Source organism: Rattus rattus, chromosome 16, assembly GCF_011064425.1.
Source record: "Rattus rattus isolate New Zealand chromosome 16, Rrattus_CSIRO_v1, whole genome shotgun sequence".
Lineage (NCBI taxonomy): Eukaryota > Metazoa > Chordata > Mammalia > Rodentia > Muridae > Rattus > Rattus rattus.
Window position 1 is genome coordinate 24,896,989 of NC_046169.1, and position 71,376 is coordinate 24,968,364.

The window sequence follows — 71,376 nt, forward strand, 5'->3', positions numbered from 1 at the left end:
GGCAGGAGTCACCATGCCCAGCTCAGCTTCCTGTCGAAGTCACACTCTAGCCAATCTTAGGCTGGAATGCCTCTTTTCTAAACTATCTTAGTTGCTATGATTAAATACCGTGACCAAAAAGCAAGTTGTGGAGAAAGGGTTTATAACATTTATTCTTAATATCCTGCAGTTCCTACAGAACAGCCCACCAGGAAGCTCTCCGTATCCAATGGCTGCTCTTCTGGCCCAAAGTTCCAAAGTCAGAACAGGAGGAATTAAGCAAGGTAGGAACCTGGAGACAGGAGCTGATGCAGAGGCCACAGAGGGATGCTGCTCACTGGCTTGCTCCCCATGGCTTGCTCGGCCTGCTTTCTTGTAGAACCCAGGACCACCAGCCCAGGGATGGCTCCACCCACAAAGGGGCTGGGCCCTCCAACATTGATCACTGAGAAAATGCCCTCTAGTTGGATCTCATAGACGCATTTCCTCAACTGGGATTCCTTCCTCTCTGATGATGCTAGCTCACGTCGACACAAAACCAGCCAGTACAACAAACAACACGTCACTTTACCTTGATGATTCCAAGGCGGGCACTGATGTCTCATAGTGCAGCCCATTCTGTCTCCCATGGTTTCTGAGAGTGCATAGGTAGCTCAGCAAGGTCCCTTCAGAATAAGTTTGACTTCTGGGCTGGAAAGATGGCTCTGCGGTGAAGAGCACTGGCTGCCCTTCCAGATAAACCCAGGTTCGATTCCCAGCCACCCCATGGCAGCTGACCACTGCTGTAAGTCTGTCAGAGTTCCGACACCTCCAGACAGATACACAAGTGGGCAATGCACATCGATGCACATAAATTAAAATTTATTTATTTATTTATTTATTTATTTATTTTAAGTGACTTCTTGGGCTGGAGAGATGGCTCAGCGGTTAAGAGCACCAACTGCTCTTCCAAAGGTCCTGCGTTCAATTCCCAGCACCCACATGGTGGCTCACAGCCATCTGTAATGAGGATTTTCTGGTGTGTCTGAAGACAGTTATAGTGTACTCATATTCATAAAATAAATAATTTAAATAAATAAATAAATAAATAAATAAAAATAAAACTGATTTCTTTCCTGAGGCTTTGGAATGTGTAGCGTGTGTGGCGACTGCAGCTGTGGCCGTCTGAGGTGTACCCACTCTTCATCAGCCGGCCTTCCCTGGCCCACAACACACACTGTCAGCGTGTACCCCAGAGCTTTCGCCCTCCTGACTGTTCCCATGAGCATCTATCTCCTGAAGGACATCTGTCAGTTTGTTTTCAGAGGTGGTATTCCGTAGGTGTCCGTGGAAGGTGTCCCTTTTGTCAACAGAGCTGGACGGGCTTCGCAGAAAGTGGCCCATGGTGGGTCAATCTCTGAAAAGTCACTTTTAGGAAATCTCAGCACTCAGGAGGCAGAGACAGGCAGGTCTGAGTTCAAGGCCAGCCTGGTCTACAGAGTAAGTTCTAGGACTTTTCAGCGTTACACACACACACACACACACACACACACACACACACACACACACACACACACACACACAGAGAGAGAGAGAGAGAGAGAGAGAGAGAGAAAGAGAGAGAGAGAGAGAGAGAGAAAGAGAGAGAGAGAGAGAGAGAGAGAGAAAGAGAGAGAGAAAGAGAGAGAGAGAGAAAGAGAGAGAGAGAGAAACTCAGAGGCTGAAGGAGGAAAATGGCAAGGTCAAGGCTCGCCTGGGTTACATAGAAAGACCTTATTAAAATATACACACACACACACACACACACACACACACACACACACACACACACACGCAATTAAACCAGAGCTGTTGGGGACATGCCACAAGATCAGGACCCACAGAATCAACTGACTGGAACTCATGCAAACTAGCAGAGCTCAGGGAGCCTGTAGAGGTCTAACCTAGGTTCTTTGCATACATATTACGGCTGCCTGGCTTGGTGTTCTTATGAGAATCCTAACAGCAGGAGTAGGGGCTGTCCCTGTCTCTTTTGCCTGTTCGAGGGACCCTTGTCCTCCTAGGATTGCCTCATCCAGCCTTAATGGGATGCTACGTGCCTGGTCTTATTGTAGCTCATTAGGCTAATGTCTTGAGGGGACTGCTCTTTTCTAAGGGGAGGGGGGAGGGGTAGGTGGGAGGATGAGGGGAAGTGGGGGGAAGAGTCTGGGGAAGAGAGAGAGGGGAAATTGCGGTTGGGATGTAACATATGAGAGAAGAATATAAATTTAAAATTAAAATAAAACGAGGAGAGAGCTCCTTCCCAGGGTCCGTTGTAGCCCACTGGTCACTGCTCAGTGGTATGTTCCAGATAAAAGGCACCTTTCTACCATTGAATCCTCCAGTCCGAAGTTAACCTCCCAGTCCTTGGCAAGGTCACCTGCCACCCATTGATGAGGAAGGACAAGGGAGGAAGGAACGGAAATCCCAGAAGCCCCCCTGTCCTGGAGATGGCCCCCTCATCAGACTGCTCTCTCGGCTGTTGACTGGTCCCAAAGAGATCACCAGTGATGGACATCCTTTGCAAAAAGGAAAGAGGTGTTTTCTTTCTCATGGAAATTTGACTAATAAGGCTGCCAAGACGGCCCCTGTCTCATGCCCTTAGCACTCAGGAAGAGAGTTTTACAAACCTTCCAGCCTCTGAGTGTCCTTCCCAGCTGTCCCTGCTCCCTATAGAGTCAGACAGTCCACTAAAACTCCCAGGGAAGAGAGATGCTGTAAGGAGGATCCCACTGCTAGGGTTTGTCTCAGGGTGTGGTTTGAGGACGAGCATCCCACATACAGTTCCTATAGATTTAGGGAAGGAGGAGAACTTCACCACGGCTCCTGAAAGCGTGAACAATGCTCATTGCCGCTTTGGAAACCCGGCATGGAGTCTGAAGGGAAGCATGGGAACATGAAGAGCAACGGATAGCAAGGATGGGGTTTTCAGTATCTCCCCAGAATAAAGTCCTGTCTAACCAGACAGCCGGGTGGTCTGCGCTATGCCTCCCTCTGACCCTGACATTTGGATAACTTGAGCCGCACTTCAGGAAGGTCTGAGTGAGGGATGTTGGGAAGGAGAGGCTGCTCTACCGTGAACTCATCCTCTGGCCTGAACAGCAATTCCAGAAAGGTCCACGTCACCCAAGAAAAATATAGTATTTATGCAGTGACCGAGGACCATACCTCCTGAGCCTAGATCCCAGAGTAAGTAATGTTAAGAGGTGGCATCTGGGCATCCCTTTGCTGGATTAGTCCTATGGTGTAGCAAGGGTATTTTGTTTCCCTTGGACACACGCTCAGAGATTTCTATTGGTCCAGAAGAAAGCCAAGTAAAAATTCTCAATGTGGAAAACAGAAGTCTACAATCCGTCTCCATTTCTGCGTTAAACTGGGGACAGCATTGCCTTCAGAGGGCGTTTGCCTTCTGCTCGAAATTGTATCCTAGGTATGGAGTGGGGGAGAGAGCCAAAGCCTCTGTGAGGATCACGGATCCACATCTATGTGCCCACAATTCCAGATCTTTCTAAATCAAGAACTGAATAAAAAACAATTCGGAGGAGTAGATTGCATTAGGATGGAGAGATGGGTGGATGGTGTGTGTCTGTGTGTCTGTCCGTGAATGGGGGTGGTGTCTGTGTGCCTGTGGTATGACAGGTGTGTCTGTGTGATGTATACATGGAAGGATGTACCTATGTCCATGTGCATGGATGTGGTGTGTGTGTGTGTGTGTGTGTGAGTATTGTGTGAGTGTGTGTGTGTATGTGTATGAGTGCGTGTGTGATTGTGTGTGTATGTGTGTGTGTGTGTGTGTTTGTGTGTGTGCATGTGTGTGTGTGTGTGTGCATGTGTGAGTGTGTGTATGTGTGTGTGTGTGTGTGTGTGTGTGTGTGTGTGTGTTGTGTGTGTGTGTGTGTGTGTGGTGTGGGTGGGGATCTGTCTGTGTGTGTGTGGTATGAATGGGGAGTACCTGTGTCTATGCACATGTGTGCATGTTGTCTGTACCTGTGGGATGTCTGTGAGTGTGTGGGATGTGGTGTGTGTGTGTGTGTGTGTGTGTGTGTGTGTGTGTGTGAGTGTGTGTGTGGTGTGTGTGAGTGTGTGTGAGTATGTGTGTGTGTGTTGTGTGTGTGTGTGTGTGTGTGTGTGTGTGTGGGTGGGGAGGTGTATCTGTGTGTGGTGTGAATGGGGTGTACCTGTGTCTATGCACATGTGTGTATGTTGTCGGTTGCTGGGGGATGTGTGCGTGTGTGTGTGTGTGGTGTGTGTGTGTGTGTGTGTGTGTGTGTGTGTGTGTGTATGTATGTGTATGAGTGTGTGTGTGTGTGTGAGTGTGTGTGTGTGTGTGAGTGTGTGAGTATGGTGTGTGTGTATGTGTATGTGTATGATGTGTGTGGGGGGATCTGTCTCTGTGTGTGGTATGAATGGGGAGTACCTGTGTCTATGCACATGTGTGCATGTTGTCTGTACCTGTGGGATGGGCACGTCTGTGAGTGTGTGGGATGTGGTGTGTGTGTGTGTGTGTGTGTGTGTGTGTGTGTGTGTGCATGTGGAGAGAGAGAGAGAGAGAGAGAGAGAGAGGTGAACTATTGATTACAAGCCAGTAAAGCAGATTGGCAGGTATTGTATTGTGGGACACACATCTCATATAGACCTGAAGAAACAGCCAACGGATAAATGGGAGAAATTGCCTTGCCTGTGGCCCTCACTCCAGAATTATTACTGTGCCTATAACCAATCTCGCTTTCCCTTCAGCGGGAAAATAGCCCTGAGGCCTCACGACGGCCAAGCATGAGTGCGAGCAGGAGGCAGGGGAGTGATGAAGTTCCAGCTCATTCTGGAAAACAAGGCAGGAGACTCGAAACTGGGACCCTTTTGAGAGCTCGAGTGGCAAACCTGCTTTCAGGCGGCTCTAGGATGTCTGTAGAGTCAGGAGTAAATGCCCGAGCGTAAACACTGCACTGTCAAGAGAAGCCTCCACAAGAGAGGAGGAGCCTGGAACCCTACCCCCACCCCCACCCCTGTCCAGACATTGTCATCTTATGCACAGTGCACGCCTTTTTATTCTCACAGCCTTCCCAGGCCTCACCTCCGTCTCCATTGCCAAGGCCACAGATCACGTGATAGGGCGTGTACAGTTGTAACAGGAAGGGAGACTGAGGCCAGACAGGTAAGGAAATACAGGTAGCTAATGAGAACAAAAGCAAATTCTAGCTCAGTCTGACTCTGAAGGTTTCCCCCACAACCCAGGGGATTCGTATGTCGGCTTAGGTTGGGGTGTGGCCTTTTTACTTTTTTATTTTTAGATAGGGTGTTATAGACCCCTAGCCTCTTAGCCAAACGCCCGCCATGTTCATCAGACCAGTTGTGCCTTCTTGACAACATCACAGTGGGTCTTGTTGATTATCATCGTTCTCGGGAGGTGTAGAGCACACTGGCTGGAAAGACAATAGAAGGGGTCGCCCTCTCTGCAGCTGTGAAGAAGCTATTATCCATGCTGAATGAAAACTTTCCAGTGTGGCAGTGTGGGGGCCACCCAAGATCTCACTAGTAACCCTTTACCCCTGTTCTGTAAGCCCAATAAACCCAACAGTTCCCCCAGGGTGAGCTTTGATGGAGTCACACTTGGGTTTGTATTGGGACCTTTTGTTTCTAACACCGCCCCCCAACTCGAGCCCCAGGAAGGAATTCTTTTTGTTTTTCTTTCTTTCTTTCTTTCTTTTTTTGTTCTTTTTTTCCGGAGCTGGGGACCGAACCCAGGACCTTGCGCTTCCTAGGCAAGCGCTCTACCACTGAGCTAAATCCCCAACCCCTCAGGAATTCTTAAAACAGGGGCTCACTAAGTGGCCCAGACCAGGCCTTAAATTTATAACCTTCTACCTCAACCACCACCCCAACCCCTTCCGCATAGCTGAGATTACCAGCCAGTGTCTGCAGGTCTAGCTTCCAAGTCAAGATCTTGACCGTGATATCATATACGTCTCACGTATCCAAACATCCCAGGAAAAAAAATTACAAAAAAAATAAAAATAAAATAAAAAGCGTGCATTGCAAAACTTTCGGTTACCTTGGTTCTGGAGCCTAGCATGCCAAGCACACAAAGTCACAAGCAGTCCACTCTGTTCCCACAGACGTGTCTCAGAGAGACACACTTGGGCTACGCTGTCATGGATTCTTTTTTTTTTTTTTTTTTTTTTTTTTTTTTGTGAAGCGTTCTCATGTGCAACAATTCAAAATCATTGGAAACCTTCCTGGGCTCGTAGCATCCTCCTCTGAAGAGAAGGCTCGGTTCTTTAACCCCACAAAAGAAATCTCCCTATCCCACCCTGCCTGGGCCTCCTCTATGATATCCCTGCTCCCTGGCCCACGATCACAAGGCATGGAAATCTGTGGCTGATACGACCGGCCGTTTTTGTTCATTAAATGGGAAAGAGCACGGTTCCCATTTGCTTCCCTGATAAGAGTCGAAGGTGCTTTTCAAAGAATTTTAAAATGACAGTCTGGATGGAACGGAAACAGAATCGGTGCACAGTGGGTGTCTGAAGGGTTTTGCAGGATTTTCGCCCTCTCCTCTCTCTGAGGGGAGAGTATGATGAGGTAGGACGGCGAGCTTCAAGCTCCTGGCTGGAATTCAAGGGCGATGAATGCAGACCAGGAAATGTAGACGCACTGAGGAGGCAGCCAAACGTCTCCATATGTCACTTTTCCAGTACATTTGAGTTAAAATGGCTGTGGAGTATGTGGCCAACTAGGGCTGAACAGGAAAGGGGAGGGGGTGGTCGTTTTCTTGCATGTGACCAAAGCCAGACGTGGACCAATGCATATGTACAGGTAATTGACGTAGTGCAAACGTGTAACGATTTTAAACCACAGGTTGAGTGTGACTGGTCTGGGCGTTTTGCAAGGCTGGAATAAACCATGAATGACAAAGAGAAGAGTTGGGAAAAGAGGAGAAAAATAAAACAGTGACGAGAGGAACAAGAGTGCAGCAGCTGACACCAATGCCCTGTCACTGTGAACCCTGCAGAACAGCGGTTCTCAACCTGTGGGTCGCGGCCAAATGACCCTCTCATGGGACTTACCTAAGAGCATCGGAAAACACAGATATTTGCAGTATGATTCATAACAGGGAAAGTACAGTTATGCGGTAGCAGTGAAAATAATTTAACGATGGGGGCCCATGACACGAGGGACTACACTAAAGGGTCACAGCGTTAGGAAGGAAGGTTAAAAGCCATTACCGTAGGAGCAAAGGGAGCCGGTAGGTCTCTGGGAGGAAAAGACCAGCAATAAAGTCCAGGCACTCGGTTGCTATCCCACTTCTCCGCTCAGCCTCAGGATCAGCCCTCTTCTCGGACCGCCTACAAGGAGGTTAGTAGGACACTCTTCTGATAACACCACAGAGTAAACGAGACCATTTTCACTTCTCTTATCAAGAAACGGGATAGAGAATGCTAGCCATCGATGAGTTCAGGCAAATGAAGATGCAGGAAAGAGAACCAGCCGTGCAGGCTCCCTTTTCCCACAAGGGAGCCCTGGCTTGTCATAGAGAGGCAGGAAGCTGGGCTTCAGGACCTCGGAGACTTTGCCAGTCCAGGGAAACTCAAGATGCTCCAGGTCCTAGTGAGGAAAGATCTCCCAGGCATGAGAAGCAAAGACAGGTGCAGTACCACTTAGACAAAGCACACACGCTTTTCGCCTTGCTCATTTTACCTAGGTGGAGGGTCCCAGGCAGATGAAAACCAAGAAGACATTACTCTGGAGAACCAAGGGAGTGATGGCATCAGCGACCTCCAGCCCCACGTGTAGACACATGCATGAAGTCTCTGCCTTCCAGGGTCGTTGGTGGTGGTGGTGGTGGTGGTTTTTTTTGAGTTTTTTTTTTTTTTTTTTTCCAGCGAACCGGGGTTTTTCTGTTGAAACTCACCTTTGAGACCAACCCCTGAGTTTGTTTTGTGTTTCCAAACTATCTGAACTCAGAGATCTCTCTCAAAGATCTCTCTCTCTCTCTCTCTCTCTCTCTCCATGCGTAATGCTGACAGTTCTAGAACTTACTCTGTAGACCAGGCTGGCCTTGAACTCAGACCTGCCTGTCTCTGCCTCCCGAGTACTCGGATTAAAGACATGCACCACTACCATCCCGCCCCCAGGATATTATTTTTACTCCCATGATCATAATTTGATTTTCTTTTTTTTTAATTTATTTATTATATATGAGCACACTGTAGCTGTCTTCAGACACACCAGAAGAGGGCATCGGATCCCATTCCAGATGGTTGTGAGCCGCCATGTGGTTGCTGGGAATTGAACTCAGGACCTCTGGAAGAGCAGTCAGTGCTCTTAACCACTGAGCCGTCTCTCCAGCCCCGTAATTTGGCTTTCCAACCTAGTACTTCAGAATCTGAGCCACAGCTGTGTGTGTGTTGGGGCCGAGGAGTGCCTACCCATTCTGCGTCTCCACAAGAGCCCACATCTCCTCACAGTTGGCCAAAGAGAATATGGTTCTTCCTGATCAGTTTAAAGATGGGAAAACAGGAGCAGCTAATGAGCCCCAACCTTACCCCGATTGAGCTCCACTCTCTTGTGTTTGGTTTGAGGTCTCTGGCTCCTCTGGCTCCCGTCCAGGAGGAAGGCTGCCTGCCCTCCAGAAGTATTAATCACCCCCACTGAGGAAGAAATCAATGAGGCTAGAGAGATGGCTCAGTGATTAGGAATGCAGACCTGGGTTTGAATCCCGGTACCCACGTGGTAATTCACAAGCGTCTGTAATTCCAGTTCCAGAGGGGCGAATGTCTTATCTGGCTTCCGATGGTACTGCATGCATGTACAGACAGACAGATCTGCAGTCAAAGTAATTGTGCACCTAAAAGTAAATAGATCACTTTTTTTTTTTTAAAGACATGAGCCCAGTAGCCATGCATTTTGTACGGCACAGCTGTCCCCTAGTTAGAATCAGCCATTAGTCACCACAGAGCATCAGGAGATGGAGGTTCGGGGAGACAGCACAAGGGACATGGAAAAGAATGATGGTGGTCTTATGCCCAGAGACTTCACAGCCTTTCGAGAGATGTGGAGCAGAGGAAATGACAGAAGTGTGTGAGTCACAGCCTAGGACCCCAGAAGGGACCTGTGCTCAGCCCAGCTCTGTAAGTCAGTCAACTGTGAGAAGGAGAACTAAGCAATGGCAGAGGGGACTCTGGACCATTCTGTGGGGACACTAGGCATCCCTATGGGGACTCCACGAGTGTACTCCTTTTCCTCTCTCTCCTCCCCTCCTTCCCCACCTCTCTCCTCTTCCCTTTCACCTCTCCCTCTCCCTCTCCCTCTCCTTGACTCTCTGACTCTCTGTCTCTCTCCTTGACTCCCTGTCTCTGTTTCTCTCTGTCTCTTTCTCTCTCTGACTTTCTCTGACTCTGTCTCTCTCCTCCCCTCCTTTCATATCTCCCCTTCCTTTCTGTCTTCCGGTCTCTCTCCTTCAGCCTTCTGCCCAGGAGAAACCAAGGACTCCAGTTCCACAAGATTTCTGAGTTTTGAGGGGAGGCTAAGAGATTCTAATCTTGCTGTGTGAAAACCTGTTTTTACCACACTGCAAATTCAGATGTTCAGAAAACGTGTAAGCGGGGTGGGGGGGGAAGCAAGGCCCCAGAGTCCAGTGTTTGAGTCCTATACATATGCTGGTATCAGGAGGGTTACAAAGAGGGTTTAGAAACACAATAACAAATGGGGTTTGGTTTAAAATTTCCTTAGTCCATAGGATGGGATCTACAAACATCAGGGACCGGCTGGCTTTTGAACTATGAAGAGTCACAGTTCACAGTCCTGGGGCTGGAAGAACAAGAGGAAGGAGAGTTATCTCTCTCTCGGGCTCATGCTTCTCTATTGAAGGGATCGAATCGGAAGGCTGGGGAAACTTTGGCACTCCAGGTCTAGTTGGCAGATATGGAGTACTGGGTCCCCTGGAGGGTTAGAACTCAGCCGTGCTTCCCGAACCACCAAGATCTGAGCAAGCTTGGCCACAAGCTCCAACTGCTGTCCACCATGCTTTTTCCACCAGAACAGACTGAACCCAGAAAACCGTGAGCCAACCTCCCTTGAGTTGCTTCTGTCAGGTCTTTGGCCATGGCATTGAGGAAAGTCACTAACATAGTAGTTCATGGATGGTGAGCTCTCCATGGGTCCTCCTGTGGGGGTGGGAAGTGGAGGGGACAGGCAGCTCCTTTTTAACCCGCAGTAATCCCAATCACGAAGGCTCTACCCGCATGACCTTCTCACCTCCTAATATCATTGTATAAATTAAGGGGAAGGACATTCAGACCCCAGCAAAGATCCCCACGAATGCTAATTCACACAGCAAACAGCAGGGCAGTCCCACTCCTTCCTCTCCTTGGTAGGTCATTCTTGCCTATGGTGAGTGCTGTCGGGCATCCCTGCTGACCAAACACAAGAGTCACCACCCTGCAGGAATCTGAGGAGGACGGTGTCACCTGCATCCCACAGCCTTGCTAAGAGACACAAAATGGTGTTCTGTAACACACACACCCCTCCAAAGCACTTGTTTTCAACAAGAAAAACAAAAGTTAGTCAAAGAGCCTTGCTCCGTTTAGCATTCTTGATAATTCTGCATTCCTGGGTGGTGTTAAATGTTGCTTAGATTTATAATAGGAAGCAATTACCAGACAAATTCACCATCTTCTGCTAATACAACTCCCTTCAAAATGTGATGTTTCTGAAGAAACAGATAAAAGCCAGGCTGAAGCGATCACATTGGGGAGAGGCAATTCCTTTTATATCTCTGTAAAAGTGATTACAGACAAATTTCCTTTGCCAAAAAAAGCCAACGCCTAGTGCATATGTACTTCATTTTCTTGGCACCCCTCGACCCCTTAATTTTTTCACAATTAGGGAAAATATTTGATGATAATAACATCTCTCACTTGAGTCAGATAAATTCTCTTCCGTCCGTCCTCCCTCTGGTTCCTCCCACCCATCCGACTTCCCACCAACAACCCCCCCCTCCCCGCCCAACCCATCGCATTCTGCACAGCAGAAATGTAGCTCGCTTCTCCTGCTCCTGGGTCACCTCCACCAAATGGCATAGTTTCCCTCTGCCCACCCCTTGCCCACCCACAGCAGTGCGTTTCCGTTCCAGGCCAGAACCCATCGGTCCCTATCCAGGGCGGTAAACGGAATGTGGAATGTGCATGAGTGCTTTGGAACAGACAAGATTGATGGGCTGGGCCGTGGCTCCGGAGTAAAGCTTTGCTAGGGTGCGTGAGGAGGACCTGCGCTCCAACCTGGGCCTGCAAGGAAAGGAAGGGGAGAGAGGAGGAGGGAGGGCCGAACAGCTTTCTGAAGTCTATCGACGACGGAGCTTGGTCACTGGAGAAGTGGAAAGAGCCGAACTTACTAATCAGGGCGTTGTTGCAATTCTGTGAGATGCTTTTTTTTAAAGGGTCTGACACGGGACAGCTGCTCATCCTCCTTCCCTCCACACTTCCAAGTCCCACCCATCTGCGTCAGCCCTCAGAGCAGATACTGAAGCCTTTTTACTCACGAAAGGCCACTATCATCACCATCACCATCACCACCACCACCACCACCATCATCATCATCATCGTCATACCGCCCTCTCCCTCATAAGTCTCTATTCACCAGTTCCTCCCGCTTCTCACTCCTCCCAGCATCCCTCACGCTAACACAGTGTTTCTGGGAATTCGAGTAAACGTGATGTGGTTCATCCACCCCACCCGATGCCATGGGAGCCAGGGATTTTTACAGCCCCTGAGGCCATTTTGTCCCTTTCCCCTGTGCCTGAAGGCAGAGGGCTCCGGTTTAGTGAGGAAGTGGTTCTGCGTCCCAAAATAACCACACATAGAAGACAGTCCCCTCTCTGGGAACATCTGGCCCTTAGTTGGAAAGGACATAAAGTTGTACATGGCTCCCCTCACCCTTGGCTTCTTGAGTGTTAGCCCCCCGCGGAGAGACAATAGATCATTCTGAGCCAAATGGAGCAGAGCTTCACTTTCTCACCCTGAGTGGCAAGCATGACCCCTTGACATGGCCTCTTTAGCAGCCGCAGACAGTCCGTCTTCACACAGAGCAGGATCTCCGTGATCTAGCCTACCCCTGCTCCTGGGCTGGCTCCGGTGCCCAAGCTCGACCCTCCAGCCTTCACGATTCTGCAGACCCCAGCCTCCTTTTGGATACTCCCCTGTGGCCTGAGCGAGGCAGGCTCCCTCTTTACACTCGCAGTCTAGAACCCTGAGTAATACAGCTGATATCAGGGCAAAAAAATGTTTCCACATGCTTGGGTGTTCTCAGCCAAGACGGCCACCCCCACCTCCCCAGCTAGATCCGAGGCCATAGCCAGGCAGCCACACCCTTGGCCTCAGCTCCGCGGACACGTCTCATGAACTTACAATGCTCAAACCACCGGCCCCGGTCATCGTCTGGATCCTGAGAGCTGAGGGCAAACTCCGGGACAGCCCCGGGTCTCCAAGCTATGTGATAAAATGTGACTCTTCCCAGAATCTGGGTGGGTGACTTTCAGCAAAGACTAAAGGGGTGTGGCTTTGCTACCCCTCCTCAGCCCTGCTGTGATGCTACTCAGTGTTTGGGATACATTCCCCTCCTGAGGCTGTTACATGTCTGTGGATCCCAAGGACTCTAGCTGTGCATAGTACAGGGACACGGACACACACACACACACACACACACACACACACACACACACACACACAGACACACACGAGGGGGGAGGGGGGGGAGAGAGAGAGAGAGAGAGAGAGAGAGAGAGAGAGAGAGAGAGATCTGTGCTTATCTATCATATGCAGGGATTCAAGGGTCCCCAAGCGGCCACAGCGCTCCTCGCGTGTGATACAGAACAAGTTCCTCCCTTCTGTGTCTTATCACATAGCCTGATACATTGCACCAAACCAGAAGAAAGGAGAAAATGGGGCTAAGGTGGTTCAGTCGGTAAAGTGCTTGCTGCGCATGCGTGAGGTCCGGAGTTTGACTCCTCGGCACCCGTATACAAGGATGAATATGACATCCCAGCACTGGGGATGTAGAGACAGGGGAAATCCCTGGAGCTTACTGACCAGCAGGGCCAACCAACCAGCACACCCTGTGTTCAGCAAGAGAACCTATCTCAAAAACTAGAGCGGACAGGCGGAAGACATGGCTCAGTAGTGAAGAAAACATACTGCTCCTCCAGAAATCCTTAGTTTGCGCCCTGGCACCCACCGTAGGAGGCACATAGATGCCTGAAACACCAGCTCTGAGCACTCAGGTAAGCACACAGACCCACATACGTACGCGTAATTAAAGATAATAAAATAAGGGCTGGAGAGATAGCTCCACGGTTAAGAGCACTGGTTGCTCTCCCAGAGGACCCCGGGGTCCATTCCCAGCAACCCATGGCAGCTCAGAACTGTCTGTAACTCTCCCTCCAAGTGATCTGATGACCTCAGGCAGGCAGAACACCAATACACAATTTTTTTTAAGTTTTCAAAATAAATAAGATAAAATAAAAGATTAAAATCCTTTAAAGGTCATAGTAATAATAATAATAATAATAATAATAATAATAATAATAATAATAATAATAATGTGGAGAGCAATAAAGACACCTCATACTGATGTACTGATGCATGGCCTACACACACACACACACACACACACACACACACACACACACACACTAAGGCAATGAGAGAGTGTGTAATCAATCATGTGAAAGAAGTATTTCCACAGGTCAGCACACAAGTCCCCAACACCTCTTCTAGTCACCTCCCAGTCACCACATCATACCACCGGGCAACATGTTCACACCTGTGCTCAAAATGAAAAGAAAATCAGGGGGAAAAAATTGTTGCGTGTCAGCCACCAAGAGCCTTACACATAGGCCACAGGGGACAGCCACAAGCAGCCACTCCGGCAGGAACATCGATCACGGGCCTGTTGAAAGGGCTCGGCATCCTGACCGGCTGGCATTTCTGGTGGTTCCTGGGCTGCTCCTGGGAGCTGAAGTCCGTGACAGGAGAGAGAAGTGTGACCTCCATTGGTCCCTGCAGTTGCTGCATGGGCTCATATAAGATGCGTTTCCAGGTGCCAAAATCCTGCGTGGCAGGATGCATACTGAGTCACCAGACTTCTGTGGACATCGGCTGACATTCAGTGCATCACAGGATGTTGGAGTCTCCCTGCTCCTTTCCCCCACCATCTCTCCCTCTAAACAAACATGGGGAGGGGGGGAGAGCGGTGAACGAAGGAAAGAGCTTTTTCTCTGTCCTAATTCACACTTCATGATTGCAAACTCGACTGCTGGAGTAGCCTTTCCACACCTGAGAACGGCCTCCTGCCCGCTCCGCCATGAGCCCTCGCCTCCAAATGCCAAGAGTGGGAGATCCACAAAAGAACTTACAGGCTGATCATGCCTACGAGGTAGGACCCACCCCAGCGCACCGAATACGGCTGTCCACCTGTCCTCCAGACCACTCCACCACCCCTCCTCGCAGATAATTCAGGGTTTAATCACCTCTGCCATCTGGAAAACCTCCCGTGCATCTGCCAGGGCCCTTCAACAGTTCATGGGGGGAATGGCTTCCTGGAACTGCTATGCAGAGGTCCCAAGGATGAGGACGGGTGAGTATGTCTCTCAGGACCACACCATCCTGGGAACTTGACATCCCGAAAGAGTACCAGAGAACTGTTGAGATAAAAAGACTGTTGTGGCGTGCCAGTTAGGGTCCCGTGTGGTGGTTCCCATCCCTGCGAGTCTCTGGACCCCAAACCTCCACACCCCAACCCCACCCCACCCTCCTATCCCCCTTACCCCGCCAACGCCCTCTCCCCGGTCTAGAAGTGTGGCAGAACCTCTGATCCCTCTGCTCTGCTGCCCCCTGGTGGACGTTCTCTGTACATTCGCGCTCATTAGCTGGCTCCCCAGGTAACACGCTATTTTCTGTAGCACAGCCCAAGGAGGGGGGCACTCCATCCTCGCCCTTCCTCAACTCAGCTCCTTATTTTTCGTCCTCGTTATCGATCCAGCCCCTCAGCCTGAAGCCCTTGTCTGTCGAAGGCCCCCCTCCCCACAAGTTGACCCCATACATTCTTTTTTTTTTTTTTTTTTTTGGGAACCAAACCCAGGGCCTTGCGCTTGCTAGGCAAGCGCTCTACCACTGAGCTAAATCCCCAACCCCGCCCCCATACATTCTTTCTGCAAGCCTCCTCCCACCCAGAATTTCAATCCTAACTTCCAGAACTGACTGGCATCTAGCCCTCTGCGCTGTGCTTCATGTCCACACAGCGTTTAGCATCAGACTGGCAGGCTGTACGATTACCTCACAAACTATAGTGACAGACTGTGACAGCAAGGGACGTGCTGTTTTCTGTTTTTTTTTTTTTTTTTTTTTTTTCTTTTTTTTTTTCGGAGCTGGGGACCGAACCAGGGCCTTGCACTTGCTAGGCAAGTGCTCTACCACTGAGCTAAATCCCAACCCCAACGTGCTGTTTTCTTAATCTCTTACCCTCAGCCAATAGCAGAGGTCACTTCGTGGGCGAAGGACTTAGAGGAACATGTAGGCTACCATCCTGTGAGCATTCAGTTTCCTGGACTAACGGTGAAGAGAAAAGCCCAAAGGGAGAACAGGGTTCACAGCGGTCGTCCCTCAGAGGCCACTATTTGGGACATATCATGCACAGTGCCTTTGTTACAGACAAACGACCCGAGGACTACAGCAGCAGTGTCAACTGTGTGCTGGCAATACACTCTCAGGCTCACCCAGATCCACCAAGTTACATCGTAACTGCTCCATGACAAGATCTCAGGGACTCGGACGCATGTGCATTAGCGTTTGGGAGACAACTGCAGCTCACCTGCGGATAGCCTGTATGAACAAAGCGAGTAACATCCACAGCTATGCCTTGGTTCTATGCCACCATCTTGCCATCCAAAGACCTGGTAAGTATCCCTAAGATTTTAGAACCCCTCCTCCCCACTACAGTGACCTTGTTTAACCAGGCTCTGACATTCTGAAGCCACCTCGGTCCCTCAGACAATTTCCCAGCTTGCCTGGCTGCTTGGTATCAACCAAACTGTTGTGGTGGATGTGAGACTTGGGTACCACTGCAAAGCCTCATTTTGCTCTTTTCCTAATGGAGCCCCTGTAGAATCCATTCATTGGAGCTTAGAATACCGTTTCAGGACCCAGCTTTGAACAGACATTCCAGTGTTCCCAGCAGCATGGATGGTGAGTGTGTGGTTTGGTGTAATGTGACCCACCCCTGCCCAGCCCACATGATGTCATTTTAGCTTCATCCTCCATAGCTGGTACCTATATATCTGGGGCTTCGGATGCCTATCTTTTGGGTAGAAATCTGTGAGGTCACTGCAAATGTGTCTCTAGTCCCCCCACCCCCTTAGTGACACCAAGAGACACCTCAGACCCCTTTTCCCGATGTAAAATGCTCCAAAGAATATGAGGATTTCAAGAACAGTAACTCTACAATACCTGGAATGTCTCTGACCCAGCATACAGCCGAGACCGAACCCAAGACTCTGCCCAAGCCGAGACCAGTGGAATAGCCTTCCTTTACGACCACCCTCAAGCTTTCTGGCTTTGTTGCGGGCATTGTTAAGGAGCAGCTGCCTGAGACCCTTCTAGCCTTTGGGATGTCCAAATTTTTATACATATTTATTTGCATTATGTATAAAAATATATGACACATGCGAACCTTTGGAACAAATCTCTCCTAGGCTTGTGGCCACAGTATGGAGCATGGGCGCCCCCAAGTGGCTCATAGGGGAAATGTTCGTAGGTGTTGACCAGCCAGTAGTTCCAATGCTTCTGGAACACTAGGAACCGCTGAGTGAGAAGAGATCGACAAATGGGCCCTTTCCCTGCATTCTAAAAGGACAGGGCATGTCTGAGGTTACAGGAAGGCACATGTCACTCACACAGGCGTGGACCAGGTCTCTGCTCTGTTGGCCTGTCATCACTAAGCATCTGGGAAGGAAGGAGGTGTCTAGCTAGGCTGTGGTGTGGGTCAGATGGATAGAAACGCAATATCGAACTGAGGATGAGGCCTCAGAACCATCTGAAAGATTTCTGAGGGCGCCCAGAGAGCCAGTCTGCTCCTCCATTCACATTTGTGTCTTCATCTTCTTTTTCTTTCTGTCCATCTCTACATCTCTATCATCCTGTCTCTCCCCCTCTCGGATGATGACTGAATCGAGGAATGGTGAACAACAGCCAAGCCCAGAAATGGAGAGGGGTGCTCTCCTCAGACAGAGGCACTCTGTCACCGGCACCGGCCACACAAAGCAAGTCTGTGGAATGCCAGGCTGTGACAGTTGAGAAAGAGCCCAGTAAGAAGTCGCTGAACAGGGTGTGAGAGCCTGCGGACGGTGTGTTTCAGGAGCCTGAAATGGGAGGTCTTCCTGGTTATCACAGCTGTGGTGTAACCATCAGACATGTGACGGGGTATCCGAGGTTTGAGGGAGGAGGGAGAGATGAGGCGGGATGAAGGAGGAGGTGGAGGGCAGACTAATTCGGGAGAGCCTCACCTTAGGCAAGATCATGGTGCCTCTCACAGCTGGAAAAGACAGGAAGAGTTCTCCCAGAAGCTTCTGGAAGCCAGCCCTGGAAACACCCTGATGTTTCCGTGCTGGCTTCTAGAACCACAAGAGAATAAATTTAAATCATAAAAAAGGAGGGGGGAAAGGGGGATTAGGGAGAAAGGGATGAGATAGGGGGAGAAATCACTCAGACGGCAGGAGGTTAGCACTTCTCAGAGCAGGACAGGGCAAGGAGGATCATGGGAATGTCCGGCTGCTTGGGCTATGGGGATTGGGTACCATTCTCAGGGGGCTCTAAATATGTCTTTTGGTGAATAACTTGGGCTTTTAGATGATTATCTGCCAAGCCTTGTTTTCTGCACCTAGGCCACTCAGGTGGTGAAGAGCAGGCGGAACCATATTCCACACGGCATCAGAGGCGAGTCCTCTGGAGATGCTGCCTGCTGCCCTGTTGCCCAATTTAGAAAGGAAAGACACATCTCTGTGGGCTTCGCACCTGACAGAACAGGCGTCCAGATGGGAACTCCTTAGCGAGGGACTCCTTACGTGGGGTCTGCAAGTCTCCGTGTTTTGGTGACTTGAATCAGAACATTGCTTCAGGTATCCCGCTCTGCTGGGCTTAGAAAGCCTGAGAAGAGACCCCCCAATTCTCAATAACAGGAACGTTCCAGAATAAAGCAAGTCTGTGAGGAAACAGAGACTGTAGCTGACCGTGAATAGGACAGCTTCTGTGAGGCCCATCTGATCCAGAGTCAGCACTTGACCTGTAAGCCCACTTGTGGCTGGGCATAGAAAAGCAGTAAAGGTGTTCAAAGCACACCACACACAAAGGCTGCTTGACTATAGCCAACGAGTAGACACCAAATGCTCGGCAGCGATAAGTGGATATGCAAATGAGGTCCACGCTCAGCTCCAAAGAGAAATGAGGTTCTGCCACATGCTACAACGTGGGCTGCTCTTAAAACACGATCCGAGCGAGAAGCTAGGCAGAAGGCCACATTTAAATGAGCTGTCCAAAGGAATCCATGCAAACAGAAAACAGATCCTCGTTTGCAGAGTGCTCTGGCTTGCTTTTTCAAATTTTGAGATCCACAGCATGACTAAAAACGACTTGAGGAAGAAGGGGTTTATTTGTCTTAAGCTCCCAGATCATACTCCATCACGGAGGGCGTCAGGGTATGAACTCAAGCAGGAGCTACGACAGAAACTGTGGAAGCAACTTGCAACTATTATTTTGCCTGCTTTCTTATACAGCCCAGAATCATCTAGGCCTAGGGATGGTGCCACCCACAGTGGGCTGGACAGATTAAAAAAAAACTGCCTGGTAGACACATGCCCCCAGGTCAAGCTAATGAAGGCAGTTCCTCAATGGAGGTGTCTTCTTCCCAGGTGACTAGGTTTGTGTCGTTGACACAGCTGAGAAGGCAGAGTGGGGGCAGCTGGTAACAGGAGAATGGGTTTCTGCTTAGGGTTGCTTGTGACAAAGGATTGCCAGTGTCTATGGTGCTATGGGAAGCTAGTGGAAGTGTGGTAGGAGGAGGTCAGGCCATCAGAAGCATGCCCTCGAAGGAGAACTTCTGCTTCCTGTCTCTGCTTCTCAGGTGCCTGAGGTGACTCACAACCTTCTGTAACTCCAGCTCCGGAGGATTCAGTGCCCTCTTCTGGCCTCTGCTGGTATTGCAGACACTGTCTCTTCTACTGGTTCTCTCCAAGATAACTCTGCTGGCCACAGGCCTGAAAAACCAGGCCCAAACAACTGTGGACCGAAACTATGAGCTGAAGTAAACCCTTCCTTTTTTTAAAGCTGCTTCCCTCGGGACTTTGTTACAGCAATGAACAGCCAATACAAGGTGATGAGGTTGAGGAAGCCGATGATGATGATGATGATGATGATGATGATGATGGTGGTGGTGGTGGTGGTGATGATGATGATGATGATGATGGCCACCCTACATCGTGACCGCTCTAAGACCACCAAATTCCATGTTGCAAGTAGTTAACATGGGAACTTTATGCTATGTGTCCTTTACCATCATTAAAGGAAGGGCAGTGTCTAGGCTTAGGGATGAGGGGTGAACCTCTAGGAAAGCTGCTACCTCATCTGAAGTTTCTGGGTCTGTGTTTTAAAAAATGTTTGAGATGCTCCAAGCACACTCCAGTCATCCCCATGGCCATGATCTTGCCCATCAGACTCCAGCCTCCCCTGGCCCCAGAGACTGCTGTGCAAATGGTACCAAAGACAGTCAAGGCAGAGAGACATCATGGGGGACCCTTCCGCAAATGCCACATGACAGGCTTAGGCTGGTCTGGGCTGGATCACCAGGGTATAAAATTTGTAGTTATCTTGCCCTTCATGGCCTTCCTTGGACTCTGGTGACTTTCCTCAAACTTGCCTCAACTGTCCTGTTTCTTTTGCATTTCTAGATTTTTTTTAATGCTCGTTACTTTCTTTACAATCTGCTGTGACTTTCTTCTGGAATCACTGAATTTGTACATCGGGTTGAACAAAATCGACAGCGTGGCTAATACTGAAACCATCAACCTATAACATCAACCTTCATGAAACCTCTAGGCTGTGGCCTGGAGCTCTGTGCCCCACCCCGACACAGATTGAAATAGCCACCCCCAGTGGGAGGGATCAGAAAGTGAGGCTTTGAGGCTTTGCCTTCTGACAGAGACTCTGGAGTGCTCCCTTGCTGCATCCTGTCATTGGAGAACCTGGCAGGAGCCCTCGCCAGACATCGACGTCTTTACATCCTCTGAGAGCTGTGGAAAATCATCCTTAATACACTGCCTGGGTCACAGAATGTTTGCTTCACAAGCCCAAAAGGACTAAGAAGTGCCACTTTATGGTTCAGCTCTTCACAAGAGTAGAAGTTACAGATGCCTTGGTGGGATACTGACCCAGGCATTTCTAAGACTCTTTTTAATTATGTGCCCTTGTCTGTGGGCATGCACATGAATGCAGGTGCCAGCACAGCTCAGAAGAGAGGGTGTCCAATTCCTTGGAGCTGCAGTTTCTGGCAGTTAGGAGTTGTCCAGTGCAAGCCCTGGGAACCCAACTCCAGTCCTCGGTAAGAGCTGTACACAACTTAACCCCTGAGCAGTATTTTCAGTCCCTGTTCTCAGCGTTTCGTAATGAGCTTGCCGCCTCATTGCAGAATGCCATGGTCCCCTGGCAGTTGGAGCTTGGCTGATACATGCCAACTATCCGGTGAATTATGAATGTGTTCCACTGCTACCCTTCCATTAGGGAAAAGCCGTTGCCAGAGAGAAGAATTCTCGGGGAGGCGGTGGTGGCAAGGTTGAAGGGGGGTGGGGGGTGGGAAGAGACCTGGATGTTAAGAAGGATCAGCTGCTCAGAAGCCTGGAGGAGACGGAAGCTGTGAGAGTGTGGCTTGACCAAACACTAAGCAGAAAGGCATGGCGGGAGTAACATGGAGTCAGACCGGATAAGAAGACAAGGAAATGTGGTGGTAAGATGGTTGGTTGCATTGGGCTCCAGGAGCCATCAGCTGCCCTGGGGAGTGTTCAGTGAGGTGGTTTGTGCTGCTGTAAAGTCTAAAGCTGTCACCTGCTTGGCCAGATATTCACAGGCACACAGGAACGTCACTCTCAGCTTGAAGTCCCCCACTTAAACACCTGACCGGAAGCCCACGTCTACTCCTACATTGGAGAGCACTCAGAGTTTGAAAAGGGGAATCACACTTGACTGGCTGGCATCTATTGTTACTTTAAGTCCTGCTGAAGAAAGGTCCAACATGGGGTGTCACTCACGGAGAAGCCCGGAGCGCCTGTAGTGTAGTACTTAGAGCCTCGGAGCTCTGCCGGAGGAGAAGGGGGCGGAGGAGCTCCGCCAGAGGAGAAAGGGCGGAGCATCAATGAGCTCCGCCAGAGGAGAAGGGGGCGGAGCATCAATGAGAGCAGAGAGCCTCCTGCCCTTCCTGTTGTCTCTCTCTAGAAGACACAGCCTGAGTGTGGCATCTGAACTTCAGAGCCAAGAGAACTTCCAGCTCGGTTTCGAAAGGTCACAGAGCAGCCGGTCAATTCTCTTCTCTAAAAGAGACTTCCAGTTCAAATCCTTACTTCTTACTCTGGTGGCCCCGCTATTTCAAGACCTCTTGAAGCAAGGTCCAAATTGAAGTCAAGATGTAGATTTGTTACTAAGGCAACACAGAAAGTACAGACTGGGTAGAGTACGCACATAGCATGAATGAGGTTTGGGGTTCCATGATCCCAGGAAGGGCTGGAGAGAAGAACAAGGAGGGGGTAAGAGAGGAAGTAGAAAAAGGGAGTCCCTCCTTTTATTTTTTTGAAGATTTATTTTTTATTTTATGTGTGTGAGTGTTCTGCCAGTATGTGTTCAGTGTGAATGCCTGATACCAGAGGAAGCCAGAAGAGGGAACCAGATCTCCTAGAACAAGAGTTACAGATGGCCGTGAGCTGCCATGTGGACGCTAGGATTTGAACTCGGGTTCTCTACAAGTGCAGCCGCCAATGTTCTTAACCAATGGGCCATCTCTACAGTCCCTCCTCCCTTGCTTTTAAAGTTGTTCCATTGTGTGAGAACTCTCTTAACTCTGAATCTGCACACTCTGGGAGAGCGCCTCTGACCACCAGACTCATTGTACTGAAGTAGAAGGAAGGAAGAAGTGCTAGCAACAGCGCCGAGGCCTTTGCAAAGTAGGGGATGGGTCCTCCCAACAGTGGCTCCTGTCTGGGCTCTGGTTAGTGCTGCCCTTGACACCAAGCCTGCGGACCATCTGAAAGCAGACAGAGGTCTACGACATCCCCCTGGAACACAGGCACAAGTAGTAACACAGAGGACCCAGCAAAAGATCACACAAGTACCACAACAAGCATTGACCCAAACAGGGTTCACTTCGGAAGGGCTAGGATGACTGATGCTCAAAAGTCTACCAACATTTTCAAAAGTCACATCTCAAGTCAGACATGGTGGCTGATGCACTTCTTAAATCTTAAGTGCACAGAGGCAGACAGACCTCTGTGAGTTCCAGGCAAACTTTGTCTACATAGTGAATTACAGGCCAGCCAGGGCTACATAGTGAAATCTAGACTCGTGTGTGTATGTGTGTATATGCATGTGTTTATGTATGTATATATGTGTATATGTATGTATATACATGTATATGTATGTATATATGTGTGTATAATATGTGAGTATGTATAATATATATGTATAAATGTATATATGTATGTATATGTGTATGTGTGTATATATGTGTATGTATGCATATGTGTATATGTGTGTATGTATTTATATTATATGTGTATGAATATGTATGTATAAGTGTATGTGTTTCATGTATATATATGTTTATGTGTGTTATGTGCATATATGTATGCATATGTATGTATGTGTGTATATATGTTTGTATGCATATGTCTATATATATGCATGTGTGCATATGTTTGTATGTATATGTGTACACATATGTATAAATGCATATATGTATGTATATATGTATATATGTGCGTGTATGTATGTATTTCTGTATACATATGTATAAATACATATATGTGTGTCTCAGCTAAAAGAACAAAACAAATGGTTCCACAAACATACTGAAAAAATAGTTGGTAAAAATTTGATGAGATCCTATCTTTCTAAATAAGTGGGGTTAAAAATATCACCTAACAGAAAGGAAGAATTAGGGTCCTCAAGGCACCAAATGCCAATTGCTTCTTCCATCAAAACCAGCAAAGAGACACTGCATCCACAGTAGCATTTCTGCCCGCTGTGGATTAGCAGTCTCCGCAGATTTATAAGTAAAGGCATCAGTAATAAACATCTGGGGTGGGCGAGCACGGCTTCTTTTTGCTGAATATGACCGCATACCCTCCAAAAATAAAAACCAGTAAAACACATTAACGACACAAGTAAATAAGGCAGTGTATTAAGTCGGACAGATTGGTGATAAATGTTTTAAGTTATTTCCTGGGTATTAGCCCTAAACAGCTAGTATAAAGGGAAGAAAATATCCCATTTGTCAAAAGTGATGGGAGCCAAATGGTATTTAAATAAAAGTATACAGCAAAGTTTAACGGAGCCTTATTGGAAGCCATAAAAGAAGATCTACACAGATGGGGAAACCCAGACAGAGACAGAGGGGAGCATTCTAAAGCCACGGCCATTAAAACCTGTGGCACTGACAGATAAGTCGCCTTGGCAAGCACAAAACAAGTACAGAAGAGAGCCCTATCTGGCTATGACAGAGGTGCGGGGGTTATCATTGATTGTCAACAGAGTCACCTAGGAGACGGGCTTCCCCCGTGCAGCTATTGGGACTATCTTGATAAGGTTCACTGAAATTGGAAGACACTCCCCATAAGAGGGCCGCACCGTCCCACGGGCTAGGATCCTGGACCCAGTAAAAAGGAGGAAGTGAGGTGTGAGCTAAGTCTCAGTCTCTCTCTCTCTCTCTCTCTCTCTCTCTCTCTCTCTCTCTCTCTCTCTCTCTCTCTCTTCTTCCTGGCCATGGGTGCCACGTGACCAGCCTCACGCTCCTGCTGTCGTGCCTTCCGCTATGACGGACTGTGCGTCCTCAAACCATGAGCCAGAACAAACTCTTACGTTGCTTTTTTTTTTTTTCTTTTTTTTCTTTTTTTCAGAGCTGAGAAACGAACCCAGGGCCTTGCGCTTACTAGGCAAACGCTCTACCACTGAGCTAAATCCCCAACCCCGCTTACGTTGCTTTTGTTAGGGTGTTTGCCAGAGCGACAGAAAAAAGAATTAAGAGAAGAGCCAAGGGGGCATCTCAGACTTTGGAGCAGCTTCAGCGCCAGTGTTATGATTTATGTAGAGCAAAGGTAATAAAAACCACACAGAAGGATACCTCGATGCTTGCAGGGGGATTACCTCGGTGACAAAAAGCCTCAGTACTAAAAGCCTTAGTTGCCAAGCCAGTAGACAAATGTCACTATCACCGTGAAAGGGGAAATCACCTCATTACTTCTGCCTCATAATCCAGAAATTTTAAAAAATTTTTAGGTTTGATATCAATTTTTAGTTCGATATCATTCTCAGTTTTTTAAGATTGATAAATCCAAGGGCTAAAGAGATGGCTCAGCGGATAAACAACGCACTTACTGCTCTTGTGGTGGACCTGAATTCAGTTTCCAGCACACATGTGTATGGGTGCTCACAACCACCTATTACCCCAATTCTGAAGCATCCAGTTCCCTCTTCTGGCCTCTGAGGTCACTGTGCAAGTGCGACACACACATACACATGCCTGCAAACACTTAGACACATAAAAATAAGTAAATCACGTTTTAATTTGTTAAAAAAGTAAAAATGGATAAATGCGGATATATTGTAGAATGTAATGACCAAGCTGTGTGTAATGTCTTTAATGGCGGCGTTTGGGAGGCAGAGGTAGGTAGATCTCTGTGAGTTCAAGACCAGCCTGATCTAGTTTGAATTTCAAGCCAGCCAGGACTACATAGTGAGAAAGGAGAGGGGGTAGGAATATTTCCAATCCTCTAGACTAGCCTGGTCTAGTTAGGCCAGCTAGGGCTACATGAGAAAGAGGAGGGAGTAGGAATATTTCCAATCCTCTAGGCCAACCTGGTCTACTTAGAGTTCCAGGCCAGCCAGTGCTACATAATGTGAATGGCAGGAAAGTCTCTCCATCCCTCTATCAACAATATTTTCTACAATAAAGGTCTCCTAAAAATTAATGAAAAATGAAATCGAGCTTTCAGCAAAAGCAGTAGGGGATAAAAAGCAGGAAGCCACAAAGAAAGGCTTTAGCGCCCAGCATGGACGAAGCATCAGCTCACATTGGAAGGAGATGCCTAAATTCAAACGGTGCTGAGTTACCAAGACACTGCTCAGAAAGATCTGGAAACCTCAGCTCTTCCAGAACTTCAGGGAGGGTCCAGAGCTTGGAGAGGTGATTAGGTAAGAAAGAGCTGGCAAAGCAAATGAAGGGCCCGGCACTGCTCCCTCCTGGGTACCTCTGTGCCGAGAAGTCTGCACACACGCGGCAAACCACAAGCTTGCACGGGTTCTGTTTGCAGCTGTGTTCTTAATAACAAAACATTATCAACAACCCAGGGAGAGAGCCAGTTCAATATACATAATGTGGCACATTCTCCCAGAGACTCTGCTGTGTGGGGGGAAAATAAAATTGCCAGACATCAATGGCCTCTTTGAGTAGAGAGAAAATAAGGGCTCATCGCCGAATTGTTTGTTTCTGCATATTCAAATCAGGGGAGGACACGGGAGAAATAAAAGCAGACTCAGAGCTGCGGTGGCGAGAGAGACGCTGCTCAGCCTCCCGCATTCCTGCTTTGGGTCGTGTGAATGTCTAAGCATCGCTTGTTCAAATAACTCTGAGTATTACAACCTCACTAACTGCGGGCACACACAGCGTGACAAAGGACCACACTATGGAAGGGTAACAGAGCAGCCCGTTGCCAATGGTTACATCGATGGGCAGGGGATTGGGATAGGGGAGGGTGTAGTTTCAAAAAGTGCTTGAGAATTACATTCCCTGTGATGAGCAGCCACTGTGGATGTGAGGTTCCGGTCCCGGAGCACATCTGTGCCCATCTACAGCTTTTATAATTACCATCTACTCTTGTCTAACTAAAATCAGCCCTTTTCTTTTTTTTTTTTTTAATCGTTCCAATAAAGGGCCAGGGAGATGTCTCTGTGGGTAAGGGGGCTTGCCAACAATCCTGACAACTTGTCTTCGGTCCCTGGGACCAGCATGGTTGACAGAGAGACAGCATAAGAAATAAACATAATATTATACATAACAGATAAGCATAATTTTAAAATCCCAGTACATAAAAGTGCCCCCCTTTTTCTTCAAAAGAAACCCCAAATGAACAGACTTTTTTTTACATTGTAGAAGAAAAACATTCAACCCTTTCTCAGCAGAGGAAAATCAAAACCGGAGAAGAACGCTTATCATCTGTAAGAAAGAATTTTTTTTTTTCTTATTGAAAGCATCTTAATGTTTTAGTTATAATAGGAGCATGGGGTTCCGAATTCAGCCGCATTTTTACATTAGCCTGTATTTTCATTTATTGGTTTGTGTGTTTTATTTTCTTAAGTCCACTCTAGAGCTAAGCATGGCAGTAATAGTTCTAAGTCCATCACCCTGGGGGCAGAAGCAGGGAGGTCTCAGGTTCCAGGCCAGGTTTAGTGACACAGTGCTACTTAGTGTTAGAAAACCGAACACCGGCTGAGCCTTGAATGCCAGCTCTCCAGAGGCAGAGGCAGGAGGATTTCTGTGAATTTGAGGCCAGCCTAGTCTACATAGTGAGTTCTAGAACAACCACAGAAAAACCCTGTCTCATAAAAGGAAGGAAGAAAGGAAGGAAGGAAGGAAGGGAGAAGGGGGAGGGGAGGAAGAGGGGAGGGGAGGGGGGGGGAGGGGGGAGGAGGGGGGGGAGGGGGGGGGGGGGGGGGGGGGAACCGAGAGGGAGGGGGGGGGGGGGGAGAGGGGGGGAGGGGGGAGGAGAGGGGGAGGGGAGAAGGGGGAGGGGGAGGGAGGGGGAGGGGAAGGGAGGGGAAGAAAAGGAGAGGAGGGGAAAAGGGAAATGGGAGGGGGAGGGGAGGGGGAGGGGAGGAAAAGGGAGAGGGGGGGGAAAGGGAAATGGGAGGGGGAGGGGGGGAGGGGAGGAAAAGGAGAGGAGGGGAAAAGGGAAATGGGAGGGGGAGGGGAAGGGGAGGGAAGAAAAGGGAGAGGAGGGGAAAAGGAAATGGGAGGGGAGGGAGGGGGAGGGAGGAAAAGGGAGAGGAGGGGAAAAGGGAAATGGGAGGGGGAGGGAGGGGAGGGGAGGGAGGAAAAAGGAGAGGAGGGGAAAAGGGAAATGGGAGGGGGAAGGGAGGGGGGGAAGAGGTGGGAGAGGGGAGGGAGGAAGAGGGTGGGAGGGGGGGGGAGGGGGAGGAAGAGGGTGGGAGGAGGGGGAAGGGAGGGGGGAGGGGGAGGGGAGGGGGAAGGAGGGAGGAGGAGAGGGAGAGAGGGAAGTTGAGAGGGAAGGAAAGGGAAGGAGAAGGGTAGGAGGGGAGGGGCGGGGCGGAAAGAACTAAGCATGGGCCAGCAAGATGGCTCAGGGATAAAGGTGCATGCTGCCAAGCTTGACCGCCAGAGTTCGATCCCCAGGACCTAAGTGGCAAGCCCCTCCTTACCCACTTCCACATGCTGTCCTTGGACCTCCCACACATGTGTTGTGGCTCACATGCCTGCACGCACACACACAAAAATTAAGTGGTGTCGCACACCTTTAATCCCAGCCCTTGGGAGGCAGAAGCTAGCAGATACTCTGAGAGTCTGAAGTCAGCCGGGTCTACAGAGTGAGTTCAGAACGGCCAGGGCTGCAAGATTAAATAAGTAAGTAAGTAAGTATGTAAATAAATAAATAAATAAATAAATAAATGTATATAATAAAATCTGAAAACAAACCAAAGAAACAATCCAACCCCCAGACTTCCTAACACTTCAGGGAAGAAAACATGGTCTTTATTCCTGAGGTACAGTTTCAAGGCTTACGCGCTGTTCTGGGAAGGCTACAGTCCTACCAGACAACCCTCTTTAAAACTGAGAGCTTTACCAATAATTCGAAGTTGACAGCACAAAATGATTCCGATAGAGATGGTGCTACCTCTCACTCTTCTGTTTTAAAACAGCATAACCAAAGCATTAAATCATTTTTAAAAAAAAAATGATCCTATGGAGCAAGGTTAGCTGGGCTCGTGGAGGCTCACAGAGACAGAACTGCCAACCAGGGAGCCTGCGGGGGACCGACCTAGGCCCTCTACACACGTTACAGTTGGGTAGCTTGGTCTTCCTGTGGGACTCCTAACAGTGGGAGCAGCGGCTGTCTCTGACTTCGATGCCTACTTTGGGGACCCTTTTCCTCTTACTGGGTTGCCTCATCCAACCTTGATAGGAGACGAGGTGCCTAGTCCTACTGCAACTTGTTGATATGCCATGGCTGGTTGATATTCATGGGAGGCCTGCATGGAGGAGGCATGGATGGGGGAGGGACCTGGGAGGAGAAGAGGGAGGGGAAACTGCAGATGTAAAGGATTAACAATGTTAGCCAAGTGGGGTGATGCGTGCATCCAGAACACATGGGTTTTTATGAGTTCGAGGCTAGCCTGGTCTACCCAGCAAGTTCCAGGCCAGCCAGGGTCACATAGGTAGACAACTTCTTTAAAAAGAAGAAGAAGAAGAAGAAGAAGAAGAAGAAGAAGAAGAAGAAGAAGAAGAAGAAGAAGAAGAAGAAGAAGAAGAAGAAGAAGAAGAAGAAGAAGGAGGGCTGGAGAGATGGCTCAGTGATTAAGAGCACCCGACTACTCTTCCAGAGGTCCTGAGTTCAATTCCCAGCAACCACATGGTGGCTCACAACCATCTGTGAAGAGATCCGATGCCCTCTTCTGGTGTGTCTGAAGATAGCTACAGTGTACTTACATATAATAAATAAATAAATCTTAAAAAAAAAAAGACAAAATGAAACAAACAAAAACCAAAAAGCAGGTGATGATCCCAGCACTTGGGAGACAGAAGCAGGTAGATATTCTGTGAGTTCGAGACCAGCCTGATCTACAGAGCAAGTTCAGGACAGCCAGGGCTACACAGAGAAGCCCTGCCTCTAAAAGAACAAACAAAACGAAACAAAGCAAAACAAAAACAAAAACAAAGGCATTCATTAACAAAATGGAGAAGAGAAGCTTTTTCTGTTAGATTTGGAAATAGGGAACACTTTATCACTCTTAGCGCCACAGCCAGTTTTTCTTAATATGAGTTCTGACATTCCTTCGAGAAATCTCAAGACTTGGTGTTACGGTACCCAGGGCTCGGCATTTCAAAAGGAGAGGGTGACGAGTTGTTACAGCATTACTCTTTATCCAGATGGCTGCCTCACGGTAACCATGGCAACGGGATGCTTGGTGACTAGTGTAAGAAACAGATCGAGCAGATCAACGGGCGCAGATGGAAAGATTTGGGATGAGGAATTTCACGTGGTTTTCAACCTGCCTCCCCGGTATCTGAAGTACGGAGTCCCCAGTTCACTTTTGTAACAGGACCGTTTCATACAAACCAGGGAGAGACCCCGGGGAGGTCAAGATGAGGGTCATGCCCTATAAACGCCAGCAGTCATCTCAGTTAATGTCTGCTGCCCAGGAATCTGTGCAGACCATGGGCAAGGATCTCAGAATCTACCGGCTAAAACTCTCAAATTGGGGGAATGGGAGGCAGAGGCAGGCAGATCTCCGTGAGTTCGGAGTCAGCCTGGTCTACAGAGCAAGTTCAAGGAAGCCAAAGTGGCATAGAGAAACCCTGTGTCTAGGAAGGAAGGAAGGAAGGAAGGAAGGAAGGAAGGAAGGAAGGAAGGAAGGAAGGAAGGAAGGGGGAGAGAGAGGAAGTAGGGAGGGAGGGAGGGAGAGAGAGAGGAAAGAAAGGAAGGAAGGAGAGGGAGGGAGAGAGAGGGAGGGATTGAACTTCTTTGTTGTTTTCCCACCCGGTATACCAGGCGAGCTGATCCCTGCACTTCCAGGCCACCTCCCATTTCACTGTAAAAGGGGAATTACAGAGCATCCTGTCTTGTCTGCCTTTTAACATAGGTTTTGCAAGTTGACCTCAGACCCTCCTGGCTGCCCAGCAAGTGCTTTCTTTACCCACTGAGCCATCTCCCCAGCCCCTACCTCACTGTAAAAAGTCAGGGTTTTAGGTCCACCATGACCCAGTGAATCTCACGACCTGGTCCAATTCACTGTTGTTGTGTTGTTTGCTTGAGTTTAACTAAAGGAAACAAAATAGGACTCTAAACAGAGCCTGAGCTGTGGCTCAGTGGTAGAAAGCTTGGCTAACATGCATGAAGCCCTAGGTTCGGTCCCCGGGGGTACCACAAAGGAAGAGAAGAGAAAAGGAGCAGAGAAGAGGAGACAGGAAAAGGGGGGAGGGAAGGAAACCCCTAACAGTACGTAACAGATATTTTAATTCTATAAAACAAAGAAAGAGAGTGAGCAATCAGGTCACAGCGTTCGAGTATGTTCTCATGTGAGAATGTCATGAAACCTATTATTTTATGCAATTAGATTGAATATGCTAATAAAACAAAGGGGGAGGAATAAGAACCCTTTGAAATAGACGACACTCTACAGACCATATGTATGCTATGTGCACATGTGTGTTATATTCACATGTGTGTGACATATGCATGCGTGTGTAGCCAACCTTTGGCTACTTTGCGGATTCTTTCTTCTTGTCTTCCACCCTCTCAACTCCCTAAGACTAGATAGGAGAGGGAAAAGTGTAGAGAGGAAAGGGGGTGATGCTATCCTTAGACTACTTCCTGCCGATTAGGGGCATCCCGTTCTATGGGGCAAGACAGAGCTTTGCCGTCAGATTATCTAATTTCTTCTTGTTTCTTCTTTGCTCGCGACTACTTAACAAACTGCGACCAACATCCACCAACCAACAGCAACAGCAGCAACAGCCCCTAGCCTTTAAACCCTCTTAAAGATCCCTAGAACTCTCAACATCACACAATCAGAGTTAACTATCTGCCGCTGGCAAAATCATGCCCCTGATAGAGCACAAGGCAAATCATAGTCAGCTGCTGCAGACAATCTGAGGAAACACCATATCCCACACCTAGGATTAAAACCAAAACATAGTCCCATAGTACTTCTGTGTTTTTTTAAAGAAACCAAAATTCTCACTACACGTGTATATGTATATGTGTGTGTGTTATATGTACATGTGTGTATTTGCTCTCTGTAGGTGTGTATGCATATGCATGTGCACATGCGCATGCCTGTGCACCGGAGAACATTGAGTGTCCTGCTCTACCACCCCCATACCCTACTCCCTTGCAACAAGGAATCTCAATGAACCTGGAGCTAGGCTGCCAACCAGTGAGCCCAGTTATCCTGTGTCTCTGCTCTGTACCATGTTGGAGTTACGATCCTACAACCATACTCAGCTCTTTATGTGGGTTCAGCGTATTCAAACTTGAACCCTAATGCCTGTACAGCCAAGTGCTCTTACCTACCGAGCCACGCCACCAGCCTCACATTGGAGACTCTTTAAACGCGTGTGTGCATTAGCATTATTGGCCGACTGAAGCTGGGTCTTTCACACACTGTTCATGGTGCTGCAACTCAATGCGAGAGATGCAGTTGATGACCCATAGCGTCCTGGCTCAGAGGCACGTGATCAGTGTGCTCTAATCTCCCCCCTCCCCCGCCCGTGTGTGTGTGTGTGTGTGTGTGTGTGTGTGTGTGTGTGTGTGTGTGTGTGTGTTTCTTTCTTTTTTTAAGAGAAGGTCTCACTGTGTAGCTCTAGGTGTCCTCTCTCTGTAGACCGGGCTGACCTCGAACTCACAGTATCCACTGCCTCTGCCTCCCGGAGTGCACCCAATTCCCCCTCCTTTTTCTTTTCATCCATTCTTTTTTGTCTCCATGATTCTGTGGATACAAACCCAGGATCTCATAGGCTAGACATGTGTGCTAGAACTGTTCGTTCTATATCCCCAGACCAAGAACCCAACACAAGAGCCAAGAGCTGAGAGTGTAGCTCAGTGGTGATGTGCTTATTCCCAAGCAAGGCCAAGGCCTTGGCTTCAATCACCAGCAGCATGGGGCTGGGGGTGCGTGTAAATGTTCCTTATTGGAGCTACAACAGGAGCCAAAAGTCATAAGAGTCAGTGAGAAGATTGGTGACATTCCTCCAAGTCCCCTTTGTTCCTTATGTCTGTCCCTCCCAAACCATGGCTGGGCATCTCAGGGCTGAGTCCTCCTGGCCTCCCTAATGGAGCTGTAAAGAGCAGGGACATTGTAAAACTCAGAAAAGGCGGCAATGTTTGATAACTGGGGTAGTAAGCTATCCCCAGAGAACTATCCCAGACCCACAGAACCATCAAGAATCCGAGCTCCCCAGAACTAGACCAGCCGGCGGCAACTGGAGATGGGAACCATCCCTCCTACTCGATGAACAGACTAATTTGAGCACTTCAGACAGAGGAAGGCCCTCGGGGAGACTGATGAGGCTTGCAAATATTTCTACTCCAATCTCTTTTGATGATTGTGCTGTGAAAATCAAGTGTGTGTTGAAGAATAAGCTGGAGTTCTTCTGAACAAGGCGCGAGCCTCCCGGATTCATACGGTTCCCGTTTGGGCTGGTTCCAGGAATCTGCACAGCGTTTCAGTTAGCGGCGTCGCGGCATCCAATAGAAAGCTTGTCACATCTCTCTGAAATGCCAGCCCTTGTTTCAATAGATTGGAGTGACTATTCCTAATCCCCATTATCCTCATATAACAAGGCATTTCGTTCCTATAACTCGCTGAAGAGCTTCTCGCCCCAGAACTTCGTTAGCCTTGAATATTGCCAAATATTGGCTGATTTCCTGTTAAAAGGATGAGGGGCGGGGGAGAAAAATCTGCATTTCACACAATCCAGCAGGGCTAGGATTGCCTGCAACCTCCTACTGAGTCTGCCCTCAGCTGGCGGAGAGACCATGTGCATGGCGCAAAATTAAAATGCACGCTCTGGGAGGACATCTTCCCTCCCCTGTGGCCCTTGAATGAGGTTAAGACCAAGGCCTCCCTGTGGTACTGCGGAAATCTGTGAAAGGAAAGGGAAATGGCCCAGTGTTTGGGAACACTTGCTAACCTGGAATAGTCTCATTTAAAGGGCCAGCCTGGCCTCGAGTATGACCATTCTTTTTTTTTTTTTTTTTTTTTTTTTCCCTTTTTTTTTTCCGGAGCTAGGGACCAAACCCAGGGCCTTGCGCTCGCTAGGCAAGCGCCCTACCACTGAGCTAAATCCCCCACCCCCTTAGTAGTATGACCATTCTTACACTGACTGTATTCAGGCCAGCCAGGGTTACATAGTATGATCTTGTCTTTTTTTAAAAGAAAGTACTGGCACTGGCTGTTCTTCCAGAGGATCCAGGTTCTGCTCCCAGTGCCCATGTAGCACTTTATACCTGTAACTCTGGTCCTAGGAGGCTCTGATAGAGTTTTCTAGACTCGGTGGGTATTATATACATATGGTAGACATACATTCAGGTGCATATACATGTGCACAAAATAAATATCTTTTTAAATTTATTCATTTATTTCATGTTTATGTACACTGTTGCTGTCTTCAGACACATTGGAAGAGGGCATCGGATCCCATGACAGATGGTTGTGAGCCACCATGTTGTTGCTGGGAATTGAACTCATGACCTCTGGAAGAGCAGTCAGTGCTCTTAACCACTGAGCCATCTCTCCAGCACAAAACAAATATTTTTGAAAACAGGAAGAAACATGAAAGTCCTGGAGTGTTCCACATGAAGTAGGAGGTTGGGTTTCCATACTATGGAAGGACCTTGTAAGCCATTCTGAGAGCCCTTGGCAAACACACATGCACATTCACACCCACAGGCGTAGTGAGAATTTCGGTTTCTTTAAAAATCCAGTTCTGTTGTGTGAATATGTTTTTATCTTAATCCCAAGTGTAGGATATGGGATTGTCCGATCTGCTTCAGACCGTCTACAGTGGCTGTGATTGAAAAAGGAGAGGCTTGAATTTTGCCAGCTGCAGATAATTTATGTTTGGAATTCTGGGGACTCTGGAGAAGGTATAAATTCGAGATCCCCAAGAGGGCCTGTGGAGGCTGCTGCTCCCCCTGCTGCTGCTGCTTCCCCTGCTGCTGCTGCTGCTGCTGCTCCCCCTGCTGCTGCTGCTCCCCCTGCTGCTGCGTTTGCTATTGCTGGATTGCTGCTTTGCTCAATTGCTGGTTGGAGATCTCCTAACAACGGAAATTCGACTTGACCCAAGGACCCCATGGCCCTAATCAGCAGGAAGTAATCTAAAGAGATCTATACCCCCTTTCCCCTCTAATCTTTCTCTCCCACCTAGTGTTGGGAGGTTGGAAGGGATTGGGGTGGAGAAAGGTTGAAAGGGTGGTAGATAATAGAACACAATAAAACAGCCCCCCCACCCACCCAAGAAAGTTCACCAACAAATACACCAGCCCTCTCACGAGCACAAGCACACGTGGGGCGGAGCCTGCTCTGTCTGTAACTTCGGGCAGATTCCAGACTCCGGCGCCTGTGACTGCTCAAAGCTTGGCCCGGTGAACATGAGCAGTGGCCATCACATCTCAGAAGCTGAAGTAAAGCTGCCCAGAGAACCGTTCCAGTCACAGAATGGGGGATGGGGTGGGAGAGTGGAGGGCAAAGACGGGGAGGATGGGGGGATATTCACAGCTTCACAGTCTTGTAGAAAGTCTAAGTTTTGTGGGAAATGTTTAAAGTTGTGTGTGTGTATGTGTGTGTTTATGTGTGTATGTATGTGTTTGTGTATTTGTGCATGTAAGTGTGTGTTTATATACATGTGTGTATGTTTGTGTGCCTGTGGGTATATGCATGTGTATGTGTATGTGTGTGTTTGTGTGCCTGTGTGTGTATGCATGTGTGTGTGTCTGTATGTGTGTGTTTGTGTGTGTATGTGTGTTTGTGTATTTGTGTGTGTATGTGTGTGTGTTTGTGTGTATGTATGTGTGTGTGTTTGTGTGTATGTGTATTTGTATATGTGTGTGTATGTATGTGTGTTTGTGTGCCTGTGTGTATATGCATGTGTGTGTGTCTGTATGTATGTGTATGTGTGTGTTTGTGTGTACGTGTGTTTGTATATGTGTGTGTGTATATGTGTGTGTGTGTTTGTGGGGGCGGGTAGAATGACCTATGATCTATGACACCTATGACCACTGGAAAGCACAGATATTTACATTGCAATCCAGAACAGTAGCAAAGTTGCACATATAATGTAGCAAAGAATAATAATTTTATGGCCGAGGGTCACCACAACATGAGGAACTGTATTAAAGGGTGGCAGCGTTAGGAAGGTTGAGCTCCACTCCTCTGCACACAAGGCAACAACTGAATGTAAAAAGTTGTAAAATACTTAAATATAACCTCAAAAACATTAAGTAGAACCTGCACTTTCTTAATTTTTAGTTGGCAATTCAGGATTCATTCTCCCTTTTGGGAAAGAATAGCTGCTGTTTATCTCTGTCAATCAAGCAGGCTGGTAGCAATGACGGCCTGGAACAATCAGCCCTGGCACCACAGGCTTCCTCCCCCGTCTAAGCTGACACCAACTGCAGAAGTCTCTAACAAGGTCTGCGGCCAGAGATGAAGATGATGATCCGCCATGCCCAGCAGCAAAAAAATATATTAAAGGAGAAAAGAAACAGAGCAAAATGGCCAAGGAACCAATTTGATGGGTCCCCTGTGGTCCAGGATAGAGCATTTAGCCTGGAAGAAGAAAACAATGGTTTTGCTATGTTAGAACACAACCGGCATGTAAGAACCTATGCGTCTCTAGTGATAACGCAGTGGGAAATGCCCACTGGTCATCCTGGAAACTGAATACCAAGTGATTCTTTTCAAAGTTGACATATTAGTGACTTCTCGCTGCGGTGACAAAATACATCACAAAGGCAACCTAAGGAGGAAGGCGGGGTTTATTTTGGTCATGGTCTGAGTCTACAGTCCATCATGGTGGGGAAGGCATGGTGGTAGACACATGAGGCGTCTGGCCACATTGTATCCACAGTCAGGAAGCAGAGATGGAGGTTGGTGCTCCGTTCAATGCCTCCTTTTCATTCAATCCAATCTGTGGGGTGACAACAACTACACCCTAGGTGATCTTCCCTCCTCGGGTAAACCTCTCTGGAGACACCCTCCCAGGCACACTCGGAGGTGTGTCTCCTAGGTGACTCCCAACCTGGTCAAGCTGACGGTGAAGAAGAGATGGGTATTAACTATGCCGGACCTGTATGGGTTTGTGTCAGGGTTCCCAAGTGGTTAACGAAGAAAGTTGTTCTTCAGAAGAGTCACAGTTGACAAGTTGGAGAACCATAGAATCAGGAAATTACCACTGTGCCGTAGGGACTGAAGTGTTGGATCTATCTATCAATCATCTATGACCATGAAAGCTGCCAGAAAGAAGGATGTGGGAATAAATACATTTCTTACTGCAATGTTCACATTTTAAGGAAAGTAGACATTGAAAAAAATCTATCACACAGAAAAGTGCAAACCTTGAGACTCATTAGTCGTGTCCATTGAAAACCAAAAAGAAAAAAAAAACTATAGCAAATATTTCCTTTAGTTTGTTAAGACCACGATGTTCTGCATTGCTTCTAAGCATATGAGCTCTAAGGTCCCCCTTGTCCTTTCTTGTTTTGCTCCAGGCTGTTTTGTTCTGCTGCCTGAATTTCAGGCTTGGCTGGTGCAATTCAGTCAGTCCTCTGACCCTGTGTGTCTGTGCAGTGGGAGTTAATTGTGGGGATCGCTTAGAATCTCATTCTACTTCCTGGCCAACATCAGAAAAGCCACTGAGCAATATCTCACATTGTTGTCGGGAGAGGTGGACAAGACAGAGGTGCTGGCGCCTCATGAGCACAGGGCAACAAGCTGTGGAAGATTGAATGTCCAGAGCCCTCCGCCACGTCTATATGCTGAAGTCCCAGCATGCAGTGACAATGTGTTTGGAGCTCGCTAAGGTTAAGTAAAGGTGGTCAAAAAGATCAGCCAATTCACAACAGAGAAACTTGAATGTTTAGCTTCTCCGACACCAAGGAGTAAGTCACATAAATTGGAGGCACTGGGATGTCAGCGTCAGGTCTCCGGGAGAGCATCAGGCCCAGAACAGATAAATCCAACAGTGACCCGCACATATTTGTCAACGGGTTTTTGACAAGGTGTCAAGGTAATACACTGCATTTTAGAAATTATTCTCAACAAATCGATTGATGGGCTATCTACATGGGGGGGGGAAGACTATTGCACTTGACCCTGTGTAAGTTTAATCCAAAATGAATCACAGACGGGCTATATAAAATCCAAAGTCCTCTAGAACAACCAGAAAGAGAAAAGCCCACTGGGAAGGCTTAGACCATAAAAGGCAAAAAGTTACCTGGACTTCAAATGAATATCGCTTCTACTCGCTGTGATGGTTCACCTCTATCGGCCCCTTGATAGGAATTGAGACACAGCTCTGGGTAAGTCTATGAGGGAGGCAAAGAGGTTTCACCGAAGAAGGAAGACCTGTCATGGCGTGGGCAGCACTGTGCACCCGATGGGCTGGGGTCCTGGACTGAATACACAGGAGACAGTGAGCAGAGCACCAGCATCCATCTCTCTCTGCTTCCTGACTACGGATGCCGTGTGATCAGCCACCTCACGTTCCTGCTGCTGTGCCTTCCCCATCATGATGGACTGTACCCTGAGAGCATGAGGCAAACGAATGCTTTCTTCACGGGGCTGGAAAGACAGCTGAGCAGTTATGCTCTTCCAGAAAACCTAGGCTCAGTTCCCAACAACTATTGCTAACTCTGGTTCTAGGAAATCAAACGGCCTCTTCTGATCTTCTCTGACACCAGACACACATGGTGCACAGACATATGTGAAGAGAAAGCATTCATGCCCATAAGATAAACACAAATAAACCATTAATGATAATGAATGAGAAAAGGAGAGGGCCAACAATATGGGTCAGCAAGTTGAGGAGCTTGCTGCCAAGACTGACAACCTCAGTTTGATCCCCAGACCCACATGGTGGAAGGTGGGAATTGACTCCTGAATTTGGCCTCTCACCTTCACATGCATGCATTCACAGACACAGACACAGACACATATACACACACACACACACACACACGCACACACGCACACACACAGATACACATATATACACACACACAGATACACATATACACACAGACACACAGATACACACACACAGACACACACACAGACACATACAGTCACACAGACACACAAACACACATACTCACACAGACATAGATACACACAGACACACAGAGACAGACACACAGACACACACACAGACACATACAGTCACACAGACACATATACACACACAAATAAAAATTTTTGATGAAATAAGATAGTAGGTACGGAATTCCCATAAGAAACAACCATCCCATCCATCCCTAGCCAGATATCATTTTGTTTTGTTTTTTGAGACAGAGTTTCTCTGTGTAGCCCTGGCTATCCTGGAACTCACTCTGTAGACCAGGCTGGCTTTGAACTCAGAGATCCTGCCTCTGCCTCCCAAGAGCTGGGATTAAAGATGTGCACTACCACCTCCCGACGTCCTATCCAAATATCTCAAAGAATTTTAAACATTTTTTAAAACAAACAAATATGGGGGCTGGAGAGATGGCTCTGTGGTTAAGAGCACTGACTACTCTTCCAGAGGTCCTGAGTTCATTCCCAGCAGCCACATGGTGGCTCACAACCATCTGTGATGGGATCTGATGCCCTCTTCAGGTGTGTCTGAGGAGAGTGACAGTGTACACACATATATAAAATAAAAAAAATAAATCTTAAAACAAACAAACAAACAAATATGAATGTTTACAAATCCACCAGTTTACAGAGCCAAAAGGTGGACCAAGTCCAAAATGTCCACCAGGTGAGGAACAAACAATAAACATCATCCATCCACACGATGGAATAGTATTCAGCCATAAAAAGACAGGAAAAATAACAGGAGCGAGCCTTAGGAATGTGACTGGGGGAAGGCAGCAGACTCAAGGACACCCACTGGGTGCTTCTATGGTGACATCCAGAACAGGAGGGTCCCAGAAGCAGAGCCAAGAAGTGATCGATCGGAGGAGGGAGGCAGGGAGTGGTGACTCACGGAGCTGCCTTCCGGTGGAGGGACAAGATCTGGGATTGGCAGTTTGCCTCTACACAGGGAGTTTACCACGTGCAATCTTATATTGGCTCACGTCTAAAAACATGCAGTGAATGTTACTGACCCAAGTGTGCGTGACAGGCAGCTAGTCCTCAGGTGTTTGTCACGAATATACTATGAGCATCTTTGCGCTCTGTGTGTGTGTATGTGTGGTGTATGTGTCTGTGTGTGTGATATGTGTGTGTGTGTATGGTGTGTGTGGTATATATGTGGTGTGTGTGTGTATAGTATGTGTGTGTGTGTGCGTGTGGTATATGTATGTAATATGTATGTGTGTAGTATGTTTGTGTGTGGTATGTGTGTGTGTGTGTGTGTGGTGTGTGGTGTGTATGTGGTGTGTGGTGTGTGTGGTGTGGCATGTGTGTGGTGTGTGAGGGGGTGTGGTATGTGTGAGGTGTGTGGGTGTGTGTGGTGTGTGTGTGGTGTGTGTGTGTGTGCCGTGTGTGTGTGTGTGTGTGTGTGTGAGGGGGGGTGCGTGTGTGTGTGGTTTGTGTGTGGTTTGTGATGTGTTTAGTGTTTTTTTGGTTTTTGGTGTTGTGTGTGTTTTTATTTGTTTTTGTGTGTGTGTGGTGTGTGTGTATCTGTGTGTATCTGTGTCTGTGTGTGTGTGTGTGTGTGTATGTGTGTGTGTGTATGTGTGTGTGTATGTGTGTGTGTGGTGTATGTACGGTGTATGTGTGTGTGTGTGTGGGTCTGTGTGTGTGTGTGTGTGTGTGTGTGTGTGTGTGTGTGTGTGTGTGTGTCTGTCTGTGTGTCTGTGTGTGTGTCTGTGTATGTGTGTGTGTGTGTGTGTATGTGATATGTGTGTGGGGGGGGCTAGAAGACAGCCTCAGGCATCAGTCTTCAGGAGCTGTCGACCTTATTTGTTTTAACTGCATTCATTTATTACTTATTTATTAATTAGTATTATTAATTTATGGAGGGGACTGTGTCACAGTGTGCAGAGGAGGACTAACTAGATTCAATTCTCTCTTCCCATCGTGTGGATCCCAGAGCTCCTACTCAAATCATCAATCTCTGGGCTATCATCTTCTGAGCTATCTTTTGGGGCCCGCTATGTTTTTAAAGATTTATTTATTTTATTTTAGATTTATTCATTTATTTATTTTGTGTATGTAAGTACACTGTCTTCAGACACACCAGGAAAGGGCATCAGATCCTATTACAGATGGTTGTGAGCCACCATGAACTGAAGTCAGGACCGCTGGAAGAGCATTTGGTGCTCTTAACCACTGAGCCATCCCTCCAGCCCTAAAGACTTATTTTCATTTTCATTTATGTTTGTGTCTGTGCGAGTGCAGTGCCTTTGCAGGCCAGAAGAGGGGGTCAGAGTCCCTGAGATGGAGTTACAGGCAGTTGAGAGAACCTGACATGGGTTATTGGGATGAGAGTTGCAGTCCTTTGGAAGCACAGGACGTGCTCTTAGATGTTGACACGTCTTGCAAGCCCTATCATCATCATCATCATCACCACTGCTACCATCCTCCTCATCATCATCATCCTCAATTATTCTTATTTAATTTATTTTTTATGGGACTGGAGAGGTGGCTCAGTGGTTAGGGCACTCATTGCTCTTCCAGAGGTCCTGAGTTCAATTCCCAGCAACCACATGGTGGCTCCCAACCATCTGGATTGGGGATCCAATGCCTTCTTCTAGTGTCTCTGAAGGCAGTGACAGTGTACCCACGTACATGAAATAAATCTTTTTAAAAATTATTTTTACATTTATTAAATATATTATAATAGTATATATGTTATATATTATTGTATCTTATTATATTATTGTTACATCTCATGTAGTTCAGGCTGCTTTTGAACTGCTAATCCTCCTGCCTTTCCCCGGAGCACTAGGATTACAAATACACACTTGCACACATGGTTTACATAGCACTGGGGATCAAACCAAGGGCCCTATGCAGGCTAACAAGCACTCTTAGCTAACTGAGCCGTATCCCCAGACCCACACATACATTGTGTTTTAAGAAAAGGTCTCTCCTTGGCTTGGAGCCTACCAATTATTCTGGCAGGCTGGCCGCTGAGCCTCAGAGATCCTCTGATATCCACCTCCCCACACCCAGGATTACAAATGCGTATGCTGTACCTGGCTGTTATACATGGGTTCTGGGGATTAAACGCGGGCCCTCATGCTGGTGTGGCAAGCTCTTTGCCAACTAAACCATCTCCCCAACCAGGTTTCTCTGCTTCTAAGTGAGCAAACCAACAGTTCAGCGCTCTCTTAATGGCTCAGACATACATCCTCTCCTCTCAACTAATTTGCCAAGCACATCTCCCCCGACAGTCCTCTGCTGTACATAGAGTTTCTTCTAAACTCAGAAAAGTCATGAACACCCATCTTTCTCTTCTCTCTCTCTCTCTCTCTCTCTCTCTCTCTCTCTCTCTCTCTCCTCTTCTCCTTCTTCTTCCTCCTCCTCCTCCTCCTCCTCCTCCTCCTCCTCCTCCTCCTCTTCCTCCTCCTCCTCCTCCTCCTCCTCCTCCACCTCCTCCTCCTCCTCCTCCTCCTCCTCCTCCTCCTCCTCTCCTCCTTCCTCCTCTTCTTCTTCTTCTTCTTCTTCTTCTTCTTTTCTTCTTCTTCCTTTCTTTTTTTTTTTGTTTGTTTTCTTTTCTGGAAACAGGGTTTCTCTCTATATCCCTGGCTGGGCTGTTCTGAAACTCACTCTATAGACCAGGCTAGCCTCAAACTCAGAGATCCGCCTGCCTCTGCTTCCCAAGTACTGGGGTTAAAGGCCTGTGCCACTACTACCTGATATTAGAAGTATTCTTTTGGTTCTTTTAAAAAAAAAAATTATTGGGCTGGAGAGATGGCTCAGTGGTTAAGAGCACTGACTGCTCTTCCAGAGGTCATCAGTTCAATTCCCAGCAACCACATGGTGGCTCACAACCATCTGTAATGAGATCTGGTGCCCTCTTCTGGCCTGCAGTCACATATGCAGGCAGAATGCTGTACATAAAATAAATAAAGTAAATCTTTAAAAAAAAATATTTTCACTTATTTCTGTATACAGGTGTTAGATTTCTTGGAATTATAGACAGCTATGAGCTGCCATGTGGGTGTCAGGAATTGAACCCAGGACCTCTGGAAGAGCAGCAATCAGTGCTCTTAACCATTAAGCCATCACTCCAATACAGCTCAATGGTATTTTCAAAGTGCCCAAATTAGTGGCAAACATTCCCAGGTTGTCAAGTGTATAAAAAGATAAACTCCGGGGTTGGGGATTTAGCTCAGTGGTAGAGCGCTTGCCTAGCAAACGCAAGGCCCTGGGTTCGGTCCCTAGCTCCAAAAAAAAAAAAAAAAAAAAAAGATAAACTCCCTGCTGGGTGTGGTGGCACATGCTGATGATCCCCACACAAGGGAGGCTGAAGCAGGAGGATCTTGGGTTCAGTGCCAAGCCAGAACGTAGTGAGACCCCGATTCCCCAAATCTATCTTACATGGTCTCAGCTCTGGGTAGAAAATCTAAGGCTTTCGGCTGCCTCATCAGGACTCAGATGGTTTAACTGTGCGGGCTATCAGCTCCGGTAATTGCTTCTGAGATGACCCAAAGAAGCTTCAAAGGACAAATTTTGCAAGTCAATTTTACTAACAAATTGTCCAACAAAAGACACTCAGCTTTTCCCATCGACAGTTGTCTCTGTGATAGGTTTTAAATGCATTTAAAACTTATTTATTACCTGAAACAGACTTTATTCTTAGAGCAGTCTTGGGGTCACGCTCCTGTGTGTCCCAGCTTCCCCCTAACGTGTACCTACACAGCACCCCTTTCTCACAGCTCATTTCTTCCATTGGGTGACCCTCCATGAACGCCCTCCAGTGTCCATTGGTAACATTAGAGGTCATCCTGACCCTGTGTGTTCTGTGGTGTAAGGGGGCGTGTCCACCACTGCAGCTTCTGGGCTCCTCTGCGCTCCACCTGCTCCACCTGGTGAGGACCTCCCAGGCAGCGGCTCACATTTATGCTGTCTCTGCAAGTCTGCCTTTTCAGAACATCGTTATGGGTAGGATGTGGCAGAGTTGGACTCACAGATTCTTCACATTGGTTACTTTTGCTTAGTGATGGCTTGTGACTCCTTCCGGCTTTTCATGGCTTGATTGAGTGGTTTTTGCTTTGTGTGTGCGTGCGCGTGCTTGTGAGTGAGTGTGTGTGTGTGTGTGTGTACCCATGCATGCGTGCTTGCAAGCATGTGTGTGTGTGTGTGTGTGTGTGTGTGTGTGTGTGTGTGTGTGTGTGTGTTGTGCATATGCCCCTGCAAACACTCAGAGGCCAGAGGAGGACATCTAGTGTCCTGCTGGATCGCTCTCTGCCTTGCTCTAGAGACAGGCCCAATGAAACCCGGAGTTCATCATTTTTCCACTGGAGACCTGTGAGCCCCAGAAACCCTCCTGCCTCTGACTCAGTGACTCCAGCATGGAGCTTACAATATGTGCAGCCGTGCCCAGCTTTTTCTGTGGGTATTGGGGATTTGAACTCATGTCATCGTGTTTGTACAGCCAATGCTCTTACCCATAAGCTGTCTCCCCAGCTGAGCTGCTTAGTTCTTTTCTTTGCTTAGTAATATTCTATTTCCTAGGCGTACCACAGCCAATCTGTTCATGGACTGAAGGACAGCTCGGTTGCTTCTGCACTTGGACAGTCATGTAAAAGCTCCTTTAAATATCCACATAGACAATATTTTAGAAGTCATTCCGATTCATTGGGGTAAGTATAAAAGACCATGACTACTAAATCATACAGTAAGATGATTAATGAGAGGCCGCTCAATTCTAGTCCTCATGATGAATCAGAGTTTTTGTTGCTTTAATCCTCTTTGATTTTTGATGTTGTCAGTGTTCTGGGCTCGCACTACTTCAGGAAACATGTTGAGGGTCTCTTTAATTTTTATTTTACTTATGTGTATGTGTGACTCTGTGTGTGTGACTCTGTGTGTGTGTGTGCCACATGAGTGCAGCACCTACAGAGGCCAGAAGAGGGCACCAGACCACTGGGGCTGGAGTTACAGATGTGTTACAGGTTGTAGGCCATCATTGGAGGGCTGGGAATGAAACCCAGGTTCTCTGCAAGTGCAGGAAACGCTCTTAACCACTGAGCCGTCCCTCCATGTGACGAGTGTTAACAGGAGTAGAGTGTTCTTTGGCCTAAATGCAGACAAAGGGCAAGGGGCAAAGATGTGTGACTTTAAAATGATCTCCCATCTCAAACCTGCCCCAGGTTAGCAAGTGGCCTCTGAAGAATTTCTGAAAGCTTAATTACCTGATTCAATTTTTTAAAAATTAAGACAGGGCTTGGAGAGGTGGCTCAGCACTTACACAACACTCGCTGCCATTGCAGAAGACCCGAATCGGGTTCCTAGCACATACACGGTGGCTTATACACATGTAACTCCAGCTCCAGGGGATCTGATACCCTCTTCTGGCTTCTGTGGGCGTTGAATTCATGCACACATGCCTACAAACACACACAGGTAAAATAAATCTTAAAAACAAATGAATAAAACACAGACGCACCCAAGGGTTAGGGGACACGAGTGTATGTCTTTGGAAAACCTCTGACACCATCTCAGGAAGTTCAACAAGTGTCCTAGCTAGCCATTCACCTCTACGGGTGTGTGTTTCTATCCAAAAGGGACCCTGGCCCAGACGCAAGGCATAAAGAACCTTCTGGTTACTGGCAGAAAATTGCTGTGAGCTGACCCAAATTCCCACAAGGCATGCTTGGTCCTAACCCATTTAATCTCAGGATATATGACTTATTTAGAAATGGGGACGATCTGTTGAGGTCATATTGAGGCAGTCAATGTGACACATGTCCTTTATTAGAACAAAGACAGGGACGGACATGCACAGAGGGAAGAGACCTTATGAGGAAGGGGCATCTCCAAGTCTGGGGTCATTGTGGTGGTTTGAATGAAAATGGCCCCCCTTAGGTTCCAATATTTGCATGCTTAGTCCCCAGTTAATGAACTATTTGTAAGGATTAGAAAGTGTAGCCTTAGGCTGGAGATTTGGCTCAGTGGTTAAGAGCACTGACTGCTCTTCCAGAGGTCCTGAGTTCAATTCCCAGCAACCACATGGTGGCTCACAACCATCTGTAATGGGATCTGATGCCTGCTTCTGCTGTGTCTAAAGATGGCTACAGTGTACTCATATACATTAAATAATGATGATGATGATGATGATGATGATGATGATGATGATAGAAAGTGTAGCCTTGTTAAAGTAGGTGTGGTCTTGGAGGAGGTATGTCACTGGGGTGGACTTTGAGATTTGAAAAGCCCACACCAGGTTCAGTGTCTCTTCCTTTGCCTCCTACCTGTGGATCAGGACAAAAAGCTCTTAGCTACAGCCACAGTGCCATGTCTGTCTGCTTCCCACCATGATGATATCGGACTGACCATCTGAGACTATACGCAAGCCCCCTCCCCGCCAATTGAGTACTTTCTTTTATAAGACGTGCCTTAGTCATGTTGTCTCTTCACAGCAAGAGGACAGCAACTAAGACAGTCATCAAGGATTGTGGAGAGCCACCAGAACCTCAGAGTTTTTCCTTGGATCTCAACTTCCAGGCCTCCAGAATGGGGAGAGTATCGGTGTGATGTTTCAGGGTGACTGGTTCTGTAGCAAGCAGCAAGCTGCTGGACACTAACACAGACTGAGCATTAGCACACATGTGCAATGGTGTACCAGGGAGACAGAAAAGACGGAGGTCTCCCAGCGTCACACGTATCTGCCAACAACCTGGACAATGTCACCAAGGAAGCCCTCGCTTTCCTTTTGGGTGCTGGTTTCCTGGTGCCGGTCACCTTACTCAACATTAGCGTATTAGAGTGTCACTGTTATGAAACAAGTCCAGTTTCCGAAAGGACCGTTTGACAATGTCTTTTAAGACACGGTGATGTTGGGGCTGGAGAGATGGCTCAGCAGTTAAGAGCACCCGACTACTCTTCCAAAGGTCCTGAGTTCAATTCCCAGCAACCACATGGTGGCTCACAACCATCTGTAAAGAGATCCGATGCCCTCTTCTGGTGTATCTGAAGACAGCTACAGTGTACTTATATATAATAAATGAATAAATCTTTAAAAAAAAAAAAAAAGACACGGTGATGTTCCCAAGTTCTAGCCAGAGAGTCCCCCTGCTAGTGGAAAAGGCTAACCGAGTGGGCCTGGGTGCAGCTGATGGCAAAGCACACGCTCAGTGTGCAAGACACTCTGGATGCCTCTGTACCAGAAAGGAGGAGAAAACATATAAAAAAAAATGCTCACTGAAATTATATAAAACATTAGTCATTCCCTACCTCTGCACCCCATCGGACCCCTGACTGTGCTTGGAGCATCAGCGGTGTGCCCAGGCCTAAGACCACATCCCTCCCTCCCGGGTAAGGGCTGCTCTGAGCACATCCATCATTAAGGGACGACATTAGAGCTTTCAGTGGGGGAACTAGGAGACACACCAGTGGCAGAGGGTTTAGGGGCCCCGTGCACATAAACAGAAGTCATGTTGGAGACCAAGTTACTAAGCAATCAAGTAACAACTTTAGGCTCTGGCAAAGTTGACCCAGTACTATAACCACAGGGAATCAAAACTACCAGGACGGGGTTGGGGATTTAGCTCAGTGGTAGAGCGCTTGCCTAGCAAGCGCAAGGCCCTGGGTTTGGTCCCCAGCTCCAAAAAAAAGAAAAGAAAAAAAAAAAAATACCAGGACTTGGTAACAAGGCTGCTTGGAGGAACGATCAAGTCATTTTAGGAAGGTCGGGTATTCTCCGTCCTAGTCAACCAAAGCAGCCAGACAGCTCCTTGCGTGAACCCCTCTGCATTTGGAACTCCATTTGCATCTGCCCAACTATGTGCTTCCGTGGCAACTAAACACAGTTACCTTCCTGCTCATATTTGACCCACCCTCTCTTTTCTCTTGAAACCTGTGCCTACAATCCACTTCCAGTATCTCCAGCCACGGATTTTTTTTTTTTTTTTTTGGTTTTTTTCGGAGCTGGGGACCAACCAGGCCTTGCGCTTCCTAGGTATGGCGCTCTACCTGAGCTAAATCCCCAGCCCCCAGCCACGGATTTCTAAATGAATGTGTGAATGTGTGAGGGTACCTTATCTTGTGCACCTGAGGACACAAGCAGGAGCTGTGATGTGACCAAGGTGTTTGCCTTCCCAAAACTGGGCCCTGAAAGCTGGTGGCGACATAGGGACATTACACACATAAACTTTTAGCTGGGTGTAGTGGTAGCCATTTGTCCCAGCACTCAGGAGGATTGTGAGTTTGAGGCTAGCTTGGGGTACACAGTGAGACTGTCTCAAGGGGGGAAAAAAGCATGGGCCATCGAAATGACTCATCTGAGAAAGGCAGTTGGCACGCAAGTCACAACCTGAGTTTGTTCCGGGGGACACACATAGTGGAAGGAGAGAGTCTTCTCTCAAGTTGTCACCTGACGGGGTTGGGGATGTAGCTCAGTGGTAGAGCGCTTGCTAGGTTCGGTCCCCAGCTCCAGAAAAAAAAAAAAAAGTTGTCACCTGACCTCTCCACATGGACACAGTGTTTGCACTCCCACAACAACAAAGATTTAAAGGAACAAACACAAGGACAATTAAAAAGTATCTCAGCAGCTCAGGAGTGGAACATCTGCCTCGCATGACTCCATGCCCGCTACTGAATTTTTAAGTTTGCTGGATAGAGGAGTGCATACCTGTAATCCCAGCTCTTGGGGAGGCAGAGGCAGGAAGGTTAGTTCAAGGTTATCCTTGATTATACAGCAAGCTCGAGGCCAGAGTGCACTATGTGAAACCTTGCCTCAAAACAGTTAACTTTAGTTTTTCTCTGTCACTAAGCAAGGTGTACTTTTAGAAACTGAGACCCTTGACTTTGGAGATCACATCCAGTTAAGCCAGGACTGGCTGGGTTGGAGGCAGCCTAGTGGTAGAGCATTTGCCTAGCCCTGTGGTTCTCAACCTTGTGGTGACCCCCCCTCAACCATAAAATTATTTTTGTTGCTAATTTATTAACTGTAATTTTGCTTCTGTTATAAATCGAATGTAAATATCGGTGTTTACTGATGGTCTTAAGGCCATCCCCGTGAAAGGGCTGTTTGATCCCAAGGGGGTTATGACACCCCCCCCCCAGGTTGAGAACCACTGACCTAACCCAACCAAGGTGCTCCGTTCCATCATCAGAAAAGGTGAGCTACCGTGAAAGCTGCCTGTGGGAAAGTTGAGCTCAAAGGGGGCCTGAGGCTAAGACGAAGAGAATCAAATTAATTGCATTGACAAAGGAAGTCTCAAAAAAGCCCAGCAGAAACTTTGTCTGGTTAAGTCTCATAAAGAGCGTTTTGACCAAGTGTAGCAAGCTTAGAAAGGAAAAAAATACAAAATATATGGGTTAGGTATTAAAGGGGCACCAGGAAGTAAAATGGAACTGATTCCTGTGTTCAAGGATATTCAATTGAATTAAGAGAGTAGTGACCTTGGGGCAAGATCCTGGGTAGTACAAACCTTTAATCCCAAGAGGCAAGAACAAGCAGATCTCTGAGTTCAAGGCAGCCTAGAACAGAGCAAGTTCTAGGTAAAGAAAAACTTAAATCCAGGCTTGGTGGCCCACAATCCCAGTGCTTAAGAGACAGGCATGCAGATCTCTGAGCTCAAAGTCAATCTACGGAGCAAGTTCCAGGACAGCCAAGCTTAGGCAGTGAAGGAGTTGGAAAACAGAAAGCTGGTGATACCGTAATAGAACAAGGGGGCCACATTCCAGCCCCAGCAAGCGGCAGAACTCAGCAGCTTGGCCACGTGCCTCTGGCTTTAGAGTCCAGAAGAGAAGGGACGACTGGGACAATTGATGCTGGTCAGCTGGAGCTAAGAAATGAGTGGCGATTAAAGAGCCCAGCATCACTGAGGTGAAATCTTCTGTTCCAGAGAGTATGAGTTACCCAGGTGGTACTGGGTTTGAAGGCGTGAAGGGGTCATGAAGAGCAGCTGAGGTTTGGTACTGTGAAAGGCCATGGAAGGTCACTGGTGAAGGTACAGCCCCAGCTGCAGTTGGTAGCTTAGGACTGAAGGGGTCGTGCAGAAGAGTTGAGGCTTGACACCATGAAGAGAGCCTATGAGAGGCCATTGGTGAAGCCTAGTTGCAGAAGAAGACCCCAGCATATTGGAGATGCCAGTACCATGGGATGAACGCCAAGAATAGCAGTGGCAGTGGAGTGGATCAACCTGAGCTTAAGAGTTTTTCAGAGGGCAGAGCTGGAGAAGTGATGCCAGCCTTTGGAGGAGCCCAGAAGATCCTGTGTGGATCCCAGACATTGAAACAAGAAGCTGTAACATTGAAGTTGCCTTGGAGACCCCAAGATGTTTGAGATGCCAGAGCCACGAGCTATCTGCTGAGGAAAGCTGCTAACAGGGAGTGGAACCAGCCCAGGAGAAAGAAGTTTGTTGCCGTCAACAAAGATGAAAAAAAGAGTTGGAGATCTGAAGACCGCTTTGACATCAGACATGGAGAAGGCAGAGTTTGGAGTTTGCCCAGCTGGTTGCCTGTCTTAATTGGGGGATTAGTTAAGTGATTGGATAAATTGCAGAAGAGACCTTGAACTTTGGACTTTTAACATTGTTGAGACTGCTATAGACTATGGGAACTTTGGAAGTTGGACTAAATGTATTTTTACTATGTTTAGGTATGGCCCCCATAAACTCATATGTTTGAACAAGCCTATGGGGGCCAGGGACTGGAATTTGGTTTGTATATGATCATCCCAGGGAGTGGCCACTATTAGAAGGTATGACCCTGTTAAGAGTAGGTGTGTCGGGGTTGGGGGATTTGGCTCAGTGGTAGAGCGCTTGCCTAGCAAGCACAAGGCCTTGGGTTCGGTCCCCAGCTCCGAAAAAAGAAAAGAAAAAAAAAGAGTAGGTGTGCCACTGTGGGTGTGGGCTTTAAGACCCTCATCCTAGCTGCCTAGAAGCCAGTATTCTGCTAGCAGCCTCCAGATGAAGATGTAGAACTCAGCTCCTTCCGAACCATGCAGCCATATCCCTGCCTTGATGATAATGAACTGAACCTCTGAACCTGTAAGCCAGCCCTAATTACATATTGTCCTTTATAAGACTTGCCTTGGTCATGGTGTCTGTTCACAGCAGTAAAACCCTGACTAAGCCACTTGGCCAGATCTACAGAACTGGTCACACTGACCCATGCATGCTGTGGATGACGAATTGTTAAAGGCTATGTAAAAATAAAAATGAACAAAACAGAATTGTGGTGCAATTTCATCTCTTTTGAAAGCAGTTTTATTATTACATTTATCTAAATATGGAGCACACACACATGCTATAGCATGTGCATAGAGAACGTCTTTCGGGAGTTGGTTCTCTACCCTTGTGGTATATGAGAATTGAACTCGGGGTTGGGGATTTAGCTCAGCTAGGCAAGCGCAAGGCCCTGGGTTTGGTCCCCAGCTCCGGGAAAAAAAAAAAAAAAAGAAAGAAAGAGAATTGAACTCAGGTACCCAGGTTTGGTGGCATATACTTTTGTCAGCTGAGCCATCTGGCTGGTCCCTTGTCTTTTGCATAGTAAACCTCTGCAAGGTCACAACAAAATATCAGCGAATCATCACTGGTCAGAAAGCATGGGAGAAGGGCTCAGTTATGTCAGGAATGGAAAAAAAAAAAAGCAAATGTTACTCACAAACTGGCTACTGACTTACTGGTCCAGGCTGACTCTAGGAGTCTGCTGTAAAACACCCTAGCAGTCTGTGGGTTCATTTACTGTGCCTGGAAGATTGCCAGCAGGGCCTGGTTACCTCGACCACTTTACCTGGTGCAGCCTGTTGGGGGACAAAACTTTTCCGGGGAAGATATAACAACAATCTACTCACCCCAGCGATAGAATCTACATCAGACCAGATTTTACTGGTACCACCCAAGACCAACTTGAATAATCAGTTTTATTGGGAGGAATATTGAGTGAGGGGTTACTTACAAGAGCAGAAATGACTCAGACAACTGCATCAACAGCACTCAATGGGTGACAGACGGCCCAGCCTGTAAAAATTGATAGGATAGGCTGAGTGTCCTTCTCAGATGCCTTGGTTAACTCAACCTTTAGGCAGCTTGGCTGGTTTCTGCGTCTTCCAGGCAGCTGGTGTTGGTCTGAGTCTTCTTTGTAACTCAGCTTCCTTCCCTCTGAGGGGTCCTGTCAGCTTTTACTGCTTTCTGTAGCAGGGAAGGGGCTGGTGAATCTGGTCAGTTTTAGGGACAAGGACTGAGGCAGGTGGAAGATCCAGGGACAGGTCTCCATGAGGCACCCACTAGCACAAACAGGCTAAGCTGGAAGGCATCAGGATGAAGAGGGGCAGGAGGGTTCCTAGCAGTTGCAGATTACCTCAGAGAAGTCTGAGCTCTGCAATGTGGTCCTACATGCTATGAATGAGAGCCATTATCTACAGGGCTGGGCTGCCTACGTCGCCCAGCTCCACCTCAAGCTTCAAGAGTTAGTTAAAAGGTGCTGGGACAAGCCTGACTGACAGACAGTATTGATTCCAGGGTAATGAGGATTTGACACTGCAGCTTTTAGCTGGGTAAGCAACTATACTCCTCACGGCTGACAGTCAACACTGTGTCCATATCCACGAGCCCAACTCAAACTAGGCTTAGTGTGTCCCAAAGAAAGCAGTTCTGAGTGGGCTGCTTCAGATACAGGGTACAGCTCATCTTGTTGGATTAAGAAAACCCAAACAGCCACTGGAAGGCAGGACTTCCAGCAGAGGGAAGAGGACATCAATCCACCCACAAAACCTTTGACCCAAAATGTGTCCCTACCTACAAGATGTGCAGGGATAAAGACGAGGAGCATAGACTGAGGGAACAGCCAACCAGTGACTGGCCCAACTTGAGACCCATCCCATGAGAGCCGACCCCCAGGCACTGCTAATGATACTGTGCTATGCTTGGGAACAGGAGCCTGAGATAGGCTTCACCCAGCATCGATGGAAACAGATGCAGAGACCAACAGCCAAACATCAGGGGAGCTAGGGGAGTTTTATGCAAAAGTAGGGGCATGGGCTGAGAGTTGAAGGGTCAACCCAAGAGGCCCATGAGGGGTCAGACTGAGCTACCAAAGAACATTTGTGGGCTGGACCTAGGCCCCCTATACACATATAACAATTGTGCAGCTTGGTCATGTGGGTCCCCTAACAATTGGAGGGGGGATTAACACTTGCCTGCCTTTGGATCCCTACCCTCTAGCTGGGCTATCTTGTCAGGCCACTGTAGGATGTGCTTAGTCCCTGCTGTGATTTTATGTGCCAGGGAGGGTTGGTACCCTTGGAGGGCTTCCCCTTCTCTAAGGTAAGGGGATATGAATGGGACTGTGAGGAGGCGGCTTTGACCAGGATGTAAAGTAATTAAAAACAAAACAAACAAAAAACCCAGAGGATAGAGAGATGGCTCAGCTAAAAGCACTGACTGCTCTTTCCAGGGGTCCTGAGTTCTATTCCCAGCAACCACATGGTGGCTCACAACCATCTGTAATGGAATCTGATGCCCTCTTCTGGTGTCTGAAAACAACTACAGTGTACTCACATACATATACCTTTAAGAAAACAAACAAACAAACAAACCCCAAGTCCACAGAATAAAGTTGTTTCTCAAATACCAGACACCAACTTCTCCATAGATTTTGCTTCAACCAGCTATAAATGCCGGGTAATAAATGATTAGTAAAGAGCCATCTTTTTAAAAAGGATGCTTTTTTAAACGAGAACTTTCCCCTACTTGTAAAAACTGGAGAGAACTCTATTTGGCAGACAAAACCTAGAATCTTAAAAAAATGTCATCCACTACTCCTACAGCAAAGACTAGAGATGACTCAGAAAACTGAGGCAAAGCAGAAAGGATATATATATTTAAGTTCTTCCAATAAATAATGTAAATCTCTGTTCTCTGGTTAAACACACGTACGCAGCTCCCACATTTAACTGTTACAAAAGTCAGAAAGTTAGAAGGTTCCACATTCTGTACCAGCGTTACACACATTGTATTAATTCAAGACATCTAAATGAGGTTTCATCCCAGTCAGGGGAGAGAGAGGGTCTTCACCTGATTGTAGCATAGCATACACATCAAACTGAGTCTTGAAATCAGTCTGCTGAGGCTAGGGCACGCTTCGGGTTCCTCACCTTCTCCATTGTGTTCCTCTCTACCTTCTTTGGAGGGGGGAAAAACCCCAACTATGAAAGGTATCCACCCTTTTAGGAACTTTGGTAGATTGGCCAGCAGAGCGTATGGAAGGGCTTACTATAAATACATCTGAGTACAGCACAGTTCTGCCAGGACCACACACCCAAGATAAAGTTTCAACCCACACTTTCACATCAGAGAAGCCCACCCTATTCTTCAGGGCAGCACTAACATTTCCTTTCCTGCACAACCTATAGGATAACAGCCTACCTACAGGACTCTGTAGAGACGAGGTTGACTGCCAATTTAAGAGACCCTCCTGCCTCTGCCTCTTGCGACTACCCTTCAAGGAAGGAGCCATCATTCAAAGCAAAGAACATCTTAGAGAACCAACATTAGACATGGAAATGGAATGGAGTACTCACATCTCAGAAAAGCCTCACACTTCCAACTGCAGTTCTAACTTCTGAAGGCCTAGGTTACAGAAATTGTCAACTATAATCCTTAAACATCTGATACGTACATACTTAAATCTTCAGTCTTACACAAGGTCTTCCCTTAAACTAAACTACCTGGCTAAATGCAGGTAGGGCAGATATCCTAGCTGAATCACATGACAATCCATATTTATGAAGGTAGGCACAAGGAGAACATAACTGAACAGACCTCAGGTAAGAAGCAAAAGCATTGTAAACCATACTATGGCACAAGCTCCCTCGTGTTAGCGGTTTTAATATGCTTACAAACAAGGGATGATTCACTTGTTTAGATTATTTGAAATACAACTTTATTCTGATTCTAAACGAAAAGAATGGGAATGACAGTAACAAACAAGATTTCACCACTGAATATTGTGATGCGACTGCAGCAGTCTTATCTTTGAAATTCAGGAAGGAAACAACTCTGTTCCAAACAGCTAAATATGCAAGTCCAAAAAATGACGGTATGTTTAACTGCCACATTCACTCGAAGCCCATTCATCTTTCAGCATCCCAATGAAGTACACGATCTGCTTAGCTAAATAAGGTGGCACACGCGCTGCACCGCTGACATCACAGGACAGTTGCCTATAAAACTAGACTTCTGACGCAGGGCTCCAGCTTCACTTTCTCACAGGTCGTCATCCTCATCCGGGAGAGCAGTCGTCTGAGCAACCTGGAGCAAGAAACAAAGAATAAAGAGTCCAGATCAAAACTACCACGACCAAGTCAGGCTTAGTACACGGACAGGCCACCAGGGATGGTTCGACTTCTAGTACCCCACATGGCTAGGCAGATCCAATGCCAACTTCTGCAGAAGCTAGGCAAAGTGCAGACTCACAGGAAAACAAAACACTCTTAAGAAAAACGTAGAAGGGGGCTGGAGAGATGGCTCAGTGGTTAAGAGCCCCGACTGCTCTTCCAGAGGTCCTGAGTTCAATTCCCATCCCAGCAACCACATGGTGGCTCACAACCATCTGTAAAGAAATCTGATGCCCTCTTCTGGTGAAACTGAAGACAGCTATAGTGTACTTATATATAATAAATGAATCTTTAAAAAAAAAAAAAAAGAAAAGAAAAACGTAAAAGAACAAATACCTCTAAATCATGCTCGTACTGTGCTGCCAAAGCTGGGTCCATGACCACCTCAGGTGGGGCAAGAGCAGGCATGGCAACGAACTCCAAGTTAGGATCTCCAATGAGCTTTCTGGCAAGCCAGAGGAAAGGCTTTTCAAAGTTGTAGTTACTTTTGGCAGAAATGTCATAGTACTGTTTTAAAACAAAGAGGAATGTACACTTAAAAACTCTATTAATAATCTCCATTCCAAAACACTATAAACAAAGACATTTTATAACCCACATTAAAACACACTGATCAAATTCTAATATATAACATATATGGGTACCTTACAATCTTCTCTAGGAATGAGTCAATAAATTAAATACCTGAAGATTCTTCTTTCGGTGGAAGACAATAGATTTTGCCTTCACTTTCCTGTCTTTAATATCCACTTTGTTGCCACACAATACAATGGGGATGTTTTCACACACGCGTACCAGATCTCTATGCCAGTTAGGTACGTTCTTGTAAGTAACTCTTGATGTTACGTCAAACATTATAATGGCACACTGGGCTGAAAAACAATGGAGGCATTGGAATGTGTCTTAGTCTACTCCAGGATCCAGTCATCATCTTGGGCCTGACTCTGGATCATCCATCAACCCACTCCACTCAAAGATCCGCCCCAAACTAAAAAGTTAAGACTGTAAAACATGGCACTGAACACAATTCCTCTTCAAATGAAAACTTCAAAAGTCAAGACCAATTTACTCTATCAACTACCTTCTCTCTCCTCCCCATGACACCTACCTAATCTCCACCACTGTTCATCAAAGTTCAAACACCAGCCTTCTAGAGAATCTATCTCCTTTATACTAAGTAGGTCCCACAAACACTCTGCCACCTAGAAACACATTCTTAAATGGCTAAGAAAATGAGTTCAGGTCTCTTGAACCTACCCTGCAGGGATGGATGGTGAGGACACAGTTAAAGAGAGAGCACGTGTACAGTCCAACTTCTTTGGTTAAAAAGTTAACCCAGGGGAGAAACACCCTTGTTTCTTTACATGCTAAGAAGCCAAAAAACTTCCAATCATTTCCTCATCAGCTAAGATCACAAGGATATTCGATTTTAACCGCCAACGAGCTTTTTTCCCCTTAAGCTTTTTGAATCACTTCAAGAAGAAAAGTAAAAGTACAATTTACAGGACAAGGCAGGTCTTAAGTGAGAGAGAGAGAGAGGGCCTGGCTCCAGGGGAGGGCTGGAGGTTTAGTATCTGGGCCAAATGCTCACAATTTATTTTAGTGATGGGAATATCCACGGATGGCCACTGCCATTATCCCTTAATTTAAGTTTAGAAAACCAAAAAGTGACCCACAAGCTTCCCAGTAGTTTAGTCTCCTACTAATCTGTAAAGACACGGTTTTCCCCAAACCAATGCCTAGGATGACACAGCATGTGATCGAACGACACAACGGCCGACTCTTACTTAAAAAAAAAAACAAAAAAACCAAACCCATCTCCTACTCAGTGGAACGAGGTCGCCTCCCTAGATTCCTCTCTCATCTCTCTCCCCTCCTTAGTCTCCCGGTAAAGGCTGGATCTCCTGCTCACACCCCATGCACATGTCCGCCGTCCAGGCCCACTTCCGCAGCCCCCTCACCTTGGATGTAGTAGCCATCGCGCAGGCCCCCGAACTTCTCCTGGCCGGCTGTGTCCCACACGTTGAACTTGATGGGTCCTCTGTTGGTATGGAAGACGAGCGGGTGCACCTCCACGCCCAGGGTGGCTGCGGGAACAGGGCGGCAGGGTCAGCCATGCACTACCCGCGCCATCCCCACGCCCACGGCCGCGCAGCCCCTGCCGCACCTACCTACATACTTCTTCTCAAACTCGCCCGTCAAGTGGCGCTTCACGAACGTCGTCTTCCCGGTGCCGCCGTCGCCCACCAGGACGAGCTAAAGAGAAGGCGGCAGCGTGAGCCGCCCGGGTTCCCTCCCGCCATGCCGCTCCCCCGACCTTCCCTCTCGCCCAATAGGCCCGTCCGTCCGTCCGCACACGCACCTTGAACTGGACCTGCGGCTCTCCCTGGGCGGCCATCGCGGCGATCCTGCGGGAGAGAGCGGCTGCGGCACGTGCGCCCCACAAAGGCCGCGGCCGGGAAGAGCGCGCGGGAAGGCGGGGACGCGGCGTGAGACGGTGGGGGAAGGGAAGCTAGCTGAGAAGCTCAGGGCGCTGCCCGTCCACTCTCCTCACCGCCACCGCCCAGCACCCACCCGAAGGACACCCAAACCCTCCGGTCGCCGCCCGCGCCCGGCCCGGCCCTCCCGGCCTCGCTGCTACCTTCCAGAAGAGTCTCCGCGCCTGTCCGACTGAAGCTGGAAAGATGGCGGAAGCGCGATTCAAATGCCGGAGACGCAGCGGACGCCGGCGCGCGGAGGGGGAGGAGCCTAGAAGGGGCGGAGCAACGGCGCCGCGCCCAACCACGCGGCGCGCGCGCACGCGCACGTCCGCTTGAGCCGTCCGACTCGGCGGTCGGTCTGAGCGCCAAGGGCGGGAGAGGTGCGGCGGGTCACGTGAGACGAGCGAGCGGGAACGCGCACGCAGCCAGAACTGGAGGTCCGCGTGAGCCGGCTCTGAGCGCGGGCTCCCGCGCGCATGCGCTCACTGCGGGAGGCCGCGCGTCACGCGGGCGGCGGCCTAGTCCGGGCCTCGTGGGCGGGAAAGGCGGGCGCTGCTTCTCTGTCGCTTGTTGCTGCTTAGCGGGCACCGCCCGACCTTCGTCCCTAAGGCCTGTGTCCGCAGACACAGAAGATCTCGCGGACGGGCGATTGCGGAGGGCGCGCGGCTGCTGTCTGCAGAATGAATGGGGTGAATGAATGAGAGTGCGCGTGCCCGAGGCCCGGCTTGCGTCAGCCATGCGTACTAGGCATGGACACGGCCTGGGATTCATGCGTGGGGTTTTGTGGTTCTAGCTGTGGACGGGACCGGATGCAGTTAGTCCAGGCGTTCTGCACCCCGGAGCCCTTCCTCTGTTGCATAGTCCGAGTAATCCGTTTCTCAGAAAAGACCCCACCCAGGCTCCCTCCGGAGCAGCAATGGACCAGGGAAGGATCCTCACAGGCCCGGAGAAATAACAGATTAGGCCTGCTGAGAACCAAGTTCCACTCCCCAAAGCACTAGCAAACACAGATGCTGCTAGGAAAATAGAAAATGTATCTCTGATGACCAGAGCTTGGGGCCCTGCTGTTACTTTGTACTATGCAATCTAAAAGGAGCCGCGGTGTGGAAGATGGGAAAATGGTTGTGTGTGCTACAAAGACTATTACGTAACGTTAACATAGTATTGTGTGATGGAATGCCAGTTACATGTTTATATAAATACAAAATTACTATATTGTTGGGTGTGTGTAACAAGTCAGTTACAAGGGGCTATACTGTGAACCATGTTCAATAGAGGTTAGAAAGGGTGGTGATCACTTTAGGAGAAAACTGTTAACCCACCTAGTTCCAGTTCGGTAGGTTGCTGGGTGATGAGAGCACCAGCGACCCTCTCCCCTGGAGAACTTAGCACAAAGTTACCTGTCCGGGCATCTAGCCTGCAGAACGGCATCATCAGGTGGCTTGGTTTATGTTACTAACTAGCTGACCCAAACTTAGAATTTACAAAGACCCTCATTCTAGGAAGCGGAGAGAAACAAGAAACTACACTCAAGCCGGCATAGGCGCCGCTTTTCTGCCATCATCGTCCAGTATCCAGGTTTACAGCTGCTGGCTGGTTTACAGCGTTGTCTTTGCCATCCAACGTGAACTGCAAACCTATTCTTAGCCTGAACTTTAAAACTTGGCAGCTGCTTAGCATGTATGAGAACTGGGGCGGGGGTGGGGGTCGGGAGGCAGCGATAGACAGGTTAATTTGTACAGCCTAGGGGAAAAGTTGCGGTTGTGGAAGGGATTGTAGCTTGTGAGAGTTAGTCTATAGGGTTTAGGGTTGCCTAGCACACCAACCTCTGGGTGTGTCTCTTGTACTCACGGAGAGGTTTAACTGAACCTGGGCTGTACGCTAGACTGAATACGAAGGAGAAAGGGAACTGAGCACCAGCCTCCATTTCTCTGCTTCCTGGCACCTCACGCTCCTGCTGCCGTGCCTTCTACCTTCCACAGATATAATAGATTGTACCACTGAAACCGTGAGCCAAAACTATAACTATAAATTGCTTTTTATCAAGTATTTTTGTCATAGCAATGTGCAAAATAGCTAATTACATTTTCTCCTAAATCCCCAAATCTCTTGTATAATTTGTATTTGAGATAACCCCTGTCAGCTCCTGTGATGGACATCTCGTTCCCCACCAATGGTGCTGTTTTAGACTCGCGACCTAGTGTGTGTCTGGGGGCGAGGGGTCAACCTTGAAGCATATATCCTGTAGTATTTAGTCACAGTGCGAAGCTTCGAGCTCCCACCACCATGGAGTGAGACCCAACACCATGCCATCCTGCCGCGATGGACTGTATCCCCTGTGAGCCAAGGTAAATCCTTCCTCCACACTTGATTCTTTCCAGTGTTCTTGGTCACGGTGACAAGAGGAGTTACTAACATGCTTGCTTCATATGTCTGTCGTCCACTTTCTTCCTCATAAGGTGTACATGTATGTCTGGTTGCTCAATGTCTGTGGTCAACTTGGTTGAATGTGGAATTAACTAAGGAACATGCCTCTGCGTAGGTCATCAGGGTATTTCCGGGAAGTCGTTCAATGACCCACTCTCAGGGTAGGCAACATCCTCCCTAAGTGGCCCAGATACAGAGGTCCTAGGAAAAAGGAACACTGCTTCCCCTCCCGTCTTGATGCTGTGTGTTTCTATCGTTGCTGCTGCTGTAGTACTCAGCTGACATCAAACTCAGCATCTTTGGCTTCCACCATGAACCACTGGGATTCCTAAGGCATTCAGCCATATGGACTGACCACCTCTGGATTTCTCAGGCTCTCCAGCATGTAGGTAGTCATTGTTGGACCACCTAAACCATATCCTGTAATCTTTTTGAGAACATAAACCCACATTCTGTTGGTTCTGTCTCTCTAGAGAACCCTGACTAATGCATTGTTAGAAGCATTCGTTTATGTGCATGCGTGTGAGTAGGTCAGAGGACAACACTGGAATCGGTTCTCTCCTCCCATCATATGGGTCCTGAGGATTGAACTCAGGGAACCAGGCAGGGCAGCTTTATCCACTACGCCATCCAAAGGCCCTAATGCAGTGCTGCACATACACACGAATAAATACAAACACGGGTATTTTAAGAAGTCAATTTAAGAAAACTTTAAGAGTCAAGACCTGTGTTTATGGATGGTACTTCCTCTGAAATGTTTGAGAGTATATAGTACACAATGCTCGTGTGTATTTCTTTTATTAATGACTTATTTTTATTTCATATGTATCAGTGCTTTGCCTGAATGTCTGTATGATGGTGTTGGATCCCCTGGAACTGGAGTGACACAACAGTCAAGAGCTGTCATGCAGGTGCTGGGACTCGAACCCAGGTTCTCCGCAAGAGCAGCCAGTGCTCTTAATGACTGAATCATCTCTCCAGTCTTAATATGTATTTTTTAAAACTAAGGGCATTTAGCTACACAGCTTCTGTATCCCGACCAGGTCCCTCAGTTTAACATTTTTTATTTTGTTTCCTAATCTGCAGACCTTAATCCCACTTGTGACACTAATACCATGTGTCTAGTCTGAGACCCATCCCAGGGTTCCCTGTTGCCCTTGTGTCTTTGAATCTAGGCAGTCCCTCGACACCGCAGGGTATTTGTTGGACCACTCATTCTTCAGAACATCTCTGCTGTTGCTTGAATCTGGAGTGTCCCCCACAGCCCATGTCTTAAAGGCTTCATCCAGGCCTGGCACTAACGAGATGTGCTGGAGACAGACACCATGTTACCTAGAGTGGGGACTGAGGTTGCTGGAGTTATACACTTCACAGGAACTACAGGGCCCTAGTGTGTGTGTCTCTCTGTCTCTGTCTCTGTCTGTCTGTCTGTCTGTCTCTCTCTCTCTCCGTGAGCTACGTTTTTTTTCTTTCTTTTCCCTCCATCCTAGGTGCCTGCCATGATTTGTTGCCTGCTCACAGGCCCGAAGCAGTGAACCAGCCAACCGACCACAGGCTGAATCCTTGAAACCCGTGAGTGTCGATCGTTCTCACCACTGGGCCATGTCTCTAGGCATAGGTTGCAAGGCAGCTGAAAGCTGACAGAGCCTCCATCCAGATGGTGTTCACTACACCCTTGTAATTAACTTCTTGGATAGTGATACCACAGGAGTGATGGTGTGACCACCATCAAAACTCCAAAGGCACAGGACAACCTTTAAAAAAAACCCAAGGGGTTGGGGATTTGTCTTAGTGGTAGAGCGCTTGCCTAGGAAGCGCAAGGTCCTGGGTTCGGCCCCCAGCCCCGGAAAAAAAAAAAAAAAAAAAAAAAAAAAAAACCCAGAGGCCACCCCCCCCCCTCCTCCAGCCATTCCCTCTCACTTCAGGTGCCCTAACTGGGCCTCCCTCTCCTACCCTGTTCCTCCTCTCTTCCCATAACACTTTGCAGGCCCTCAAAACCTTTCCGAGTCTAATTTCAGCCAAGCTTGCTCTGTTCCAAGCCCTTTACACTTACTCTCTGTTTAAAGACTGCCCCAACCCCACCCCTTTGCCTGACAGGCTCCTCTCCCTGAATGGCCCAGCCTGAATACCCTGTCCAGCCATAGTCTCACACCCAGGCTTTCCCCATCAAAGCACCTACTTACCTTCCCAAAGCATGTAACTGGAAATACTGTGCAAAATGACTCACAGGTTTGTTATCTCTGTCTCCTTACCGGAGTAAGTGAAGTCATCTCTCTGTCATATTCAGCATTGTTGGTGTAGTTTTTTTTTATTGGATTCTTATATCTCTCCCTCCCTTCCAACCTTTATTACACCCTAACTTCTCCCAATCCTCCTAACACTAGACAGGAGAGAAAGGAGATTAGAGGGAAAGGGGGGGCATAGATCTCTTTCAGCCAATAAAATAGACTACTTCTTGCCGATTAGGAGTGTGAGGTTTCTTGGGAGTAGCAGGGGATCAACCTCAGACCCTCTGTGGCTCTCCCATTTATTCTCCAGAGTCATCAGAATTAAACTATTTGCAGCTGGCAAAAATTACTCCCCTGCTAGTGCATGAGGCAGATCATAATCACCTGCTATGAAGCAGCCTCTTACCCACATCTGGGATTAAAACAAAAACATATTCACATAACTGGGTTTTTTAAGAGCCCAAAATTCTCACTACACAGCATGGATCACACAGCTCTGAATACAATGCACATTCACTCAGTAGTCTTTGAACCATCAACTGTGCCTTCAGCTCCTTCTGAATGTACATTGAGCACTTAGACATAGCAGCGCTGTGGTCCAGTAGGAAGCATGGTGATTCGAAGCCAGGAAGGTGCTTCAGTAATAGTACTCGGTCAGCATTCATGGGGACCAAAATAAAATGAGATGGTGATGATCTAAATGCACACACCATTGGAACTCCTATTACTAAGTTATCAAATGCAGGAGCAGTATTTTCTGTTTGTGCAGTCTCTGTCAGATTTGTTTCCTTTGCAAAAGAGTAAGAAACTCTCACATTTTCCATCTTATTTTTCTGGGGATGAATATCGTAACTTCTCAGATGCTTGGCTTTTTTAAGGGGAGAATATGGCCCACACAGCACGTGACTGCTTGGCCTTGTCACAAAACTTTTCCCAAAAAGCAAAAGGAGGAGATACGTCAGGTATCTGTATAACTAGGCATCCTGGCTTCCTCTCTCTTCTGTGATTTAGGCTTATGCAGAAATGCATTATGCTCTGAGCTTTATCTAACCTGTGTGCTGTGTGGCTTCACCTGTACTGGATTCCAGCCCACTTTAAACCTGAGCTAGCCCCTGATACTATCTCTGATAGCCTTTTTTTTCTTGTTTGAGTGGCTGTTACCTCCAAACTGGTCCTCTCTGAGGTCACGCAGATACTAAACACTTGCTAACAGAGAGGACACTCTTTAGTGGAGCTGCCTGCAAACTGTGCAGGGAGCTCAAGGGATTGCTGTCTCAAAGTAAACACGCAAACAAAGCCAGACCAGAAATGAACTAGATATGTAAGTAGACAGAGGCCGCTGTCTTCATACAAGATGGTTTTGCATCTGTGGGTTTAACCAAACGCATGTTGAAAGTATGAGGGGGGGCTGGAGAGATGGCTCAGCGGTTAAGAGCCCCAACTGCTCTTCCAGAGATCCTGAGTTCAATTCCCAGCAACCACATGGTGGCTCACAACCATCTGTAAAGAGATCTGATGCCCTCTTCTGGTGTGTCTGAAGACAGCTACAGTGTACAGTGTACATATAACCCATGCAGATTCCAAGTTCTTTAAACCCTTAGGCTATCTATTATATCTCTCACAAGGTACACAGTATGGAAATAGTTACATAGTAACTGTATTGTTTGGGAAGTAGAAATAAGAGTAGCCCTGTACACATTCAGTAAGGATGCAATGTCCCCTCATACTTTTTTTTTTTTTTAAAGATTTATTTATTTATTATATATATGTGAGACCTGACCACCTACAGACCTGGGTATTGCAGGATTGCAAGTGGTTCCTAGACTAAGTCACCATGGGTAAAAATTGATAGGGGACTGCTAATTTAAAATGGAGGAAGGGGCTGGCTGGACAGAGAGTGACTCCAAACCATCTCTGAGAAAGCAAAGGAGGAACAGGACCCCAGAAGGTGATGGGGGGCTGGGATGCTAGGCAGACTTAGGAAGGAAGCGACTCCAGAGAGAGGGAGTGGTGTATGAAGGCCGCTGTGCAACTATGGAGAAATCAAGAGGTGGCTCAGAGAGGCTAATGGACACAAGCTTGTTGTTTCTTTGTTTCTGGTGGTAGTGCTGGGGATTATGCTCAGGGCCTCGTGCAAGCCAATCTGACTCTCATTTAGGTTTTCCTATGTCTACAGATGAGCACGGCGTATGTTGTTTATTCCCACATTGATCCCTCCCTCAAGAGTGACTGGACCAAGAGGTAGGGCCTTGGAGAAGTGATGGGGTCCCAGGTAGAGAGCCTCATAAGTCGGGAAATGGGACCATGTCCTTATCAACGTGTTCCCGGTGGGCGGGCCTATAGGTCAGTTGGTATAGTGCTTGTCTAGCATGCAGGGAGCCCTAGGTTCCATTCCTAGCACCAGATCAGAAGCTCAAGGTCATCTTTGGCTACACAGGGAGTTTGATGCCAGTTTGGGTCAGAGACTGTCTCAAAAAAGAGAAGAAAAAACTGTTCTCAGAAAGCCTGGTGTAGTGATAGAATCTCAACACATTCAGGGCAGAAGCGGGAGGATCGGGGCCAACCTCAGCTACAGGCTGAGTCCCTGGCCTTCCTGAGAGTGTCTCTACACCAAGAGTCCCCAGGAAGCTCCCTTGCCCTTCCCACCATGCCAGGACCCAGGAGAGGCAAGTGGCTTTCCCAGACCCCAGCTCTGGAGGCCCTTGATACTCAGACTTAGTGTCTTTGGAATGTGAGGGATGTCAGGCACACTGAGCTGGCTTCCCAGATTAGGAGTAATGGCAGTTCCTCAGGCTACAGGGACTTTTAAGAGCAGCATGCTGTTCATCCACACTCTTGCAGTTTCTGGGTACTATGGCTCTGTGTTCCATGTCACTTTAGAAGAATCTAGTCTCAAGAATGGAGAGAAGATACCAGAAGAAAACCTCAAACTGTTTTAGGACTTCTTACAGGTTGAGGCAGGCCTGGGATGCTCGTAGGTAGAGATGTAAGGATGCAGGGTGTGTGTGTGTGTGTGTGAGTGAATATATAGCATCCAATTATATGTTCTAGCATGTGCTCGAGTGTGTATTTATCTGAAACATTGGCTTTTTTTTTAGTTTCAAGGCATGTGACTCATTTTCAATGCTTGATTTTTAAAAGTGGACTCTTAATAAGCTGTGTCAATGGCCAATATTCACAGCATAACTGTGCTATTTATAAGATAATTACAAGGTGTCATTGGCTTCACAAAATACCACAAACTGGGTCCCTTAATAGGACAGAAATGGATCCCCTACCCCGCCCTAGGCCTCACAGTTGCTATGCAAATGCTCCTACTTCAGCCATCCATCTTGTTACACTTCACTTGGAGACAAATACCTCATTAAATTTCTCAGACTATCCTTGAGTCCACTCTGCAGGCCAGGTTGGACTTGAACTCCTGCCTTGTCTTCTGAGAACCTGTGGTGACACGCCTGCACCACCCATCCCTGCCAGAGATGTTTCTGAAAGTCTGAAAGCCAGGAGTGGGCAAGCCATGCTGTCTCAGAAGGTTCCTGGGGAGCATGTCCCCAGCTCCCCCCCCCCCACCCGCTCCCTGTGCTTTTGAGTTGCTGGCATTCATGACCAGCCCTTGGTTTGTAGCCACCTGGCTGCAGTGACAGTCACCTCATCCCAGTTGTATCGTCTCTCTACATGTCTGTCTCTAACTCCTCTCAGAGGATACTGCTGCTGAAGTAGAACCCTGAGTCATGACTTCATCTCACATTAAGCTGAACTGCAAACGGTCCTTTCCTCTCCAAGGTCCCACTCATAGGGAGAGGGCGTTACAATCCAACATCTCTGTCTGTAGATGTAACACAACCCTTATAACATAGATTTCCCACACTCCTCATCCAAGCTGTAACCCCAGAAGAATCACTAATTCAAGGCCCGTGTGGGCTACACAGAATTCAAGGCCAGTCTGAGCAGCTGATGAGAGCCTGTCTAAAACCTGACAACTATAAAAAGAGCTGGAGGTGCAGCTTAGTGGTGAAGCGTTACACCAGCATTCACAGGGGCCTGGGTTTAAATCCCAGCGCTAGGAGAAAAAAAAAAAAAAACCACACAATAATTTACGATATGCTTGGATAGCACGGTTCAGATGTGGAGCCCAACTTTAAGGTCATTTAGTGCTTATTTCATTCTCTTGGTCCCCACAGTGTCTCCATGGGATACTTTTTAGCATGTTTTCCCATTGAAACAATACAAAAATAGATTGTTGTTGTTGTTATTGAAACAGGGTCTCACACTATGTAGCCTGTGCTGGCTTAAACTTGTATCAAGCCTTCTGCTTCAGCCTCCAGATCTGATGACAACAGGTAGGAGCCACCACTCAGAATAAAAATGTAACCTTAAGCATGCTTTTGTTCCCAGACATAGTATATGTCCGTGGTCCCAGGATAAAGGAGGCCAATACAGGAGGATCAGAAGTTCATGTCATCCTCAGCTACACAGAGGTTTGAGGCCAGCCTGGGCTCCAGGAGATTTGTCTCAAAAGAAACAAAGCAAAACAAAAGACTACCCCCACAACCTAAAAGCATCTATCTTTAGAGTTTAAATGTATACATAATAAATAAATAAATGTTTTAAAAAAATATTCTTTAGGGCTGGAGAGATGGCTCAGAGGTTAAGAGCACTGTCTGCTCTTCCAGAGGTCCTGAGTTCAATTCCCAGCAACCACATGGTGGCTCACAACCATCTATAATCAGATCTGGTGCCCTCTTCTGGCCTGCAGGAATACATGCAGGCAGAAAGCTGTATGATGTATACATAGTAAATAAATAGATGTTTAAAAAAAATTCTTTAGAGTTTAAATGTTTTTATAAATTAAAAACATGCTAGGCTTAGGGGTGGGGAGTGATGGCACACACCTTTAATTCCAGCACTCAGAAGACAGAGGCAGGCAGATCTCTGTGAGTTCAAGGCCAGCCTGATTTACAGAGCTAGTTTTAGGACATCCAGGAATACCCAAAGAAAACTCTGTCTCAAAAAAAACAACAACAACAAAACAAATCCAAACCCCAAATCAAAACCAACAACAACAACAACAAAAAGCCCAGAAAACGGGGTTGGGGATTTAGCTCAGTGGTAGAGCGCTTGCCTAGCAAGCACAAGGCCCTGGGTTCGGTCCCCAGCTCCGAAAAAAAGAAAAAGAAAAAAAAAAAAAAGCCCAGAAAACAAAAGAAACAAAAAGTTCTCATCTTCTCTCTCCATCTTTCCCTCCTTCCTTCTTTTTTTCTTCTCAGATCTGCCTTGCTACCTGAAGCATTAGTCCTAGACAGACCAACTGGGTTCCTATTTGGGGAACACCAACTTAAGGAATTTGTGGCCCATTATGGGTAAGCGCGCCCCATCCTGCAGAGACTTAACTCACGTGCTAAGAATGAAAGGCACTGGCTGGTGAGATGGCTCAGCAGTTAGAAGTATGTCCCACCAAACCTGGCCTGAGTTCTGTCTCAGGGACCTCCATGGTAGAAGAGAACCAAAGCCTGAAAGCACGTGTGCTACCCATAAGTCAGTGTTTAAAAAGGAAAGGAAGAGAGGAAGGGGAAGGAAGGAAGCAAATGGCATAGGGTGACTTTCACTCACAGTTGGAGTCTGCAGTCTGCCATGGTAGGGAAGTTATGTCAGCAGGTTGAACAGCTGGTGACATTGTACCCACAGTCAGGAAGCAGATGGGTGCTGGTGCTCAGATCACTTTCTCCTGTTGTTGATTCTGGACCCCAGAACGTGGGATGGTGCTGCCCACAGTTAAGAAGGGCTTTCCCTTGTCAATTACCCTAATCTGGATAATCCCTCACAAAGGAGCCCAGAGGCTTGTCTCCTCAGTGAGTCTATACCCCGTTAGTTAGCTTGACAATCAATTTTACCATCACCGGGGGATTGGCTCTCCAGGAGGGACACAGGAAACTCTCTAGTCTTTCTTCCCTACACTTTACCCTATGCACACGTCTTTGCTAGTGCTTGTGTGGTTTGACTGAAACGTCTTCACAGGCTCCTGTGTTGGAATACTTGTTTCTTAGCTGGTGGCATGCTTTGGGAAGGTTGTGGAACTTTTAAGAAGTGTGGTCTCACCGTACAAAGTGAGTGGCTGGTGATCGATCAACCCTTGAGGGCTATCGTTTGGACCACAACTGTCATGTCTGCCTTTGTCCCTCCAAAATGCGAAGGGTTAAGGTTAATTTCTTCTCCCCGTCCCCTCTACCCCCATTCCGTACCATCAGCATCAGCGGTCATAATTTTCCTGACATAATGGACTTTAGCCCCTGAGACCATAAGCCAAGATAAATCTTTCCTCCCTTACTTAGCTTTTGATGGATACGCTGCCACAGTGACCAGAAAAGCAACTAATTTGCCTGATTCTCCCACCGAACTGCAATCAGGGTGCGACCTGCAGGTTTTCTATGAGGGCCCGGGTGTGGAGCTCTCAGGGTTAGAAGAGCCCACCTTATTCTAATTCCTTTGCTGTCAATGTGTGCTGTAATGGCTGAATTTAGAATTTAGCCTTTTCGTTTTGGGGCATTAAATCTAGGGCATGGTAGGCAAAGGCTAACCACTGACCTATAGCCCTAGCTCTTGAATGTTTTAAGTAAACAAAACGAGTGAAAGTGCAGAAACCAGCAAGGGCGGGACAGCTTGTTAAACAGTCTAGCCACGCCGCTAGAGGACCTTAGGCCAGGCCCCGCCCCCATATGGAACCACACCCACTTCTCCACCCCTCGCGACGACCCGCCCAGGTGCCCTGGGTCCCGCGGGAGGGGGTGGGGCAGGCGCAAGCGCAGAGAGTGCGGGCGCGGTTGCCGTGGCAGCGCCTGCCCGAGGGAGGGCGGCGGCGCGGGGCCAGGACCCCGGCGGGCAGAGGCGGCGACGCGGCCACCCGAGAGTGTGCGGCGGGGCAGCTGAGCGGCGGGAGCTCCGCCCTGCTGGCTGGTGGGGATGCGGGACCGGCTGCCCGACCTCACGGCGGTGAGCAGAAAGCCGCATAGCGGTCCGGGCCGGCGGGAGAGCTGCTGTGGGTCCGGGCAAAGACCCCAGGAAGAACCTGTGGAGTGGGGGTGGAAAGACTGAGGGACCGCAGTTCAGAAGCAAGACCCTAGAAGGAGACTTGAGTAGGGGGCCCGGAGGGGAGCCTAGGAGGGGGCTCTGGGAAGGGAGCTCCGACGAGGAACGCCTGTGGAGGAAACTGGGCAGCGTTTCTAGGAGGGATCTAATAAAGAGGGTTCTAGGTGTCCCGGGGCCTCGAGAGACTTCGATGTCTCCAGGGCGTAGTCTTTAGGAGGGATCCAGGCAGCCTCCTAGCAGGGTCCCAGGGAGTGAGCTCTCAGTTCTTTCAAGAGTCACAAGATGCACAAGAGGAACCCAATCTGTGTTTCTGAACAGAGTCTCGGGGAAAGGGCTCTAGGGTCCCTGGAGTCTTCAGGGGTGCTAGGGTGGGGTCTCAGGAGCATTCCTTGGAGGGCTCCAGGAGACCCTGGTCAGGGCTGCAAGTGGATTCTTGGGGTAGGGCTCCTGGTTTTCCTTGGGTTCCAAGGGCCACAGGTTGTTGGGACTCTAGGTGTGGGCTATGAGAGAGGTCCAGAGCCCATGCTGGGAGCATCTTGGTCTTGGGGAGCATTTCTGGGCACAGATGCCAGTAGGTTTCTGGGGTGGGTTCTCTTTGCTCTGGCACTACTCCTGTGGACCGATGTTTGGGTCGGAGTCCTTTTGGCCACCTGACAGAGTTGATTTCAGTGGGTGAGAGTGTGGTTCAGGTTTTTAGGCAAGGGGCAAGGTCTGGGCTTGGACTGATGTTAGATGCCTGCTCAGAACTCACCATGGCACTGCCGGCCTTTTTTTTTTTTTTTTTTTTTTTTTGCGAAGCTCTTTTCACAACTTCTCCAACTGCCTGCCCCCCCCTGGTGGATGGGTACCCTTTACAACTGCTTTGTTTCATGGCCTGATACAGAATGCTGTGTTGAGTCCCTCGCAGACACCCCGCACAAACCTGGAGCTAAGGGGCTAGTACCTGCTTCGGTCAGCACTACCCACAGTTGCCTTAGGTCTTTTCCCAGTGCACCGGGTACCAGAACTGTATTTACGCTTTAACACAGGGCTTTAGTCACTAGTGAGCATTGTGGCAAGAGAAAAGCTGAGCTTCTTAAAGGGGAATGGGTTTACGGTATATATCTGCATATATTTGCAGTGAACAGTTTTGTACCCAGTTCTGGGGTAGAATGTGGTGTTCAGGACATATGCACAGTGCAGGCCCAGTCAGGGCGATCGACTATACTCTTTGAGGTGTTTATCATTCCTTCGGGGTGAGAACCTCAGGACCAGCCAAGCTGTGGTGGCTTTTAATCCCAGCACTTGGGAGAAAGAAGCAGGCAGATCACTTTGAGTTCAAGGCTAGCCTGGTTTACAGAGTGAGTTCTAGGACAAACCAGGGCTATAGAGAGAAACACAGCGAGAACCTCAAGAGCTTCCTCACTGGTCACTTGCAGGCATCAACCGCTGTCATGCACTGTGGTGCAGAACGTTGGAAGGCATTCTTTCCATCCAGTTGGACCCCAGAGCTGCTCCCTTATACCCTTCCCAGAATCCTGTAACCAGTCTGTCTTCTGCTCCCTTGAGCACAGCTTTTAAACTTCTACACATGCAGCATCTGTGTTTCTGTGCCGACAGGCTTTATGACCTTCACCGGTTTGGAGGTTTCGGGGGTCCTTGGCTGGATTGAGGTAGAAACCTGGGAAGGAGAGCAATTGCTTCCAGCGCTGGACTCTTGGCAGATTTTGTTGACCTGCTGGAGGAGCGGCAGCAGGTGGCGCCCTCTAGTGGCACAGCGCTAGGTACTAGGAGTGGAATCCTTAGCAAGTTTGCAGGGGCAGCCGGTATGCCTCAGACAGCTCTCTGGGAGTGTTCCAGGGACTAGGCGCCAGATCTCTTCTCTGCCACCACTGCTTCCTTTTTAAATAATTTATTTATTTTTATTTGGTGTGCATTGGTGTTTTGCCTGCACGGATGTCTATGTGAGAGTGTTGGATCCTGAGTCACTGAAAATTCTGAGCTGTCATGTAAGTGCTGGGAATTGAGCCCTGGGCCTCTGGAAGAGCAGTCAGTGCTCTTTACCACCGAGCCATTTTTCCAGCCTCTGCTTCTCTGGCCTTTAAAAGCTTCCGTACACCTCCGGCCTCAGCTCCGACACTCCTCTGCATCTTCCTGTTCCTCCCTGGAACTGTTGAGCTGTTTTCCTTTCATGCAGTCACTAACACTTTTGCTGCCCCTGCTGCTGCTGCTGCTGACGCTGGTCTCGAGGTTCCTCCCCTATGGCTGCTGTGATTCAGTGTGCTGTCACGCAGTCTGCTCCACTGTCACAGCTTGTGACATCTACCTTTCTCCGTGACACCAGTCCCCTCCCACCCCACTGTGAGTGGGTGGGGCAAGACCCCTCTAAAGAAGCTTGTATGGGGCAGGGCCAGGATCACCCACCCACC

The 71,376-nt window shown here is 48.0% G+C and overlaps 2 protein-coding genes across 3 annotated transcripts in view; one reads left to right on the forward strand and one right to left on the reverse strand.

Annotated features, from left to right (window-relative positions):
- Nucleotides 1-53,207: 53,207 nt before the first annotated feature.
- Nucleotides 53,208-57,487, reverse strand: Ran (RAN, member RAS oncogene family). 2 transcript variants are annotated; one of them, XM_032886712.1, is made up of 7 exons: nucleotides 57,392-57,487; nucleotides 57,113-57,158; nucleotides 56,922-57,006; nucleotides 56,712-56,837; nucleotides 55,435-55,622; nucleotides 55,087-55,257; nucleotides 53,208-54,664 (listed from the first exon to the last, which is right to left on the reverse strand). In XM_032886712.1, exons 2-7 carry the CDS (start codon nucleotides 57,146-57,148, stop codon nucleotides 54,620-54,622), a joined length of 651 nt encoding a protein of 216 aa, XP_032742603.1. In that variant the 5' UTR covers nucleotides 57,149-57,158; nucleotides 57,392-57,487; the 3' UTR covers nucleotides 53,208-54,619. The 2 variants fall into 2 exon arrangements, with proteins under 2 accessions (XP_032742603.1, XP_032742604.1); XM_032886713.1 differs by having other exon boundaries at nucleotides 57,113-57,174; nucleotides 57,392-57,468.
- Nucleotides 57,488-68,694: 11,207 nt separating this feature from the next.
- Stx2 (syntaxin 2) overlaps nucleotides 68,695-71,376 on the forward strand; it is a 22,710-nt gene continuing 20,028 nt past the window's right edge. The window contains 1 exon segment of the mRNA XM_032886824.1: nucleotides 68,695-68,872. Coding sequence (XP_032742715.1) covers nucleotides 68,843-68,872 — 30 coding nt within the window. The 5' untranslated portion in view covers nucleotides 68,695-68,842.

Bases quoted from the DNA above. Each gene is read 5' to 3' on its own strand.
- Ran (XM_032886712.1), bottom strand. From the start codon at position 57,148: ATGGCCGCCCAGGGAGAGCCGCAGGTCCAGTTCAAG. The intron at 57,007-57,112 runs GTGCGTGTGCGG...CCTTCTCTTTAG, and splicing joins AGCCGCAGGTCCAGTTCAAG to CTCGTCCTGGTGGGCGACGG. The intron at 56,838-56,921 runs GTAGGTGCGGCA...CTGTTCCCGCAG, and splicing joins GTTTGAGAAGAAGTATGTAG to CCACCCTGGGCGTGGAGGTG.